The sequence below is a fragment of the Labrus mixtus genome, chromosome 9, assembly GCF_963584025.1.
Source record: "Labrus mixtus chromosome 9, fLabMix1.1, whole genome shotgun sequence".
In the NCBI taxonomy this organism is placed as follows: Eukaryota; Metazoa; Chordata; class Actinopteri; order Labriformes; family Labridae; genus Labrus; species Labrus mixtus.
This window is the reverse complement of record NC_083620.1, coordinates 13615771-13676718: the sequence shown is the minus strand read 5'-3', so window position 1 is coordinate 13676718 and position 60948 is coordinate 13615771. Positions and strand designations below refer to the sequence as shown.

At 40.5% G+C, this 60948-nt stretch overlaps 2 protein-coding genes across 2 annotated transcripts in view; one reads left to right on the top strand and one right to left on the bottom strand.

The window, feature by feature from the left end:
- The first annotated feature begins 22427 nt into the window (after positions 1–22427).
- On the top strand, positions 22428–31710 carry fzd4 (frizzled class receptor 4). Its single transcript, XM_061046379.1, has 6 exons — positions 22428–23063; positions 25981–26118; positions 26346–26732; positions 27357–27502; positions 28090–28337; positions 28487–31710. Exons 1-6 carry the CDS (start codon positions 22809–22811, stop codon positions 28903–28905), a joined length of 1593 nt encoding a protein of 530 aa, XP_060902362.1. The 5' UTR covers positions 22428–22808; the 3' UTR covers positions 28906–31710.
- Positions 31711–57527: 25817 nt separating this feature from the next.
- The window catches only part of rab38a (RAB38a, member RAS oncogene family), an 8536-nt gene continuing 5115 nt past the window's right edge, over positions 57528–60948 (bottom strand). The window contains exon 3 of the mRNA XM_061046381.1: positions 57528–58516. Within this exon, the coding sequence (XP_060902364.1) occupies positions 58361–58516 (156 nt within the window). The 3' untranslated portion in view covers positions 57528–58360. The remainder of the gene's footprint in view (positions 58517–60948) is intronic.

Genomic DNA, 60948 nt, shown 5'->3' with positions numbered 1-60948 from the left:
CTGCTTAAGAAAGCTATTTTCCAAAGCTCAGACAAACCACAGACTAATTTGGGAGTACAATTCTGTGGCTGTTGACACGTAAACACACACACACACGCACACACACGCGCACACACACACACACACGCACACACACACACACACAATTCCAGGGCAGAGTAAAACATGCACACACATCAGTCCTACAGCAGACACTAACAGGCTTAAGTGCACCCAGATAACATCTTAAAACAACTATTACTTGTGGTGTGCGGTGGGGGATAAGTGCTGAGAAGTGGTGACTTTTACCCAAAACAAACAGCAGTCAATGAAACAACATACAGGAAGCTGAACAGAAAGGACAATACGTTTAGTCTGGCTCATCAGAGGGATGACAGAGAAGAGGAAGAAGAAGCTGCATGGCCACATAGACGTTTGCTGTCAATCTTCCTTTTTCACTTTTACACTGAACCCTCCAAGAGTTTGTGATTATGCATGGCATTAAGGCGTTGCACAAGCATAAGAGGTGCAAATAACACCAACATTAAGTGGGTGCGCACACTTGCAGCGCATCTTTCAGTCTGTCTGGGGCTTTAACGGCTATGTGCGAGGAAGGCTTGACTCTGTGTCACTTGAGCCCAGCACAGCGTGGATTTGCATCGCCATTACAACGGGTCTACCTGCTAATCATGGGTTTCAATGAATGTCTTGCTTGTACTAAATTCTAAATGATTAAAAGATGCGGACTGTGACTGAGGGGCTGTGACTCTTGGTCAAAGGAGTGGCTGTAAATACTGTAACGCACTACAGTGTCTTTAAACATATCCACTAATTGTAGATTGGCTAAAGCTCAGCTATTCTGAGGATAAACACATTCTTTTTCCAATAAATTACTCGTAATAAAAGTTCCCCGTTATTAGGTTGTTGGAATGCCTTTATTATGAAAGAGCATCAGGAACCTCAGGAAATGTGGTGTTTCCAGTATACTTGACACAACTCTGCCGAAGAGAAACAAAACGTGTAAATTATTTTGACCAAGGGAACTGAAAAAGTCTTTTGATGCATTAATATGTCGAAGAAAGAACAGCAGAACCTACAAGAGGGTTCAAACACAGTCAGTAAGTTTACATGATCCTACATTTTCTGTGTAAGTCCAACTTAAACTGGTCTTTTCAAATTCTTCTTTGACTTTGAATTTCTCAAAGTCCGACTAGATACAGCATTGGAGGGTCGATCTACTCTTGCTTGTATACAACTTAATCCCCAAACTGGCCTAGGCATGCTGCCCATGCTCATATTAACCACAACGGGCTTTGAGCTGGAAGTCAAACTGCATAGATGAGTAGAAGAAAGTTGGTAAGAAAACAGGACGGATCTCAAAATGGCAAGTGCTGGAGTGAGAACAACAAATAGTTTGCCGCTTGCTAACTTGTTTGTCAATTGGTTGGCATGTGATGTATTCGTCGACCATGATAAGGTCCAGTCAGATGAAATTCCGTCTACAACTCGATTCTTCCCTGGTGCTTGTACTGGGAAAAGGACAGTTGTCCAATTAACTGTCCTGAATCGATCAAACATGACTTAAAGTGTCAGTGCTTGGCCACCAAGATTGATTATTTTGTTTTGGACTCAATCTTTTGTGCACAGACACAATTAAAAATGCAGGAACAGCGAGGGAAAAAAAAAAAAGATTCCCAACAACTTGGAAGCTCGTACATAAACAGAAACAATGGAGTAAAAGAGACTTTAATAAGTGAGAGTGAACAACGAGAGATGAGAAGAAGGAGGCACTTAGCCAACGGCCTGCGGGGTTAGAGTGGCCTTGTACTGTTCTCTTTGGCTCTTTAGGTGAGAACAAAAAACCCACATGAATGCCAGACAACTCAACACACACATCCAGACACTACAGTATGTTAGCAGATGGTTGGGTAGTGATGGGGCTAGCAGTCGTGTTCACTATCTATTCATTGTGATGTTTTAATCCCCCTGATAGTGGAGGTGTTGTGTGTCGGTGTGTTGTATGTCAGAGTTCACATGTTGCGTTTCTTATACTGAAAAGCTTCTCATGCTAAAGCCAAAAGAAATGATGAACAAGATGAGTGTAAAGACAAAGTAGATGACAAGCCTGGGTTGATGGAATAAGAGACAAAGATGAAAAGAGAAAGAAGAAAACGTCTCTGAGTCATTATGAAACAAATGACCTGTCTACAGGAGCAGTGGGAGCCAGCTGGACTGCTGCCCGGCCTGTAGATTTATGGCAGAGCACTGAAAAAGGAGAGTCAGAACAGCTCAGGGGGAGCTACAAATACATGCAACATCACTACTTTATTGTTAAAGTATGTTCCCATCCATCATGGGTGGAGAGAAAGTAGAGAAGGGAAAACAGGAGATCTTTAAGGGATTGTTTAAGAATCGAAGGAAGCAGAAGGGTGTGTCAGAAATCGTGCATTGAATATAAAGAGTGACTTCAGTGGAAGTATAATTTAATGCACACACAGAGAAGCAGAAATGTTTGCAGAGACAGCAAGGAAATGGCATAGTCACAGACCAAACCATGCAGAGAAAATTCACGGTATATGCCTCCAGGTGTTGCCTCTTGGGCGTCAAAAAAATCAAGCAGTTAAACTTATCTTCCCTTGCCCTTAAGCTGTCCTGGCTTTGATTGACACACAAGGTAACTTTTTATGATAGCGAATGATAAAAGTAGCCAAGGAGAAAGCGATCAGTTCCTTCACCTCTTTTTGGTGTCCCACTTAAGATCAAATGTCAAAGTTGACATCTTTATTATTTGAGTCCAAAAATACATTTTGATCTTGCCTATCTATCTATCCAGCCTTGAACTACGGTGTCTTTACGAGGACTCTTTACAGTGAGCTTATAATAATAAAGCCAGTCTATGTGTTTGTGTTGAAATTTGTTGAGCCATGGATGACTTGTGTTGAGACTATCAAAGGCTGCGTAACTAACCACCAACCATTGGCTAAAGAGTGTTTGTACAGTGAGACAGTAACCCCCTGTCTCTTATCAGTGCTTACTAGCATAGCATCTGAAGACCAGTGTCAGTGTTTAAAGTATCACGTAGATCACTCAGTTTTAACACATTTATTTGACGTTGACATGTAAATCAACCAGAAGTGATGCCAGAAGACAGTTGCTCAACCATTACAGCTATTAAGAGCGTTGGTCCTTATCGCTAACAGTAGATGTGTAATTGTAACAGAAAAAAAGGCCTCAGTTCTTTGCAACTTGTATTGAAGCTTTTGGGAAAACTCATTTAGGTCATAACTATTACAGAAAAAAGTCCTGGAGGGGGGGCTGTCTTTCTTTGACTAAGAATCTTTGGTGCCAAACCTGAAAATAAAAAAAGAGTCTCAAATCCCAGAGGAGTACTTTCCTTTTTTTTTGGCACAGCTGGTAGTAAAGTACGGTACATTTTCTCTCTGTCGGTAAAGAGAAGGTAGGAGGCCTCCTGCCCTCTTCGCTAATCACACTTAATGATTCAAATTGGCCTAAGACATACCTTTGAAATCAAATCCACTTACACCCACACAAAAGCCACACATATGCACATATAAGGTTGGACAGCACAGTTCTGCCCAAACATTCAAGAAATGATTGTGGACAGGAGAGCGGATAATAATAATAATAAAACATAATACATTTAATTTATAAAGCACATTTCTAGAAGTCAAAGACACTGTACATTAGTGAGAAAATAGAAAGATCAAAACAACATAGAAGGAACAAACTAACAAACATAGCAACATTACACACAGGTCAGATAAATAACAACATAACCACACATAAGAGAGAACACACGGCACCATTACACATTAAAAGTTTGCTCAGGAAAAGTTGAGTCTAGAGCAGTGATTTAAATATGGATGGGTCAGTGCAGATTTAAATATGTGTAGGGAGTGAGTTCTGGAGGGAGGGGACAGCTAGGGAGAAGGCGCCGCCGCCGCCGCCGCCGCCCCCCCCCCCCCCCAGCTTACTGTCCTGCTGCTGGGGATAGTGCAGACAGGTGAGCGTGAGTTCACTGACAACTAGCTAACATAACTAACCCCTATTACGCTAACCATGGCCAGGTCATTCTGCAAACACCAGCTGGCAACTTGTCAGCATCACACTAGACAACATAAAAGAGGGAGTGGCATAATACATGAGAAAACAGTAGAGAAGTTGGATATTAGATTAGGGTAGAAAGGGACAAGAGGAGCTATTGTGGTTCTTTAAATTGAGCCACCTCCTGTTAGTAGGAAACAGTCAAAATATATATCTATATATAGATATATATGTATATTTTATGTATTAACCAGTTTATGGACTGGTTCTTATAGACTATTTACTCACAAAATATTGTTTTGGCTTTCAGAAAATATTCAGCCTGTTAAATGACTAGTATGTTAAACTAAATGTATTCAGTTCAATTCAGATAGTGGTTCAACAACCTCTTCCAAAAGGGGAAGAGGTTAATTTCCAGTCGATAGCCAAGTATCCTAAGTAGCTTAAATGAGAAAGCAAAGTTTATCTATACAGCACCTTTGGAGAGCAGATGTCACAAAATGATTCAAAAACAAAAAGATAACCAAGCGATAACATCAAAAAATAGAAAAGACTATTATATAAAAGCAGACAGACAGGTTTAAAAACGTGAAGATAAAGCTCATCGTTTCAGTACAGTAGCGAAACTAAACCAAAAAGTGTTGTAACGAGTTAGCGGCAGCTGTAAGTGAAAAGTATACGTACAGTTTCATTATAAATGCTCCAAGACTCCTCAAGACTCATGCAGGACTCACCATATCAGCATACTACTTACTGCTAACGAGTTAAGGTGACAGGGATCGGCCCCAAAGTGAGCTCCAACTTCGACCCTGGAGCAGACCAATAAGTTTCCCCTGTGCACCCTGACCACCATCAGAACACTGAAGCAGAAAGGTCAACAATAGGATAGGACAGTAGAGGTAACTAAAGAAGTAGCTTATAAAGGAGTCTATAAGCCTGGATGTTTCCAATCCATCAACAGGCCCATAACTAGCTCCGCAAGGTCACAGCTAATTACTTGTAATGACCTCAGCACACAGACACCCAGAGACAGACAGACACACACACACACACACACACACACACACACACACACACACACACACACACACACACACACACACACACACACACACATCCATGTAAGTGGAAAAGTTGGATAATGCTACATGTACGCACACATTCACTAGTCACACATGAAGAAAAAAAGTAATACCAACTGGTGGCCATAAAACACTGTCAGAATGTGTGGGTGAGCATATGTCTGTGTATGTGTGTACTGTATGTGTGTATTTTTGTATTTGTGTGTGCTTTGACCAAAGTAAAATCCTGCAGTTACATCAGGCTCCTATGGCGCCATTTCCTGAGAAGTCTATGAAGCAAGAGATATCCTCTTTCACCCCCTAAAACATGTGCACGTACGCACGTACGCACGTACGCGCACACACACACACACACACACACACACACACTTCAAAGCAATTTGCAGTAGGATAATAAAACTTTGCTTTCCATATTTCAAATAATTACTGTAAGTACAGCAAGTGTGTTGTTGTGCTCTAAGAGGGTTTCTAATCACAGTCAAATGCAGTGTTGTTTTTTCAATTATTTTACATCAAAGGGTTATAGAACAAGAACAAAATGTAACCACTGGAAGATCTTTTTTGAGTTGAGTGAGTTGAATGGAAGGAGAAGACCTGAGAGTGAGGGTGGGTGTGTTGATGTGCAGGAGTTCAGAGAGGTACAGAGGAGCGAGTTTATGGAAGGCCTGAAAAGTGAGGAGCAGAATTTTGAAGTCGAAGCGATGTTTAACCGGGAGCCAATGAAGCTGCTGAAGGACAGGAGGAGTGATATGATTAATAGAGGGGGTTCTGGAGATGATGCGAGCAGCAGAGTTCTAGACAAGTTGAAGTTTGTGGATGGAAGAGAAGGGAGTTGAATTATAAATAATATGGACTATGTGTCAATAGACTACCAGCATTTCATGACCCCCCATGATCTAAATTATGTAAACATGGACGCGGCTAGAGCTAAACAACATGTACTTATACATTTAGAAAAACACAGGAACATAAATATAATAAAAAACTGAATAAATATCACAAACTAGCTCAAGCAACAGACGTATTCTCATAAATGACAGCATTGTTGAGTAACTAAGCTGTTAATTAATCAGTAAAACAGAGGAGAAAATATTCTCACACTACAGTGAGTCAGTGTGCTTGTTCGAATGCCTAGAAACAAAGAATGTATTTATCCTAAACAGCCCGCTGCCCACTTAAACACAAACTCATAAATGCCTGAACACTCTGGTTTGTATTGAGAACAGCACTTCTGCTTCTGGGTGGCTTTACAACTCGGTGGGCATGTGCAGGGAAAAAAACACCACACCTTTTGCATCTACCGCTTTCTCCTGTTCTCACACTAATCACTTCATGATGGGTTTTTATGGCAACCAATACTAGGCAGTACAGAGAGCTGGGTTTTTTCAAAACAGGCGTTAAGGTAAACATAAACATAATAACAAAGTTATAGAAGGAGTTCGATTTTATTATTTGTATTCCTTATGGAACATGCATGCTGGAATATTTTTTTCCGTTTGGATAAAGTGACTCTTTGGACAGCAAAACATTACAACACGAGAGCATTTGAATATTTTTTTAATCAACTTTAAAGATCGAGTTTTGCACGGCTTTAACTGGCTGAACTTAGGCAAATCAATTGAATCCTCTAGCGCCATATGATAAGTAGTAGTGATCAGGGCACTTATACAAAGCAAGTTTCAACTGTACTCTTCTGAATATTTTTCACAGCAAACCAACAATCCCTAAAATATGCAAAAAAGAAAAAGACACACAAGTTAGTGAGAAGAAAAAACATTTTCTATTGTCTTGAGATAGAGTGAGAGAGAGCGAGAGCGAGCAAGTGAGACAGAGCGAGAGAGAGAGAGAAGGGTATCATCTGCATAATGGTAAAGGTTTCTTGAGTGTTTTTTCATAATTTTTCCCTAAGGAAGAATACGTGCAGTGGTAAAAAAGTGGGAAAAAAGCACAGTTCTTAACTATGGTATGCATGTAAGACTGATTATTCTCAAACGTACAGGGATGTGGTGCATTATTGCTTTTACATGTTCCAGTCAAGGTTATTAAATGGGTTCAGATTTGTAGAGTGCTGCACTGAGATCTGACAAACAAAAATACAGAATAAAAGTCATTTCTATCAATCATTGTGCTTATCAGTGCGGCCTCTCTTGGTTTTTATTCACTCACAATACTGAATGAGACTCTGAAGGTTTGAGATCACATTTTTTGTTTAATTTGGCAAACTTGCCATACACAAGCCACAAGTTCCCTATAGCCACACATTTTAGGTTTTAGAAGAGACTTTTCAGTGATGATAGTCCCCATGTTGTTACACATCTTGTCAAGTTTCTTGGAGAACTTGTTTCCCCGGATGTTGCTTGGAATTTTCTTGAGGTAATGCTTCTTAATGGTTCAGTACCTTTGCTCTTGTTATCATTCTGTACCTCAGTTTCAGGAAGACATCACAAACAACATGTTACATATAAAATCAGAAACTAGATCTCTAAAAGATTTTGGAAAAAAAAAGTCTCATGTTATCGTCCTATAAACAACGTTAGTGCATTATGAACTGAAATATAAGTTTGATTTGCAGACGTGTTGGTCTGAAGCTTGCTGTGGAAAAGAGAAAGTCCAAAGAAACAGGAGTCTGGTTCAGTAGCAGTCCTAAAGGATGTAAAATAATGTGGCTCTGGTGTATAAATGATGACATGGCATTTGGGATACATTCTTACAATAAACAACATTGTGTAATTAAATGTTTTTCTTGGTATTTGGGTGTGAACTTCCTCTCCATACTGAGCCTTTGTCTGGGCTATGTTATGGGAACCAGGTTAATGGAACACGCAAATGCGGAAACACACACACGCACATGCATCTCCTTGAGATTTGAATCGTAGGCCGTCTGCCAAATTGCAGTCAGACAAAATGGCTTCATCCTTGCTAAATGCACTGCGGTCTGTGGTGGCAGTAGCACTCAGTAAAACAAACAAAGACACCAGCTCGTAACCACCACCAAACTCAAACAGTGTGTGCATATGTGTGTGAGTGCCAGTGTGTGTATATTAATGCATAACCAGGTCGGTGTATGTATTCACACACCTCAGTATTTGTACAGTATTAATGCATAAGCATGTGTTAATATTTCTCTGTGTGTGCAGCAGTGTGTGTGTGTGTGTGTGATCACTCAAGTATAGCCAAGACTACACTGCGCTGCCAGGATGGAAAGAAAGGAGAAAGAGGAGAGGGAAAATTATGGCCGTTCACAGTTTAAAAAAACAAACTATTCCAATAAATTTGCCCCCAATCCCCATCTGCCGCCCCTTTTGTCTTGTTCCGAGCTGCTTTTATGGGTCGAAATTAGTCGTCCCCAGCCCCCTGACAGTGCTATAAAACATTCTGCCAGGTACATACAGTTATACTAGGCCTTGGAGAGCGAAGACAAAGAAGGAAAAGAAAAAACAAGAGATGGAGGAAGAAGTTTAGGAAAAGGGAGAGAGGGACACGTATAGAAAGAATGAAGGGATGCAAGAGTAGGACAAGGAAAAGTAGGAGTAAATATACATAAGCTAATAGTTGGAGGGGTTTATGGAAATATGAAGAGTAAAAATTGTTAATGAAGTTTAAAAGGAATAAAGTTGGAGTTAGAGAGAAAAAAGAGAGACAATATAAAAACCAAAGAAAGAGACTATAAGCTATGAGAAGAGAAACAGCACAGAAATTACTTTTACATCTGTGACACAAAAATCCCTGTGGGCCTGTGCACGCGCGCACACACACACACACACACACACACACACACACACACACACACACACACACACACACACACACACACACACACACACACACACACACACACACACACACACACACACACACACACACACACACACACACACACACACACACACACACACACACACACACACACACACACACACACACACACACACACACACACACACACACACACACACACACACACACACACACACACACACACACACACACACACACACACACACACACACACACACACTCAACCCTGATTTCCTGAGGTTTTTTTTTTTTTAAAGAAGAACTGTACATCCCGAAATGCGCAGATGCTTTTCCCCTCAGAATAAAAAAACGTCATGTGCAAAAACATAAATTCATTGGGGTTGTTGACAGCAGCGGGGGACAAATAAATGACAACTTGCCACAAGTGGCCTCATCAGGGTCAAGGGTCACATACACCCTGAGAAAAATAGCAAGAAAAAAATTGTTGCAGGGTAAGGGTCAAAGGGAGAAGAGAAGGTAAATCACACAATTCCTGACTTATTCTTGTCCTTTGAAATGTAATTTATTTTTTTATTTTTTTTAGAGTTTTCATCTATCAGTGAGTTCTTCTTAAATGTTCATTTTAATCAAAAAAATTTATTGGCTTTAGTTTTCTTATTTCAATAAAAAGATGTGAGCTTGTGGGGAAAGTTACTATCAAGTGGGAGTATGGTTTGAAGTATTTATCGTAGAAATAAACTTGCAAATGCCTTGACATACTTGTCATAATCTCTTGTTCATGTGCTCCTTCTCCTCCTTTGGGACATCGTGCTCTCCATCATTTTGATGCAGCTACCCTAAATGGAGAAACTATGTTAAAGAGGACGGGTATAAGCACAAAAATATATTTTCCATGTTCACTGAATGAGCCAGCATCTTATAAATCTCACATGATTTATTGGACCCTATTTGCGCATGCACATACTCCTCTTCATTCCAGTTGGAACACTAGTTCTTGTAAATTAGTTTTAGTCAAATCGTCCGTCCAACCAGAAATTCCTTTCCATCTATCTACTGTTCCTGCAGAAAAGATAAGACGTTTGCAATCAGTTGAAGGAAACGCTGATGGGAGTCAGCAACACCGTAAACCATGTCTGTGAAGAAATGCCTCGCTCTGGACGCATTCCACAGAGCCTCCTGGCTGCATCATACAGGTCTAACATCATCACATATACATTGTATATTGTGTATGAACTTTATTATGGCGTATTTGTAGCATATCTGAGGACAAGAATACAGAGTAGTTGTACTTTTGTAATGTTACTTTTAATCTTTTCCTGTGTAATAATAATAAATGAAATGAAAATGAATAATTCCTTCGCTTAAAATACACATAATACGACAAAACAAACCTTCCTCATTTTATTTAACAGTTGTTAAACCTTGTAATCAGTTTGGAAGAATAGTGTGTAAATACAAACCCTACAGTGTCACACCCTACTGTCTCACATCATCATCATCCTCCTCCTCCTCCTCCTGCAGCTCGTAGCTCAGTGAATACACCACGCTCTATCTCTGCTGCAGTCAAACAGACAGGGACAAGTGTAATTGTGGCTTGCGGCTTGGCTGAGCATTCAAACGGAAAAGCAGCTTGTCCACATCTCTGTCTGTGTGTCAGCAAGGTCCATTTGTCTTCCAGCCTGTTTGTGTGTATGTGTGAGAGGGGAGGGCTCTGTGTGCGCGTAGATTATGTCTGTCAGCCGCTGTCTGTGGTAAGTGAAGTAGTCGCGGGACAGAGACGGGACACATGGACATAAACATGCAAACACACACACACACACACACACACACACACACACACACACACAAGTCCAACCACAATCGCAGAGCAGACCTGGTATGGTGAGAATGCTACGCCGGGCGCCCACTGCTGCAACACACTGAATAAGCCATTTGTGTAAAGCATTTTCCCAGCACACACTCATGCACACTCACGCCATGTGCTGCATGACGTACGACCATAAACCCACATCGGGTATCAAAACTAAAACACCCACATTAGATTGTACTGTACACACAGACACTGCACGCACAGACAGGAGCATTAACCAAAAACAAAAGACATGCATGCACTTTGAAAATCTATTTTTTGGTACAGGTGATCAAAATGATGTGTTTGTTCTGTTCTCTTCGCAGTCTTAGGTATGACTGTGTTTACATTAACCAATGACGTCGTCAGTTTTGGTATTATTTTAGGCGGCGACTAAAAAGGAGACTTCATGTGCATGTGCATTGTTTAGAGGCTATACTTGTCTGAACTCTGAATGGGCGGCAAGAAAACAGGAATCTGACTGATGAATGTGTGTGTGTGTGTGTGTGTTTGTGTGTGTGTTTGTGTGTGTAGAAAAAAAGAGAGAGAGAGAGAGAAAGAGAGAGAGATATAGTTAAACTCTAAAGCTGTGGTACACCAGACAGACCATTTTTCAAACAGTGTGATTGTCTGCGTTTGTTCGTCTGGTTTGATTTTTGTAATGACTCTTGCATGAGGCAAACTTACAGTCTGGACCCTCCTTGTGTAAACGATATTTTTACAGTTTCATGGACATAGCACACACTCTACATGCACACAGTCAGACACATACAGACAGGAGAAACAGATTACCCAAAGCCAAATCCAACCGGTTGAAAAATGATTTTAGAACTCAGGCCATCAAGCTCCTGAACTCCAATGATGACACTGATGACTGATGATGGGTTTTTATTCTGGTTTTGATGATGGACGTTTTTATACTTTCTCATTTTCCTGATGTTAACAGGAGTTAAAAACTCTTGTATTTATGTATTTAATGCTGTTCACGGTGTATGTTGTTTCTATTGTCTGAGTCTATGTGCCTGTGTTTCTATAGTTTTTTTATATTGTTTTCACCTGGCTGCTAACCAAGTTAAAAGTAGAAAAAGTTGAAGTTGGCATTCTGTTAAATTCATAGAATTTGAACTACGTTATGGTAAAGATTACCCAGTGAACATCAACAATCCCCCCTGACAGACAACTTTCTATTCGACAGTATTTGTGTTTGTGCACACATGCACATACTGTATGTGTACACACACACTCTGCCTCTTTCTGCATGTTTTTGGTTATTAAGTTACTGGACACCATGCAGGCTGCCAGCCCAGTTCTCAGTACAGACTGGGATCTGCAGACTGATCTTGACTGGCATGAACCTGCAGTGCTGCCAGTGTTAATATGTAAATACTTAACCCTGTGTGGTTTTTCCACATAATGTCATGTTATTCTTTATAATAAATAAAGGACAACACACATCATGTGTGGTTGCTTCATGAGTTTTGTTCTATATTGAAACAAAAAAAAAAACGATTGAAGTGTAATAGCCACTTATTCATTTTAGGGTTATTTATTGTTAAAAGTTTATGCACAAATTCTAAATCCACAGTCCTTGTGGTCAAAGGCTGGAGTACATCTTGGCAATGTGCCCAGCATGAGGGCGTCTCAGCACACTAACAAACAATTATTTAACCATCTGTTTTGGTCTGCACAGCGATGACTTTGTCCTCCTGAATGCTCAGAGAAGATGGATCTTCTGGGATGCACTGTGTGCTCTGGTTTGCCTGCTTAATGGTGTGATTTTTTGTTTTCTTGTTTAAAGGCTTTATATGCATTTTTTTCACACTTAAATATAATAGAAATGAAGTATATCCTCTGAAAATAACTCTGTGAGTAATGACTGTCTACAATGGGTGTAACACCCGAGTCCCACTGTCTGTGATGTTTTCCGAGTTTTCCGAGTCCTATCTTCAGTTCGTTGACATCGATGGGACGGCTGACTCCTCCCCTCGTGAATAAAAGTTGTTTAATTGAGGGACTAGAGAAAAGAAGAATAACATTCTGTACTCACTGCTTAACTGTGTTTCTAGATCACGCTCATTTCAGGTAAATTTACATGCAGTGTGAAGATACGAGCATAATAAAGATCCCTAGCATTAGCATGCTAACACAACAATGCACCGCGAGTTGTTTTGGTTTCATGCTGGTGCTCAAGGGGCGACATCTGCTGGATCAAAAAAATCGCATATAAAGCCTTTAAGGAATAACGCATTGGCTAAATAAAACTAGGCCTTGATAGGAGATCAACTATTTCTAAAATATGTGATTTTGTAATAGTGGCTGAAAATGAAAGTTTGAACTGAGCACTGAAAAAAAAGCTCTCAGGATTTGTCACATGGCTCATGAGCATATAGCCTACTTTGTGGTGATTTAATCAGTTTATCTCTACAGCAAGCAGAGGTCGGGCACTTTGGAAGAGTGCTTTTCTGCACATTTCTGAAATTTAACGATCATAAAAGTTAAACATAATAACATCAATCGAAGGCAGGCCACAGATTTGTCCTTATGGGGTCAGAAATGAACAGAGGATACACTGCTACAGAGATATGCTTGTGTGTGTTTGTTTGCGAGATGTGTGTGTGTTGGTTTATATTCCCATGGCAGGGCCAATGTTTACTCTTCCTCTGGAGACACAAGTTCTATTTCAGGGAGTGGAGCAACAAGACGGGGAAGAGACAGGTGCCAAGGAAGTCAGCAGCACAGAGTCTATGAATAACAAACTGAAGGAGAAACGGATGATAGCGTGTTAGCTTTAGAAAGCAGCTCACCTATAGTCAATACAACCAGGGGAAACAATCAGTTTTTGGATGTTTACTTTTACTACTTCAGTCAATTAACGTTAAAATGACTTTGCTTTCTCCTTTTGTGCTGCTCTGAGTGTGGAAGTCCCATCTCTTTCCAACTCTATTCCTCCAAGTAGTCGCTCCCTTTTTCCTCTCTGCATATCTCTCACCGAGTCGGAAAAACAGAGCCCCCTCCTCGATGCTCAGTAAATCATTCTCGACTTTGCTTTCTCTTTAAGCACAGCTGCATGTTGGATGTCAGCCGCTCCACTTTTCAACACAACGTTTGACAGAACGTTTTCACTTCATTGTCAGCGAACACATACACACACACACAGTCATGCTTTTTTCACACATGACTGAAACCCTGATCACTTTATCATCAATTATTCTGGACTCAAAAACTTAAACTTTACTATAAAAGATGCAATACCCACCAAAGCATATTGCCTTATGCGTGTGCATGGTGTACATTCTTATCTAATGGTGTCAAGTTGGTCTTGAAATCTAGATATATTACGTCCAAGGACACACACATGCTGAAGGCTTCCCAGAAGTTGTCTGTCAAGTGGTAATCTCACTTGTCAATTATACATGCTTTGATGCAAATGTTTGGTTTCTGGGCTCGCTGCAATGTAGTGCTTAATGGATCGTGGAAACATGCTAACCATAACAGCCTGTAAAAGTCATACTATGAAGACATTGTTTCCAGGCAATCATATCTTCATTTTCATGTTCAGGTTTCACATACTGACCTGATGAGAGGCAATGTGAATTAAATAAGTTATTTTCCAAACAAATAAATGTTTGTTGATGAATAAAATGCATAAAAAAAGTGTTCATGAAATATGGTTCAGGCTTACAGCAAATGCATGAACCTCCACCCTAATACAGATGCAGTAATCAGGGAGAAATAAATCAGTGTGTGAGCAGGCCTACAGAGGTCCATATGATGTGGTTACTTAGTTTCAGCACATTAATGAGACTCATCGCAGTCACCACCAGAGTGGAGAAACAGCTGTGACACGCTGAAGGTCAGGAGGAGGAGGAGGAGGACGTCTCCCAAATGCTCTGTGAGAATAAATGCAAGGATGAATGCATTCAGTTTTGTTGTAACTGAGCTTTTACATGATCATGCATTAAATCTGATTGATGGCAACAAAACATGCACTCATAGCACAAAGAAAGGCATTCAGCTGCCACAACAAGCTAACCAATTAGCCTGTCCAGACTTCTTAGTTGACCCCTGCAATAATATATTGTGTTCAATTTTCTTTCCCATCTGTTTGACCATCCTATGGAGACATTCCTGTCATCACAGGAAGCTTCTTTCAGCTGGCTGAGCAGATGTTCAATGGTTGGGAGATGGTTTTTATTTTTGATATTTTCCTTTTGGGATATACATTCTCACCAACGCAGTCATCTACAGCGATTGGGACCATTTAAAAAAAAAAAAAAAAAAAGGCAAGTATGTTCATCCGAATGCTTCCCGACTGTACCGCTACCACCTGCTCTTCAGAGTTCTTGGAAACGCACATCAGCTGCCCCGGGCTGTGAGAGGGGAGTGTGCTGTTACAGACGAGCCGGGTTAAAGGGGTTAACTCTCCAACAAGAGGCCGATTTACAGCCACGGACAGGAGCCATCTATCAGCACTCTGTTGCCTGTCAATGAATGAGCAAGACAGAGCTGCCTTCAGCCAAAGTCGCCTCTCAGAAAAAAAGTGTCTTGTAGTTTTAAGAAAATAATAGAAGGGACACTTCTAATGAATGGTAGAGGCTTAATCAATTGAAGATTTTTTCATGGGAGATATAATTATTATTATGAAATTAGATATTTTCCTTAAATGAGCCTCCAGCTGAGACAGAGTGTAAGTGGTCTCTAATTAGTAGTGGAGATGATTTTTATGACCATGTGTAACCAGTGTTTAGAGCACATGATGAACTACTATACTATGTTTGTGCTTTAAAGAGATAGAGAGTGAGAGATAAGTTCTTAGTTAACAGTTAAAAGTTAGCAGTTCTTAACTGTCATCAGACTGTTTAATGGAGAATAACGCACAATGAATACATACTTATCTTTACTCATTTATTTATATTTATTCATTTATGAATACTCTTATCCCATTTTGCACACTGGATACTTTTGCACACTAAAGGTTAATTACATTTGTAGTATATCTTTTATTTATAACCCCGAAGTTTTAGTTCTAGTCTAGTTTTTTTTTTAACTGATCTTAGTGTTTATGTGTCTAAATGGTATTTGTTAGTTTATTTTGTTTTTGTCTAATTTGTTGTTTTGTTATTTGTTAGTTTTTCTGTGTGGTGTCTTGCCGCTGTGACGATTTAATTTTCTGCAAAGGATTAATAAAGTACCTACCTATCTATCTACCTATCTACAAAAGAAAATGCATTTTTAAGTCTATTCTCAGTGGTATCCAAGGATACAGGATGTTTTCAAGAATTAAACTAAAGAATCCAAATATTGTAAGTAAAATGCAGAGAAGAGCCATACACTTGAGCCAGCTGAAAAAAAATGTCATCAAAATGAATATTGCATATGCTTTTCTTTCCGAAAGGCAAACATGAATGCATTTTTTATTGTCAGAGAAGAAGCTCTGTATCATTACATCAGTCCGAGATAGTTGTTTTTTAAACTGTTACATAAAAAGCGTACATGAAGTCCACTTGATGTGTTACTTGTAATCAAAAGACTTATCGGGGGTAAATTACAAAAGGGAATTGTAAAAATAAAAATAAAAACAATAATGTAGCGATGTAAGCCATTGTTTACATCACTTACAACAGGTTCTTCCGACCTAGCCGTTCACATATGCTCCTCACAGCGGGGGACTTTCCCTGTCAGAGGGGAGGGGGGCGGGGGATTTCCTGACGTGAGGTAAAAAAACAACGCAGAAGTAGCGGCCGAAGCAACAGAGTCCGCTACACAGCGTTATAATGACAATATTTGCCTTTATATCAATGCTATTTGTAGTACAGTGGAATGACAACATCCATAAAAGAGTGAAGAACAACATACTGACGAACAGAAAACATAATGCGGCCGTTTAATTACGTGCACGGAGATCTTTGAGTGCAGACACTTTAGGCAGTCACTGTATATAAACGTCCCATTGGCTCTAGTTGAAATCTCCGGTGTATATGCTGCTGCGTTCAGACATCAGCTCAATAGGACTTTCTGGGGAGAAACTCCAGCTAAAGTCTGCGTGAAAAATGCGGCTGTTTGCGTTCACACATAGCCTAAAGCACCTCCGTCTAGCCAAATCTCCGGAGTTTTTCAGGAGATTTCCGTACGTGTGAAAAGGGTTAGAGCCTACATTTTGTGGTCAAAAAGCAGATTTCCTTAAACGTCAGGGAGATGTAATGGAAAGAGGGACAGTTTAAAGATGGGGAATTGTATAAAACACCTACATATGTATGAGTAAAGTCGTTTCCACATATAAATTCAGGATGTTGATTCAGGTCGGGACATTGTATGGACTTGTCCTTTCAAACATGTAGCACACAGTTTAGGCAGTTGGGGCATCTGAGTAGAGCTACAGGAAGAGAGGGGGCCATACATAATGGAACATATTAACTTGTTGATTTATATAATAAACATAAATTAACATTAAAATGACCAAAATCGAATTTACTGCACAATATTGTTACCAGGTTTTCTGTAGCCACTGGTTGCAGACAGCTTTGTGATTCTAAAATACACGTAGAGCCATTTGGACAGGAGGAAAAATGACACACACAAAACTACCAAAAATGCCCCGAGATTTCCTGGGAAAGCTACACGTGTGAACCTAAATGGACAGATTTTCCTCAGACTATTTCCTGCCAGCCCCCTTGTAATATTTCCACATTAAGCTTAGGTGAGCCGATGTGTGAATGCAGTAAGACATATTCAGGAAAATCTACCTAGAGCGAGCGTGCAGGGGTGATGAGGTTTTCTACCACAGTATCAGTGCGAACATCACACTCGTAATGAATCTGCTTCATACTCTTTTCAGCTCGTCAGTACATTCCTTTCCAGAAGATGATACACACGCACTGAATTTTTCCGGAAATTGTCCGGGAGGGGAGCCTGTATGAATGCAAACAGCTAAACTGTTGACCAATTAGGACCTGAAACTATTCAGAAAATGTCAGGATGGCATGTGTAAAAAGGGCCATAGAAGGGATGTTAGAGGTGGAACTAGAACCTAGATTGTGGACATGCGTGCGAGAAAGTGATGGAGGAGAGTTAAAGAGTGTGTGCAGCTCTGTGTGCTTGTGTGTGTGTGTGTGTGTGTGTGGTACTCTACAGCCGTGTAATGTGACCCTGCAGTCCCAGAGGGGACAGATCACCTGTAGAAACCCCACGCTCTCATACCAAACCCACGATGGTTTAAGCCCTCACTCCCACAGATGCTGCCATCCACGCACAGTCACATGCACAGCAGCGTAAAAATACCAAATTGGTTAAATTAAAGCCACACACTCTAAGACATACATACTACTTCTCCAGCATGAAGTATATTTGCACTTAAAGGCACACTCACACCATTCCAAGGAGTTGGCGGGCCTATTAATACCACACTTCAAGGACTGAGGGATTGGGCAAGGAGCCACAAGATGCTATCTGGTGACTTCTACACACTTGTGTCTCCCTTTCTGTCCTCGGGGTGCTGCCTTTCACTGGGCCTGCCAAGCTGAAAGGTTGGAATGGTTACATTCTCACAGCAGGACCAATTGGCCTTTGGTGGTTAACCAATTATGTTTATATATTCATTTAAAATGACAAGGGGCAGTTCACTCATCATATATTTTGACAGTTGCACTTTGATTGGGACTCCTAAATATAAATTGAATCATGACAGTCTTCAGTTTGAGCCTTTCATGTTACAGAATGATAGAATTTAACATTAAAATTGTATGCTTCTTCTATAAAAAAAAAGCAACTCCCACTGTCATGTTTGAATTTTTTTAAATGTCCCTAAACCTCAGCGTAAACCTTAATGAAAGTCTGACCTTAAATAGTCCCAGCCTTGCCAAAAATAGAGGAAGTCGGTCACGAAATCTGAATTAATCTGAAACAGCTGCTATTAAATCATTATGGAGGGATGCTGTCCCTGCCCTTATCATCACTGTCGCCCATTTTAGCATCACTGAGTATTACAGCTGTCTGCTAAAGTGAGACTTCATAAATAATCATAAATCACAGCCTAAGGACCAATCCAGATTTGAAGCCAGCAAAGGCTGGATGTTTTTGAGCAAACATGACAGCAGATGGTATTATTCAGTAGAAATAGATATGCATTCCTAATGACATTTCAATCACCAACCTTAATGAAGACTTAAATAGTTCTTAATTAACCTCTCCTCCCTAAATCTTCCCTCTCTAACCAAAGCTGGATGAAACAGCAAAGGTGGTGTTCACTTATTGTATTTGTCCAGCCAGCCTACCTCATGTGGCACTTATAATTCTACAAATGTATGTTTTGTCATTGTGGCAGTAACAAAGGTGGCAGTGATGCAGGGTGAGGATTAGCAAAGCTAAAGACTGTGGGGAGGTTTGATCCCAGGCCAGCCGGGGCACATGTCCTTCCAAAGGCCTGCCTCGAAAGCATTAAACCATCAAAATGTTAGGACGGTTGGTAATTTGGGAAGGAAAACCGCACCACTGAGTCCTTTCTATTGGCATCAACATGCAGAAAGGATCACATGAATGTTGTGTTGGGGGAAACTGTGTGGCATAGATAATTAGAAAGCCCTGACTGTTTTTGCTTGGCCTACAGCGGTGGAAATCAGCCCTTACATTGGTCTGCAAAACAAACTCACAAAGACGTCACACCGCATGTCTTGTGTTAGGATTTAGAATATGGTTGGTGAAATCGTTGCCATCAGTGACAAGCACAGCTGAAATTCCTAAACCTTCCTCTACCTCCAACTTTCCACTATCCTCATCATGTTCTTAATACATTTTGATTGGATATTTAGTGTGTCCACAGCCCACCTCTGAAGCCTGTTTTCCATACAGTCACCATCAATTTGCTCGTCGGCATACATGTTTATGTTGAGCTTGCTCTAGCCTGAATATTGGCAGCCTGATTTCCTCCTGCAGCTGATTACCGGTTTTGGTATAAAACATGTTTCTTTTTTTGCGTATAATAAGAATAGTCAGAGAATAAATTCATGAGTGTTGCCACTGTATTATAAAACTTGTGTAGCAAATGTATTATGAACATCAAGATATGCATAGAAATGTGTTGTGCAAGCTAAAAAAAAACAGACTTGAAAACCAGCAGTCCTGTCCTTATCCTCTTCCAAACCAAATGTCTAATTTAATAGGAAAACCTGTTGGATAATCAACCAAGTGGTTTTATGGCTTAAAGAGTAACTGTTGTCATTATCCACTCAGTGTGATGGTCATTAGTCTGTCAATTCCAACACGTTGTCTGCAATTCACACTCTACTGTCAAAGTAAACAGAGAGGACGGATTGTGATGGTGGCTATGGGCTGATAATGTGCTGCTGCAGCAACTCCTCACCTCACACTCTCCTTTCTCTATGCTTTTCCCGGGGCTATTTCTTTGTATCTACGCATAACATTAATCTGCTTAATCAATTAATTTGACCTTCCCTAGGGTCCCAAAAAACACTGCAGGTCCTGATTCTGCTTTCCTTTTGGCTCAAGTGTACAAAAGTCCTTCAACTTTGGATAAAGTTTGGTTGAAGTCTTCTCCATTTCATGCTACTTTTCATTCAGTTATTTCTCACACACACACACACACACACACACACACACACACACACACACACACACACACACACACACACACACACACACACACACACACACACACACACACACACACACACACACACACACACACACACACACACACACACACACACACACCATGCCTCTGATAACAATCAGCTTCAGGGCACACTCTATTGTTTAAGCTCGGTGCTAATTACTTTGGGTCTTGACCCAAGGTTCAGCCACAGAGCAGCTGAGGGGGATGGTTTGTGTGTATGTGAGTGTGTGGAAGCAGAGAGAAGTGTGTGTGTTGGGGGTTGGGGGTGCATGGGGGTAGGGGCTGACTGGGAGGAGAGGTCATTGCTGCTGCCAATCAATTGTCACAGTGGATTGGGCTAAACATCACAGTATAATCCGGGGGGGGGGGGGGACACAGCAGCTTTGTGAGAACAGACTGCTGCAGAGATTTTTTTAATGTTTGAGGCATTTCTTTGAGTCTCTTCAAAACACAAACTCCCCAGAATACCTGACTAAAACATGCTGGCTAAAGCTATAGATCTAAGGATGATATAATACTAGAGGAGATGTATTTCCATTTTTAAAGATTTATTTTTTGGGGCTTTTGTGCCTTTAATAGAGAGACAGGACAGTGGATAGAGTCGGAAACCAGGGAGAGAGAGTGGGGAGCGACGTGCGGGAGGGAGGCCACAGGTGGGATGTGAGCCCGGGCCGCCCGCTTGAGACGACAGCCTCAGTACATGGGGCGCACGCCCTAACCATTGCGCCACCAGCGCGCCCCTGTATTTCCATTTTGATGTGATAACTTAAATGTATTAAATAGCTACACAGTTAGGAACATGTTTGTACTGTTTGTGTTCTTCACTCACGAGTTGTTGCTGTGTATCTTTCAGGTGAAGGATTTCAGATAGAAAGGCAATTATGGGTCCATCCATGGTACACATCCTCATTGCTCCTCTGTTTTTGGGTTATGTGAGTAATGTTGGTACCAAAAATCTCAGATGTTGATATGACTATATATATATATATTTTTTTTTTTAAATGACAAAACATCTCTCCATTACAAAACTCTCACACTCATCAGGGTGCAGTACGATTCATGTAAATAAGGTTTAAAAAAAATCAAGTATAACTCTTACTATACACTTCCCTATGAGTCTGAATCAAGTCTCACATCCCTCCTTTCTGTTGAACTCTGGGAAAAACTGCATCGCAGTACAGGATCAGGTATTTAATCGAAAAGGTCTTTGGAGCTCTTGAGTGTAATTTCAGCTGGCAGATGCACAAACAACCTTCAAATTGTGCAAATCACTTGTAAGAAAACACAAATGGAGCTTGCCTCATGCCAAACCATTTGCAAGAAATCCAGGCATTCTGTCACACGGGTCCACTTTTACACTACGGAAAAGCCAAAAGAACACTCTTCACTGCTAGTTTCATGCTGTAAAAGACAAGTCTTCTCCCGGGGTGCCACAAGCAAACAAAACCTGTCCAGAGTGTGCATCCATTGCAATGCAAAACAGATTTCCAATGCTTCAGCATTACTTAAGACCCTACTTTCAATTACAATGTCACCAGCACTTACAGCTGACGAGCCTGTAGAGGAGGAGAGTGGGACCTGTGGTGAAGGTCCAGATGGGTTGAAAAGACCATTAGGGACTTTAAATATAATATAAAAAAAACTCAAACTGAAAAAAATCCTCTCTTTCTAAAAATACAGCCAATAAAAACACATGTTAGCCACATCAGCCAGCATAAATACAGGTTCTGGATGTTGTCAGAATTAGAGGGGGAATGCTTGCTGATTTTCTTTGCAAAAGGAGAGGATGGATGAAGAAGGAAATGAAACAAGGGGGCAGGATAGGGGGAAAGTGATGAAGGAGAAGAAGAAGAAACAGGGAGAAAAGTAGAGAAGTTAGGGGGAAAGGGGTAGAGAAAGAGGGGAGGGGATGAAGCTGGCTCTTCTATTTTTCCCCTGGATCCCGCCCTCCTGGTCAGGGGTTGGTCAAGGAAACCCAACTCTCGCGCGTCGATTGGTCGGCACTCCTGTCGAAGGGGCAAAATAGTCTCTGCTCATAGACACAATAAAGTTTGGAGCTGGACGCATGCGGGCAGTCAGTAGGCGCAAAAGCAGATCGCTGTGTGTTGCTGCAGCGCTCCTCCACACGGACCTCCAAACGGGAACCAAAACAAGGACTGCGGGATATTTTTCTAAATGTTTTTAACTCTTTTTAAGTGAGAATGCTGGTTTAGCTGGAGTCACGCGCTTTTCATTACGCACTAAAACACTGCTTTTTCCAGGATTTTTTTGTTGTTGGATAATCTATCCTCCAAACGCACGCGCGCCACTCTTGGACTATAAACACGCGCCGCGGTTTCCAAGGTGACCAAGGCTAAACTTGTGTTTAAGGATTTGTTTCAAACTGTGTCAACATTTAAGCCTAACCAGAGGGACATCCGCGCCAAGTGCCGCGGTGATTCCCGGGATGATGGTGTCGCTCTTCGGGGCAGCCCTGGTCGTCCTGTCCGGGCTGTTGGCTCCACTCCTAGGGGTGCAAGCTTTCGGCGACGAGGTGGAGGAAATGACCTGCGACCCTATCCGCATCAGCATGTGCCAGGGTCTCGGATACAACGTCACCAAGATGCCCAACCTGGTCGGCAACGTGTTGCAATCGGACGCGGAGCTGCAGCTGACAACATTCACGCCGCTCATACAGTACGGCTGCTCCAGTCAACTCAAGGTAGCAGTCTGCACTGATATGACACACTTTCTGACTGCATACTGATGTTAATATAGAACAGGCAGCTAGAGATTAAAAGGCTGGTAGGCTACATGCATAAATTTAGGGACACTGACTCTGGACTCATAAGGCCTGAGCCCAGATAGCTTGCTATATTTACGTGTATGAGTGTATGAGTGTGTGTGTGTGTGTGTGTGTGTGTGTGTGTGTGTGTGTGTGTGTGTGTGTGCAGGGTCAGAAAGGAACAGTGTGGTCCCAGAGCACATGACAGAGCTACTGGCAATAGTTGAATTGTTCAGACTGATGGTGCCCTTGATAATGAGCAGCATAATATAGATTGACCTCCAGAGAGTTAAAATAAGTGCAGTTAAGTCTTCTTTCCTTCCTGTTGTGCCAGACTGTCATGCTAATTTATCTGAGAAAGCCTCCTCTTTGTGTTGACATTCTGAGTTCATGCCCCACACTGCAACAGCTGAGTCTTCACGATATTCTCCACTGTCTTATGGTTCACAATGGTGCCTTCAGTGTCCTAAGACAAATGCTGCTTGTTTGACTCATGTACCATGAAAGAAAAAGTAGATTGAATCCTTTTCGTCTGTAGTAATATTGTATTGATGATTATAAAAAGAGCAGCGGCACATTTAGTTAATATTTTTTTTAGAGGTTTGTAGAAGTTCATGGGATAAAAAAAAATGTTTCCTTGCATCTTCTTGTTTGACATACATGGTACACACACATTTGAACAATGACAACCTATACAGGCATCAAAAGAAGAGTTTTGTATGTTCTCTTTTAGTTCTGTCTGGAGATGTGGAGCTTTTTGTGTGGTAAGGTGTTTGGGAATTAGGGGGGGAAATATTCCTTCCCGCTTAATTAACACAGTGCCTAGAGTTATATGTGTGTCTGTGTATAATGAGTAGCAACTACAGGAAAAAAAAAAAAAACTAACTGTCCTCCTCCAGCTGAAAATGGTCCCGTAATATTAGCTGACACACCCGCCCCCCCTCTCTCTCACACACACACACGCACACACACACACACTCACTAAATAGGGAGGAGGAGGAGGGGGGGAAAGGGAAACCGTATCCCCTAACATTTGCTCTAATGGGAGGCTTCCTGACTGGTAACCGGAGCAACTTTTAGCAGTGGAGTGACAGGACTCAGGTTACCAACAGTTGGGGAAAACACCCAGAATGTGTCACGTTACTGACTCACCGTGAGAACTATCAGTAATGGCGTTTCATCAGACGTATAAAATCAACTTTTATAAACAAAACTTTCACTCACACACAGGGAGACTTTGATGGTTTCGTAACTTAAAAAAAAAAAATCCAGCTATTTAGGACAGCCTCGGTGTGTGTGTGTGTGTGGTTTAGTTTGAGAATAAAAGCTTTTCTATTTGTTGTGAGAAAATTTGGCTAAATTTGTTGAGATGAAGCTGCACTGCAACCCTGATACTGATCAGAGAACAGAGTAACACATTTAGTTTTAAACAAAGTTCCCATTCACTGACGTAAAAAAAAAAAATGGGCTAGCTAAATCTTTTTCTCAAGGGCTTTGCAATTTGTCACCAAGGCTGTAAAATTAGAACCCAACAATAAGGAGATGCATCATCTTTATATTGACTCTCTAATTCCCACAGTAGCTAAAAGTTGTGTGATCTGTCTGTGTGTATTTATTTCCCAACCTTGACACCCTTCTTGGATTCATGTTTCATTTGGGCTGCGATCAAGGCCTGATTTTAAGCTGAGTTATCTCTATCATTGGATCAAGGCTGCAGGCCCAAACCATTTTGTTCCTATCACAGCCCATTAAACATTTTGTCATTTCTCAAATAAAAAATGGCAGGGAAGCGCTCCGCTCAAACACATTTTGAGGATTTAACGATGCCATTTCCTTTCCAAGTTCCTGGAGGAGCGTGTTTGTTTCCTTTTTGCCTGAAGGTAGCCGAGTGAAATGCACCCTCTGCTTCTGTGTATTCCTTTATCATGAGCCTGGCACAGTTTTACACTCCAGCAGCTGCAAATTCATTTCAATGTGAAAGCATGAAATCACTTAAAATGCAACCTTTTGTAACCACTGAGAACTTCTTCACTTACATTACTACCACCTCCTAGAGTCAGATGTGACCTCACACTGCTCAGTATATCTTTATAACCCTGATTTAGATATCTATTTCAAAACCATTGCCATGTGACAGAGAAAACCCAGCCATGGATTAGGGGGGATTATGAAGCATTAGATGGCACATGCCCCATGTGTTGTTAAATTCACAGATTGTTTTTAAATGAGCAGAGTTGTATGTCTAACCTTGGGATCAGGTTAGTGTTTGCTGTGGTGTTTTGACTTTATAAGAGGTTAAAATAGAGTCCCATCACTGGGTGAGGTGATGCAATCACTTGAAAATAAGACAGAGAAAGCAGTAGGACAGTGGCTGGTACATGCAAATAGATGGAGGATGCACATGTGGGAGTACAGGGTGTGGCCGTCCACCAGCTGTAATCCTGTTGTAATATATACAGTGAGGAAGGTTGGCCTACAGGGTGTCACAGCACTGTTTCCACTGCTTTAACAAGCACTACACCACTCACATGAATAAATGACCGCTATACAGTTAGCTTGATCTTATCTGGAACAAAGCCCACCAAGCACTGCACTGATATATGACATACATCATTCCTTCAAGATTTGTCCCTGCAGTTTCCCACGTTTGAAAGCATAAGATATTATTTAAATACAACACATTAGTCAAAAAGTAATACAATGCAAAACCAGTATCATTTACTCCTAGCTGAGTCTTGTATTCTTCCCTTTAAGATATTTACTTTACACTTTGGCATTGCTTTTATAAAACATTCAAAGAGAAAAATGTTCCATCTTCAGTAATCTTTTTTTTCTCCATTTTTTTCCCCCCCAGTTCTTTCTGTGCTCCGTCTATGTACCGATGTGCACAGACAAAGTTAACATCCCCATCGGTCCATGTGGTAGCATGTGTCTGTCGGTCAAGAGAAAATGCCTCCCTGTTCTCCACGAGTTTGGCTTCATATGGCCTGAGGTGAGTTAAAAAAAAACACTAATAACAAAACTTTTTAATACAAGAATATAAGTTTAAAGACTAGGCTCAAGTCTTGGAAAATAGGACACAAATAACTACAGACAAAATGTTTTCTTTAGGGCAGTCATAAGTCATACAAAATATATTTTTTTAAAAGTTCAATTACTGTCATCAGTGTGTATTAAACTCATCATAAACAACTAAAATGGTCTTTCCCACCTCTCCAGGTGCTCAACTGCAGCCTCTTCCCACCTCAAAACGACCACAATCACATGTGTATGGAGGGCCCTGGGGACGAGGACCCGCCCTACCAGCCTGTCCGTCATCCTCCCCACCAGGAGGAGTGTCAGGCTCTGGGATCCGCACCTGACCAGTACACCTGGTTAAAACAAACCGAAACCTGCACCCTTCAATGTGGTTACGACAGCGGACTCTACCGACGGGGGGCCAAAGTCTTCACAGATGCTTGGATGGCGGTTTGGGCGGTGCTGTGCTTCCTGTCCACTACTCTGACTGTCCTGACCTTTCTGCTGGATTCACAGCGTTTCTCGTACCCTGAGAGGCCCATCATCTTCCTGTCCATGTGCTGCAATCTGTACAGTGTAGCCTACCTGGTAAGTGGGTGATAGTGTGTTATGTTCATTTGTTACATCTGACCTCTTTGGTGTTTTTGTCCTGTACATGCACAAGTAGTGTTATTTAACAAAAACTCTTGGGCTGACAGCATTAACTTTTGATGCACTATAAGCCTCCGCAGTGTCTCCCTGTAGTCACAGAGTCGGAAAAAAAACGACCCTGCTGCATCTTTGAGAGTTTTTCAAAGTAAATTGAGACATTCAGATAGCTCAGTTGATGTATGAAAAGTAATATCCAAATTATGACATCAAACATTTCACTTTTGATCGTTCCTTTTATCCGCAAATAATTACATTTTCCGTGCTTCATTTAATGCCTTAACCTTCAATCTACCAGAAGGTCCTTTCCTTATTTCAAAAATAAAAGCAGGGTTGAATTAAAACTGCAAGTAAAGTACTCTCAGCTTTAGGCAGTACAAAAATTCAAAATAAAAGCCTAACCATTTTTACATGTGAATTAGTAGAATTCAAAATATGCGATTAAAAATGCGTAATAGTTTGACAGCACTTAAAAATCTCATCCTGCTTAATTATATGTTTTTTATCTTGAATAATTCAAATGTTCAAATATTTTCCAACCATCACTTCTGTTATTCCTTACAGGTGCGGTTGACTCTGGGAAGGGAGCGTGTTTCCTGTGACCTAGATGCCACAGCAGTACCTATTCTAGTCCAAGAAGGGTTAAAGAGCACCGGCTGTGCCATAGTTTTCCTCCTCCTCTATTTCTTTGGCATGGCTTCCTCACTGTGGTTAGTACAAACACACACACACACACACCATACACACTTTCTCCCCTAACTCCTTTATCCCTTTGTCCTATTGTTATCCACTATTGTGAATGGGTTTTGGAGGGGAACAATTGGAACACAAGACTTGCATCCTGTTTTCTTTAAAGTCCAACTATCCTGTCTCATAACCTCTGTGCTACATGGATTCATTTCCACACACACAAAGGCAGCCTTTGAAAAAAAGATGGCACTTTTTGAATGCATGCTGACTACAGTTGCAGTGGAAACACACTGCTGCAGCAGCTCTTTTTCTTCCTTTTTGCTTTGCCCATGGGTTCCTGTTTGTCTTCATGCTTCCCTTTCGGAAGAGCAACAGAGCGAAAAGGCCAAGGACTTCACTCTCCCTTAAATATGATCACAAATGTCTGTTATGTAACTCAACAATCATGCCAAACCCATTACATTGGATGACAATAAATGCCTACATTTTTTTAAGGAAAAGTTTAACAGTTGCCTAAGCATCTGGTTTCCATGAAATATAAGACAGTCTGATATCAGTGCAGACTTCGACTTGTTTTCCTCAACTCTCACTCTTATTTTCCGCTCAGGTGGGTGATCCTGACCCTCACCTGGTTCTTGGCTGCCGGTCTGAAGTGGGGCCATGAGGCTATTGAAATGCACAGCTCATACTTCCACATAGCAGCCTGGGCCATCCCGGCTGTAAAAACCATCGTCATCCTCATAATGAGACTAGTGGATGCAGACGACCTGACGGGACTCTGTTATGTTGGCAACCAGCAGCAGGAGGCACTCACAGGCTTTGTAGTGGCTCCACTGGCCACTTACCTGCTAATAGGTAATTACTATGTGAAATAAAAAAAATATACATATTTGTATGGGATTTTACTTTCTTGTACTTGTAGTTCGTCTTACAGCTTCTATTGATTCATTTCTCCATCTAATCGTTATTATATTTATTTATTTTTTTTACTTTTTGCACCTCAGGGACTCTCTTCATCTGTGCCGGCCTTGTAGCTCTCTTCAAAATCCGCTCTAATCTGCAGAAAGACGGTGCCAAAACAGACAAGCTGGAGCGTTTAATGGTGAAGATCGGAGTGTTTTCGGTTCTCTACACCGTCCCAGCATCCACTGTGATTGGCTGTTACCTCTACCAGCTCTCTAACTGGGGGGAGTTCAGAGCTACCACCCGGGACCCTTACGTGGCGTCAGAGATGCTCCGAATCTTCATGTCACTGCTTGTAGGCATCACATCCGGCATGTGGATTTGGTCAGCAAAAACCCTGCACACCTGGCAGCGCTGCTCTGCCCGCCTGCTTCGGGACAGCAGGGCGAGCAGAGGGGGCAAGAGGGCGCCGGGAGAGGGATGGATCAAACCAGGGAAGGGCAACGAGACAGTGGTGTGAGGAGTGTGAGAGAGAGATCGGACAGGAAAATATTTCTACCTGTGTCTCTCGCCTACAGAAACTGAATGTGCCAAAGGAAGGATGGCAAGAGAAGAAAAAGAGTGACGAAGGAACACAGCAGTTTCTCTAAGAAGCTTCTGGATGAAAGGACATCATAAAAGCTGGCTGCCTACCTCTCTCCAAGTGACTCTGTGCCTGTAACGGAGGTTAAGTGGGAGCAAATGGGAGGTTGTGGTTGTACACAACAACAGTAGCCTCTCTACCTCTGGTAGACCTTCTCTGATCAGAGAAACAAAGAAAGCAAAAAAATGAAGGAGAAAGAGAGATGGGAAAGGCAGAAGAGAAGCATCAGTATGCAGTCCAGGCTTTCTGAATAAGCTGTGTAGCACCATGTCTACCTCTCTCTTATCCCCGCACGCCTCAGCAGAAGAGACTGAACCTGCTGGAGACAGTCAACTTTACACCATTGTGTCTTTATTGGGTCTTTTTTTGAAGTTTTGAGTTTTACACTGGAGGGTCGTTACGCATATGAAGGTTTCCCAAAAGCATCTGACAACTTCAGAACCTGTGGGGTACAGGACAGAAAGAAAAAAAACAGCTTAAAAGGCTACCAGACCAAAAAAAAAAAATCCAAATCTAAAGACAACATATCAAATACAGCCTTGAATCTGTGACAGTGTTTACTTTGAACAACATTTTATAGTTTTATAAATGATTACCTTTTGTACAATATAAATTAGCAGGTTATTTAGATGCTTAAAAGGTTTCGGGAAAGCAGCTCTAAGCTGTGATAATGCACTATAATCATACACGATATGTGAAGTGCTAGTGACAAGTGCATTAACAGGGACAGCAGTGTTGGGACTTATAACAATTCATAACACAGTAAATGAATGTTCGGAGAGCCTTAAATACAAAGACGATGATCATTTTTTAATCACACATGCCACAGAAAACAGTACGTTTAGTGTCTAATTGCTCAGTAAGTAAAAATCCATTCACAAGGACTTTTATTTTGAAGGAAAGGGCAGGCTGACAAACACAATGACAGATTTGTTTTATTAATATGTCTCAGAGTTAGGAAAAGTGTGTGATAGCTATAAAGTCATACCCCTATGAATCCTGGGAGCCCCCCTAGCTGTGCCTTTTAATGACCCTTAATGTTTAAGTGGTGAGGCATCTGGGAAATGTAGGCCTGTGTGTTTTACCTCAGCAGTCTATGAGAAGCTCAGCTAACTTCCAATGATGTGTGCAACCTTCTTGGAAACCCCGTACTGTATATGCTCTCCAGTTACCATGAAATCCAGGAAATTGAATTATTCCCTCTGCCCTCTTTTCCAAATATTGAACCCGAGGCGGGTTCAAAAATTAGAGGTTATTAGACAATCACTTGCCAAGAGACACATTATGCATTAACAAAAGAGCCGTCACAGAGACATGCACGTAAATGCAGGTATACGCTCATAGGAGGGAGCAGTTCCCACGCATCTCATGCACCAGAATCTAGACAGTATGTGTAAGTTATGATCACTGTCAGGAGTGGAAGCAACACAAAGTAAAGACTATGTTTTCCTTGTTTGTGTGAAGGGTCTGCATACCTTTCAAACAGGTGTAAGCTCTGTCCGTGAGTCCATCAGTGTGTCTGATGTTCTGATTGGCCCACTGCCTGCATCTTTCCCTTTTAAACTACTACATCATGGCTCCTTTCTCAGACAATCAAGTCGTCCTTTGAAAACATTTCTGAATTTCATGGGTCATAAAAAATAGATATCTATGCATTATGAACTTTGTTGATTTTTAAACTTCTCCCACCATTTCACTCTTGTAGAGCTTCTCTGCAATCCGATGTACAACACTTTTAACAACAATAATTCCTGGTTCTTTTTCATCGGGTCTTCTTGCCGCATTCACCAAATCCTACATCGTATATTTGCCTGACAATCTTTCTCGCAGAACTCAAGCCCTTTCTCAGTGAATGTTTTGATGTACAATACGTGGACCGTGTATCACGTTACAGAAATTTGTTTTTAGTGTGGTTAAATGTATGAGGTTCTTTTAGTTATTTGGAGTTTGGCTCCCATGTGAAACCAGATAGTGCCTCACACACAGCCTGTGCAAGATATTGTTTTTAAATAAATGTCTAGGACGGGAGAGGAAATAGTTTTTAAAATGTGGGTTGCCTTTCTCCCCAACATGTTTAATGTAACAGCAGCCTTATTGCATTTAAATCATGCTTTGGTGTTTGCTGGGAAACCTAGAACCCTGATACCCCAGTGTTTCTCAAACCAGCATACCATAGCCCACTTATTACATTTCTGCAGTCAAACAAACATTACATTGACTCAAAGTGAATTCAATTAACCTCTGACCACCTCCCCTCTGAGCTAATGCAGTTTCCTCTCCTAAATGTTCTAGTATGTTGGCCCCTCTTCTCTCGTATGACCACGCGGAGCTTCAGGTGACATTTCCAAACAATCACTGAACAGTTGAGGCTTGAAACATGGTGAGCATGTGCCACAGCCTAATGAAGATTGAGAACCACTGGTAATACAGACGTTATAAATGCTTTAGAGAAGCCCAGATATGAATCAATGCTGCATGTGCTGATTGTCTGTCGCATTTAAGGTTTAGACTGTTGCTCTGTGTTGAAGAAAAGACTCATTGTGTTGATGATGTCATCATTGTATTATAAAGAAATTGCTAATTTATCCTTGTAAAAAAAAGACAAAACATTTTAATACTTGTTTGTTATTTAAATACACTTTTGTATCAGAAGATGATGAATAAAAACTTTTTGGTTTCCATTACGTTGATGCCATTCTTCGTGTGTTTAAGCATGAACTTGGGTGTGTAGCAGTGTGTGTGTGTAGCAGTGTGTGTGTGTGTGTGTGTGTAGCAGTGTGTCTTTAATACTGAAATATGAAAATGAAAGCAATGATTACTTCCACACACAAAAAAACTGTTTTGTTATTTTGCATTTAAGAGTCATTTGTGCCCTTTACATATTCTGTAAACTCACATTAGGTTTCAAATATATAGAGAGCACAAGTGACAAAAGGAAATTTTAAAATTCTCACATTTGTTTTATTATTAAAACAGAATGAATGAAAAGATGCTGCTGAACTCTGACAATCGAAATAATCAATAAATTAAATACATACATAGAATTAAAACCTTAGAGCAAGCAATGTCACTTATTCTGAATTGGCTTCAGAGACGAGGTTACAGTTTTACAATAAGAAAAATACAAATGAGGGGCGTTATTTAAGAAGTCATGAATAAGTACCTAGCATCTAAACTGCTTTGCATGTCCTCTCATTTGGGTTCACTTTATAGGCTGAACAATGCTGCCACCTCTTGTCTGACGTGAAAAAGGACGTGTTGGTGCCTTTATGACAACATGAACAATTGCTTGCAGCCTTTTAATCAAGCTTACAGAATCCACACTTAAGTTTCTGATCCCCTATTATAGATTTCTTTCAACAGTTATTCTGCATCAGGGTAAGACATTCACCATAACCGCTGAAAAATTGTTTTGCATCCACAGAGGAAGAACGCTGATTATACTGTGTCAACATGACTGTAGCATCAATCCAATCTCATCGACTAGGAACTAACAATTTCCTACACACACACATTCAGACACACAAATACACAGCACTTTCCACACACCTCTTTGCACCTCAAAGTTGATTTCACAATTACACTTAATGCATGCTAGGCTATAAGTGGAATTGCATGTGTGTATGTGTGCATGTGAGCATGTGTGCAAGTGAGCATGTGCGTGCACTTTTGTGTGTGTGTGTGTGTCTGTCCACAAAAAAAGAGAAAAAGAAAGTCTAAATATCTTAGTCTGCAGCTCAGATAGCCTTCCTGTAATTTACTGTGAGTGAATTGAGTGTTTGTTTAAGAACTCGCTCAAAAGCCTGAGGTAAAGGGAAAGTGACAGCATCTACCGCTCTATTGTTTCCAGATGTGGCTCTGCTAACACACACACACACACACACACACACACACACACTTACACGAACATTACATTCACATGCAGCATGCTCACAGACAGACTTTCACACAAACACGGACAGAAAGGGAAGGAGTCCAAAACGTTCAATACATTCCCTTAATGGGTTTTTGTCTATGTATTAAAAAGTGTGAGCGTGTGTTTGTGTGAAGCTGTTTGTTTCATCTGTAACAAATTCCCAGTTTTTCACTGAATGTCTCCGGTCATCTTATCTCAGGCTTGTCCTTAAGGCAGCGGTTTCCATGAATCTGTGGTTATTTAGAGACTCATCAACTTGTCACATGCACAAATCTTCAACAGCTAACAGAGCAATCCTAAACGTTGTGTTTCCAACCATAAAAATAACACTAAACTGTTCAAACCCTCATTTTTACGAACAATTGATAGGTTTGCAAACATAACCTCTGGATATCCGCTCTTGTGGTGACATTTGGATACACATTCTATAAAAAACGCACACACACACAGTAACACACAAACACACACACAGTAGCACACACACACTTGGTTCTGCTCAGTTAGAAAACAGCATGTTATTTTTGGGTATAAAACTGAAATGTGAAAGGGCACTATTAAAATTCCTTGCACTAATATTCCGACTAATGTATTCCCAGATTTGGGTTCCCTGGCGTGTACACATCTGTGAGTGAAAGTGTGTGAGAGGGAGCGAGTGAAAAAGAACAAGAACTGGAGGCTAAAATAAGGACCATGAGAAAGAGACAACCATGATAAAGAAATGAAGAAATAAAGCAAGTGTTGTTTGAACACTGAGTTGTTTGGAAGAAGACAAAAGAGAGAAGAGAAAGTAAGGGGGAGGAAGAAGGAAAAGTAAATCTGTCATCCTGTGACAGCAGACCGCTGCAGCTGTTCCCCTTCAGCAATGTCGAAATTGTTTTCCCATTCTGCTTGGCGGAAATGCTGTATGAATAGTTTTGAGTAATGGCCACCACTGGGGAATCTGGGTGACGTAGCTGTCTTGGCTACTTGGCAATTTGGTTCAAGAAGGATTTGTAAATCCAGGTTCTTGGGCCAAACAAGCTAACAACCAGAGTCTGAAATTGGAAAGGCCGGCCAATAGAGAGCGGAGATTTATTCACCATCAAGCTGAAACAGAGAGCTCTTTATGGATGGCAGAGTGTGAGAGATCTTCACACAAAGATGCTCTGTATGTTTAAGGCAAGGTCATGTATTTAGAGAATTATTGGAATGGCAAAAAAACAAGTCAATTTTAATAACTTCAGTAATTTTTGTACTTTGATTTGAAAAGAGCATTGGAACGGTTTGAAAAATAGCAGGAAATTCCAAAACACAACAAAAATCTGATTTAGTCGAATCAGGTTGACCCTGAACCTCAATAAAATCTGCACTTTAGTCTATCAATGTGAACTGATGCTATCATTCCATAATGCAACAGTATTACCTGTATGTCCCCTTGTCACCACTAGATGTCACTCCAGTCTACCCCATCATATCAGTGCACCACGCTAGTCTGTGGCGTTTGCTTCAATGCAGCCATTTCTAATACTCTTTACTGTTACATGTAACAATGCTTAAATATATGTTCCCATTCCCTCATTCAGGAGAATGAGATACGATCATGGAAATATTAATAGATCATAGATATTGCTCACGTAAATTCAACAAATTACCAGGATAAGAAGAAGACAAATTTGACGATGATTAGCTCTGATTAGAAAGGTTTTGGTTGATGTGATGTGTAATACAGTGTAAACTGGGTTTTGTTAATACACATTTGTTTGTCTCCTCACAACCGTTTTTGAATAACAGGATGTTATAAGACATCATTTCTGAAATCTTACATAAACCTTTGAGTATATCTGAAAATAAACGTGTTCATCTATCCCATAAGGTGTGTATATACAGCTCAGAGGGTCTGTTTATTGGTATAGAGGCTGTACTGTAAGAGGTGAAGAAAATGAAAATGTGTTACATGAATAAATGTGGTACCATGTGGGAGGAAGGCTAAGTGATTCCATGTTATTTCAGCAGGACATTTGTCAACTTGAGAAATGTCAACCGGTCAATACAGAAGCTGCATCTCTTTTGGTCTCACTCTCTCCCAGATACAGAGAGAGAGAGAGAGGGAGAGAGAGAGAGAAAGAAGGTGAGCGAAAGAAGGGGTGACAACATGTTACAAAATAAAAGGTATAGACATTAAGTAGAAGGGAGGAGTTTGGGAGGAAAGCAGAGAGAGAGACTGAAAGAAATAAGGGGGGGGGGGGGGGCGGTGTTGTTTGGTTATGGAGAAAAATATTGAGAAAAGTGTCTATCAAGCAGAACGGAAATGATTCCATTGTTTCCTCAATCAGAAAGCCAGTTTTGCGAGCCAATACGATTGGAAATGACTCACTCTCTCACCAAGAGCCTGTCTGGGTTGGTTTCCTGTTAGTGTTTTCCTGTGTGTCTGTGCAGAAATACAGAAACTGAAGTCATAGAAAGACCTGTCTCTGGTAGGTCAGTTTGTTGCTGTCATGTTTGGGCTCTGGTACAATGCTTTTTGGTTTTAACAGAATTAAAAAAAGGTTAACTCTGTCAGTCACAGACACTGACATGTGACCTTATTAGCCCTCAGATAACATTAATATGAAAGGACCGAAAAGGGGACAAATGTCTGAAACCCAAGGGAAATATTACTTAGTTGATTGGCATGGAGATTCTGCATCCTTCAAGGGGCTTGTTTAGATTTTCCTGACTGGAGTGGCCCAACCCGGGCACTGACTTTTTCAGGGGTGGAGTGCTCAAACATATCTCTGGAGAGCATGTATTTAACATTTCTTTCCACACTCTCCACTTATTATAAACTTAATGGGATGGTTCTGTTTTTGTACACTAAGGACCCGAACAGCTGATCAGTGCTCAAAAAGAATACATATCTCTATAAGTCCCAGAAAAAAGTGCCAAAAACTACTACTGCTACATTGAAATGCAACAAAATATACGAGAGTGGGTATGAACTTAGGTCCCACCTCTTACCTGCAAATTGAGGCAAGGATAGTAATGGCACTAGGGATGGCTGATCAGATTCTAAGTGGAGGTAGGAGGAGGCTATGCCCCTCAGGACCACCCCTTGGAGTTGCCCCTTATGCTAGCTGAGAGACTTACCCTAGACACAGAATTGCTTGGAGATAGATCAGAGCATCATTATGCTCACAAACCCACCGTAACAAAGCTCTCTTGCTAATTAGAAGCAAGGAATAATGTGACATGTTCATCTAGGGTAAGGGTGCTAGCATGCTAGTTTGGAAGGTCATAAACCACAGAAGTGAGAAATATATATTTTGACATCGATAGTGCTTAATTAAAAGTTAACAAATTAAAGTCTTAACCAAAGCTGTTAAGACCTTTCATTAAAAAATAACATGTTAAACTGCTGCTGGTGCTAACAGACAAAAATCACAGGATGATCACAGCCATCAGCATGCAGCCTCTGGAGACATCTTAAGACTGCAAAGACTGTTATCCAAGCCTTGTTTTGGTATCCTACATAAGTAAGGTCTTTTACCTGCTTTTTGTAAAGTGTCTCGAGATAACACTTGTTATGAGTTGACGTTATACAAATAAAAATTGATTGATTGATTGATCGAGATATTTTAAAACTTGAAGGATTACACCTTAGAAACCTTAGAACCAAAATTTAGAGTCCAAATTTAAAATTTAGTATCTCCTCCATCCAACATTTGCAACAACCTAGGGCTGGGAAATATATTGAGTTTTTAAGATATATCGATATATTTTCAAACAAGATATAGAGTAAGACAACATTGTTAATATGGCTATAGTTTAAGTTGCATTAAAATAACGTTACAGAGGTGCCAGGTCACCTGTTTCTCATCTCACTGATGATGACTGATTGTCTGTCCCTCTTAACCCTGCTCCTCCTCTCTCTCTCTCATTGTATTTAAGGAACATTTTTATTTTAGAATATTACTTTTTAAACTCACAAACAGGTAGTTTATTTTTCCATGTGTTTTCACTGTTAATAAAATACATATCGATATATATCGAGTATCGCCATTCAGCTAATCAATATCAACATATGAGTTTTGGTCCATATCGCCCAGCCCTGCAACAACCTAACAGTTTGCAAAATGGATTTCTGTGTAATTGTTGGTTTTTAATGTTAGCTAGTAAGCCTTTATTTGCCCATCCCCTCCTGTTTGCATGTATCACCTGTGTGGTATTGGCATGCTATGTCTAGTAAGAACAGAAGACTAGGGAAGCTCTTCACAAGCTCAAGTCAATTTACCATTTACCGTCAACGCAATTAAAAGTGTTTGTGTTTTTTTTTGTTTCCTCATGGGTCATCGACTTTTCACCGCCATTTTCGAACCTTAATGGCAGCAAGAGACAATTAACTAAAGCCTATGATCCAGGACTCGGTGTGCCCTGCTTATTAAAGCTGGTCCAACACTCTGCTGCTGCATCCTTGTCACACTGATATGGAAATTTAACGACACACAAGCTGTGCACACACACAAAAACCCACACACAGTGACAAATCAAAAGTCATCAGATAAGAAAAGGAAATGCAGACAGAATATGAGGACAGCAAGGCAGGGCATGGGAGGACAAGAGGCCTGGAGGGTAAACGATAGAATCTGTCTTTAATGTTTTATCAGCCACATGACTAATATACATATGACCCGTTTCCAAGAGTTTGTGCTCTAAGAAAAAGAGGAACACAATTAATACTACACAAGTCATCACAGAATTTTGATATCCTACTTAAACATTACTTGGAACTAAGGCTACTGCTGCAGATGTTAAAATAATCACCAATCTTATAAATGACTGCACCCTAGGTCTAAATCTCTAGAATATAAGAAGCAGACAAATGCTGGATTCAACCCTTGGTTCAGAGTAATAAGAGTGTATCTGAAGTTGATATACAGATCACTGAGGACACTTGTTATCTGATCTAATTGTCTAAGTCCTTTGTGCGCTGTGGAACGAGGATCATTATTTGGGCAACAAGAATTAAAAACAGCCCTGGTCTTATTGGGTTCACCAAAGCATGTCTTGTGCCTTGTCTTGTTAAAATGATGAAATGTGATTTGGTAGGCTGGACTTAAATTACTTAATAAACAAGTTATGTACTTAAAAAAAAAAAAAAGTCTTAGAAACAGGGAGTTTGTAAAAGGGTCGATAAAATATGAAATCCTCTCAGTGCCTATCCTTAAATCCAACTTCATGTTCATACGTCACCCTCGACACATGAAGTGAAACATAGCTTTAGGATTGAGGACACTTGATAGACTTATTTTTAACCTGTGGCACATACCCAAGAGGCCATTTTTGATAAGTATGTCACAAGAAGTGCCTTGGGAAACGTATTAATGGCTAAAAAAAACTGGGTAAAAATGAAGAGAAAATACGTTTTACTTAACTGTTACAAGGGATGTTCAGTGTTCTTAACAGGAAAAAATACTTCAGGAATATATAATAGGGTGGCCAAATGGACTAGCGATTTTGTCGCGCCTCATGTAAAGAGACAGTAATCCTCCCAGTGAGCTACCCAGGTTCAACTCCGACCAGCGGCTTCTTTCCCACATGTAATTCCCCGCCCTCTAGTCCCCGTTTTTGACTCTACTCAAAGTCCTATTGATAAAAGCGTATATGCAGCTTAATAGTCACTTATTCTACTAAAGAGCAGGGAATTGTTGGGACTACTGAGGAAGTATGTAGTGGGAATGGGCCCCAACTTTAAAGGTCTGTGTTTGCTTGCCCAGAAAGAGAGAGCAAAAGAGAGTCAGGGAGAGATAGAGCATTACTTTTTATACATAATAAAAAAAATGGCAACAAGCTGTTGATGATGTAAGTGCTTTGCTTTAGTTCATTGCTTAAGGCTTTATATGACAGCTAGTTAACTGTGATGGATTTTGTGGAGCTTTTTTTCCTGAGTTCTTTAAAATACTGAGAGGGAACCAGGTCACAGCGATTCTCATTTTGCTAAAGTTTTATTGTTTGACATCAAATTAATTGATTGATTGATTGATTGATTGATTGATTGGTTGGTTGATTGATTGGTTGGTTGGTTTTTTGATTAGTTGATTGATTGATTGGTTGATTGATTGATTGGTTGGTTTTTTGATTAGTTGATTGGTTGGTTGATTGATTGATTGATTGATTGATTGATTGATTGATTAGTTGATGGGTTGATGTTGATTGTTTTTTTTTTTAATGGACTTTATTGTCAGAAAGTCTAAATTGGTCTTGCATTACAGCGGCTCCATTAACAACATCAAAATTAAAGACAGGATACAAAGATACAAACATTTGACATAACATTCAAACACCAAACAAATATTCAGAGGCCTTCAACATGCTTTTGATCAGCTCCATATTCAAACTAATCAGTTGTGTCTTTTGTCAGCATTTTGAGACCTACAGTAGGAAAAGTAAAGAAATTATAAATCATTAATTACTGATGGCTGGATTCCATTTAGCTGCTTTGGGGTCTGGTATTGGGCAACTCAGTACCAGACCTTTGACCCTTTGTAACACTGTAATGGTTAACTTGGAAACTTAAATCTAAAATTATTCTAACAAATCATTTTCTAAACATGAAAAGAGAAGATTTCTGATGATTCACTTTCAAGTATCTGAAGGCTTAATATTAAAACTGTGAGCCTTTTAAAAGACTTGGAGGCTCATTGAACATTTATGGCTGTAAAAAAGAGATACCAGCCTTAAATGAATGCCGGCTGAAGTGGAGGAATAATGTTTGCCCTCCCTGGCAAACAACTGGAAGTAAACGTAGATCAATAATGTGGGCTGTCTATGAACAGAAATAACTGTGGGTGTAGATTTGAGATTAAAATGACATCCCAGTCTGCAATCCACGATTGGAGTTAAAGATTCACATATGGTTAGAAAACACACAGAGCACAGGGGAAGAGGAAATTCCTGAGAGGGGGGGAGAGGGAATGATACAAGATTGATGAGGCCTATCATTTTCCATTAGTGGGGCCCCGATCATGTAGCTCTTCTCTAATGAGACCAATATTAGCTACAAGCTTTACGACACACACACACACACACACACACACACACACACACACACACGCACGCACGCACGCACACACACAACATCAGCTGTACACTGCAGTGCAACAATTTGTCTTAAGCATGTGCTACATTTTTTAGTCACGCTAAATATACTTGACATTATTTTTGGTGTAGCCACATCCTGTATAACCACATGAACAAACACACACTGCATTTTTTTTTTGCATGCATATGTCTCGAAACATGTGTGTATTCTCACAGAAAGCATTAAGCTTTGGCCTCAGGTAGGATTAAGTTGTTCCAGTATAATGTGTTTACAGTACATTAAGCTTAATGGGATAATAGTTTTCTCCCAGGTCATTTCTAATGGTGTTGATGAACACACACTGGAGTTTCAAAGCCTGAATAGAGAACAAAGGTTATTTTCTGCTACTGGTGGGTAACTTATTGAGATTTGAATGTAATGTTGTGTAAGAACAGGGACCACCATAACCAATCCTTTAAAAGTTAATTCATTTTAATATCATTTGTTGGCAGATTGGAATCATGTTTGCTTGTACTGAATTCTATTATTGCTTTGGTTTAATAGATGTATTCTTCCTAAGAATCATGACCTGCCCTCTATTATTCTTACTAGTCCTACCTGATGATGCCGTACATCACTAAATGCTTATCACTTCCTTTACAAGCCAAGAAAACTACTGGCTCTAACAACAAGCTCTGTCCTCTAGTGACAGCAGAGGAATAAAGCAGTACAGGCGAGAGCTTTATGTGCTGTCATCCTTCAACGATGCCACCATGGAGCCGTCGGGGGAGGAGAAAGATCCTGGCTCCAAGGCAATAACTACTATCCAAAATGATTGAAGACCCTGTACCAGAAAGATATCACTACTGTGACCGCTCATTACAGTCCACCAAGGAGAGTAGCTGATACTCAATAAAATCACTAAGTAGTACAACCTAAATGACCAGAGACAACCATGACATTTTTCAACTGACACAGTCCATAAGGCCAAGTTTAGTGTCTGATAATATATTATAATTCATCTTTAATATTGAAAAATCAACAATAGATCACATTGAAACATCACCATTATGGACAAAAACATGATTTCAGTCACACGCTCCAGACTCCTCAGGAGATCAGAGCTGACATATTATCTACAAACTCCACAGTGTTAACTTACAGTCTTACACTTCTTGAAACATATTACGTAATCTAGCTCAATACAAGGAGCAGCGCAGGAAGAGACAATGTGATAATGATGCAATAATCGTGTCCTCATCCACACAATTTAATAAGAATATGCACAATACCAATACATGACTTTGTAAGACAGACCACCCTTTATAGTATTCTTTCATACTCTTTTTTTTTTGGTGCCCCAGTTGTGGGCTCGTTTAATTCTTTAGTGAAACCTCAATATTTCTGAGGACACATAGGCACTTATGACTTACTTGTGTTAGCTGCTTATTAAGCCATCATTCTCTGCCTTTAAACTCCATTAACTATAATGCAGCAGCAAGCAGTTAAATGCATCTGGTTTCCTTATATTAGTGTTAAAGGTAAAATGCTGCATGATTTCCCCTCATAGACGGATAATTCCTCTTCATTTTCCTGTTTTTTTTTCATTGACGAGCAAGAGTGAGTGCTGTCAGATTGGACTCCCTTAGGGAGATTTGCTGCTGTTGATGAAAACATTTGCACATTGTTTTGGAGCCCTCAGGGCCCCCCCCCTACTGGTCTGGGGACCCAAGCAGTTGCCTGCCTTGCCTGCTGACAAGCAGCGCCTCTGCACATATCCCATTACATGACTGAGCAACAAACTGATGCCTTTAGTAAGACACTCACCTGGAGTGGTAAGCTTTGAGGGCAGACGAGTAATTTTCAGACAACATGTTTACATGAATCCAAACCTTGTAGAGTAACTGGAAAATTGCCTTTCTCTGTCACTCAGTTCTCTTCTCCATCAGCTGGTGTTGCAGGCCCAGTGAGGATAGATAATAGCTTAATTAAACGGCCCTGACGCTGACAACTTCAGGAAAGAAGAGACCATAAAATAAAATGAAATAAAAACGGACAGTGCTACAGCTGAAAGGATTTAAATATGCTTCAGCCATGTTTTGGTTCTGTTCTTTAGTTTGTCAGATCTGTCAGTTATGGAAAACACAAGTACGCACCTATCCGATGTTTTCCACCACCCTGTCTACTTTGGAAAATGCCCATAGATGAATATCTCTCAGAGGATCAGACATAACACATTACTGATGGGCAGCCTCACTGCTGTGTGTAAAAAATTAACCACCAGAGGGTGATTAGTTGGCCGCACTTCACATTTTCCAGGCCGACATCCGAAACATATGGCTTTAGGTCTCATTAAATAACCACAGAGCTTATCACCAGCCAGAGCAGCTCTGCCACTAATTGCTCATAAAGCACTGCATGTTGGAACAATGGATTACTCATGGACTGTCCAGGAGAAGCACAACGAGACCTGCTACTTTATCTGCACTTAATATCCCACTCTACTTCTGGCTGTCTTTTGCTGGAAGTTACAGGTCATGTTGTCATGTTATGCTTCATCTGAGCGAGGAGTTCTTCCCGTTCCCTCTAGATATCACCTTCATTCGTGAACCTGAAAATGTGGAGCAAATATTATCTTTTCTCCCTAAGCAATGATGGTCATGGATGAAAGTGGGGAAAATATGGAGTCTTTGTAAAACCAGCAGTTGGTATGAACTTCACTTCATCACAGGCATGCTCTTCACATATGGATTTATAATGACTGCATACACAAATAGGATATGGAAGAGATTATTTTAAGAGAAGAAGATGAAGTAAAAAGACACACACAAGCGGTACTGACGCAATGGGGAGGGGACATTAACACATTGGGAAGCCGTGCTCTATCGCAGTGGTTCCCCCCTTACTTGTATCTACAGCACTTTTCAGTTTCAGTGGCAGCTCCTATTGAGACACACACACACACACACACACACACACACACACAAGTGGAGCCCCCTTTTTGACCCACACAAAAAAAGTGATATTGCTCTCAAATTAATATAAATTGTATTTATTTTTTAATTACATGACTGATATATTGAGCGAGTGCAAACCTTGGAACACGTGTCCGATCATACTTGAAGTGTTTCTTGGCACTTTTTGACATTGTTTCCTTAAATGTCCTTGCTTGTATTCTACTTACTCTCAGATGTACATTGCTTTGGATAAAAGCACCTGCTGAATGAAATTGTAACATTGTAATTTACACAACCACAAGGGGGTCCCAGACCCCAGGTTGAGAACAAACACTCTAAATGAATAGACAAAGACTTGCATACATGCATGAGAAAAAAAGCCCACACAGCGGTGGGTGATCAGTTTCATTTTACAACATGTCCAAGGAGCAGCGAGCAAAAATCAATAGTAAATTTAAATGTCAGACAAAGCTTTAATGTCATCTAAAATGTCAGGAAAATCACTACAGTCACTCTCCACTTCAAGGGCCGATCCACAGAGATACACACTGACATACCTCTTTGTTTACACTTCTTCTCACTGCATGTCTACTCTTGTCTTGTCTCGTTCTTTAAAGTACGGACAAAGAAGATGATGAATCCCCAATTTCCCCCTGTAATACCTCAAGAATTGCCAAATACTCATTTGCCTTATCAGTCAACTGGGAAAAATGCCTGTCTTAATAATGGCCAAAGAGAACACTTCAAATGGAAATAATATAGGATTACAATGACTTAAAACAGATAATATCATCTTCAAACTTAAGATCTAATAATCCTATTTTGGCCAAATTTCCATAATATTGTGGTTGGAAGTCATAAAGGCCAGGGGGCGATTATTGTGTTTTTTTGGGATCTTCTGCCCTTTTGTGTTGCATCTAGGCCTACATCAGTACAAAATGTCTTCATATGGTATTTTATTTTTAGAATTCAATAAAGTAACACAGACGCAAATGTGCTCTGATGAATAAATTAAAAAAAAAACACACAAACAGGAATAAAAACAACAACATGAGAAAACATGCTGAGAATTGCAAAATATATAGCTCAAAGCTGGGGTAAAATTATTACATTAATGATGGAAGGTCAAAAATACACAAACCCAGCTAACCACCATGGGGTGCACTAATTTAACAAGAGCTACAAATATGCCTTATAGATACTGTAAGCGTACCATTTAAACCATGTCAAGATCTAACCAACACAGCAACTACAACCAACGCATCTGTAAGAAAAGACAAACAAACACACACTTTATGATTCATTTTTCTTACCGTCTGAAGATCTATTCCTACTCCTCCAGTCTGCGTGCGGTAAACGTCCCCACCATACAAATCCAGGTAAAGATTTAATCCAAACACATTACATCCATAAAGATCCAAGGATTGATTCAAACTTTCCCTCCGCTGTTCATCTGTTTACCTTTACGCTGCACTAGTTCGTGACCTTTCGAGTGACACCTCATTCGACCAATCAGGACATTCCATTCATTGTCCTAATAGGCCACTGTAGCCAATGAGGGCGTGAGTAAAGCCTACCTGAAAGTCCTCCTCTCCCCTCCGTGGCTGCATCACACATGATACAGGTGTGTCAGTTCTAAGAAGAGATAACAGGGAGAGTCAGGAAGAAATTAGATCAGCTGACTGCAGTTGGCAAAAGTGAATTCAAGTAACAAAAATAACGTTATCGGAAACAAAATTTAACAGAAGCTATTCTGTTTATCATTTCTCAAATTAACGTCCACCTTAAAAATATATAAAAGAAAATGATGTCAATAATTAACTGTTAATGGATTGACGGACATGCACCCATGTTCGGATAGCGTATAAAATACAAAAATCTGTATATAGGCTATATAGTCTTGTATATTTGACTATGGTGCAACATACTGTAGGCTATTCAACTATTTCAAATACTGCTCCCTGCTCAGTGTTTTTAGCCTCAAATTTAATATGTTACTTTTTCCATCTCTGTGCTCTCTTCTCTCCCATACCATCGCCATCACCTTACATTTCCCGCAACTTCTTGTTCCACATTTGCAATCCCCTGATGTGCTCATCCCTCGGCCTCACTCCCAGCATCCACTCTGCTCCATCCCTCTCCTCCTCTCCTCCTCTCCTCTTCCTATTGAACGCTTCTTAAGGCCATAATCACGCTTCCACTTCTCACTGCTGATTGGGTCCGCAGGGAGATGGTAGCAGGAGACAGGTGGAGCGACAGGGCAAAGGGGTAGCTGTGACTGAAAGATAGATTGTCTGTGTCTGTGTGTCTGTGTGTCTGTGTGTGTGTGTGTGTGTGTGTGTGTGTGTGTGTGTGTGTGTGTGTGTGTGTGGCATAAAGCCATGTGAAGTGAGCATCTAGACATTGGAAAGGGCTCTTTGGGCCTCATTTAAGTGGAATTTTTCTGTTAAAGAAAAACACCTACACACACACGAGGAGTGAACCGTATATGTGCCTGCCTGAACACACACACATCTCCCAATCTCTCAGGATCGATCTAAGCCATGTTCCTGTCTCAGAAGGGATTTAGACTACGAGTCTACAAGCAATCGGTCACACTGCACTGCCCAGCACACAGTGTCACACACAGACACACTTCACCTGTCTCTGCCTTCCCCTCTTTTACTTTCATACATAATGCATGTAACCCCTGCATGGTTATTGGGAGGTGGGGGGGGGGGGGGGGGGGGGGGGGGAGTGTGTGTGTGTGCTGCAATTTATTCAAACAACATTCGCAACAGGAGAGCTCATTTATGTCCAGCAAGGCTCTCTTATTTACCCTCAAACTCACTAAGAAAGTCAGTACAAAGCTATTCCCAGCATTATATAGAAACTTGCACATACCTAAAAAGTAACACAAACTCTTTTTTCAGCCTTTTTTATTTACAACATACTGAGTGTAGAACCATGTTTTTACAGCAGAGTTCTCTGAAACTTATCAGAAAACGTATGTGATGGAGTTGCACAAAAACAATAAATCAAAGGCACCATGAAAGGAAAACTGGGAGTTCAAAATGCAATTATCAATTTAAAAGAGCATCACAAGAGTGGACATAGTTTGTAGAAGATGTGTAAGCAAATTTAAATTTCAAAGTCATTTCTATTGAGCTTCTCAGTGTAATGTTTTGGCTAGTGGACAAACCAGTGAAGTTCTGTTTGCAAGACTCATATGCCATCATCATTAGAGAGTTTGTTGTTGTGCTCACCTCTTTCAACCTCTCTAGATTCCACGATCTGTCCTCGGCATTGTTCTCAAAGCAGGATTTATAACCAATCCACCCTCTTTGTCCAACAGAGAAACTTTTGTTTTAATATGGTAGGGTTTGTAGAAAAACGAGGCCGTGAAAACCATGCATGCACCTGTTGCCTTCGTAACACTGAAGGAGTGTTTGAAAAACACATAACACATAAATAATCTTTGTGGGACTTTGAAAATGGACTGATTAGAAGTCATTACTATTAGTTAACAACAGGAATGACAGCTAAAAACATCCTTTAAAGACAGCCCAGTAAATAAGGGAAATGACTGATAGCAGGTTTAAGAAGAGACTGTCATAACATTCATTTCCCCTTCAGATTGATGGTCTACATTAAAGCGGGAACACATATATTATGAATGTCTTCTCTGTGATGATAGACATTTTGAAAACTCTGATTATAACCTGACAGTTTGAAAGCCTGCATATCTAAAGGAATCAATAAAAACATTTTTTTCAACTTTGCTGCTATGACAGCAGATCTATTTCTTCTCAATGTGTGTATTTGAGTGTTTGTAAAAGTGAGAGTTTGTTTGTGGGGAGAGTAGCTAAAAGGAGATCCTGTTCCCATGAAGATGTGCAGCAGGAGTATGTGGCAGCCCCTGGCACTGCATCAAAGCCAACAAGACGGGGACAGAGAAAGAAAAAGACATGAAAGACAGGGTATGAGGCGAGAGATGGCTTGTGTTACAAGGCATATGGCCTGTGTGAAGAGGCAGATGTTTCTGTGTTGAAGGCAGAGGTGAGTGCACACACTTCCTGTTGCGTCTGCTATTGCAAACCTCTCAAGGGATGAACAGACAGATGTGGGGAGAGGCCACGTTGGCATGCTGGGACACTTAGAGCTCATCCAACCTTTCATTAATGATATTCTCTCTTCTCCTTTCTGCCAATAACCATCATCACCTCTCCTCGTCATACTTCACTTTCAAGGTTCTCAGGAGTTGCTCATAGTTTACGTATCAGTATGAACTTAAAAAGGTCACTGGGAGCTTCCTTGACTCAGCAGTATTTGTGGAAAAATGACATAATCTGGACAAATTTATTTTTGAGTTATGGAGCTGGAACCAGGACTTAGCCTAGCTTAGCATAAACCAAGGATGCAGGGTAAACAGTTAGCCTGACTCAGTCCAAAGTTTAAAAAGGGGTTCCAGCAACCGTTAAAAAAACAAAACAGGCTGTCTCATTTAATTTTAACACAAAAATGTACAAAAATAAATAAATTAAGAAGATAATTTGTGGCTCTTTGGAGGGTCTTAACACTTCCCCCCCTACCATTCTAAATTGTTACAAACATTAGTTTATTCATCTGTGAAGACGTTCGCATCGTCTCCAGTTCCAGCGTGGGCTGCTTTATGTTGTCTGTTTAGTTTTAGTAGGTCTCTGTGCAGGAATTACAGCACCCACACCCCGAAAACAATAAAGTGTTGTTTGTGTTTGCTGACTTTTCCTCTGTGTTTCATCTTTATGGCGTCTCCTGTGTACAAGGCACTGGTCATTATGGTGTCCCTGTAGCATAGAGCTTCAAGCCAAGCAGCTACAATGTTAGCAGTGTTTAACTACCCCTAACTGATGAGGAAAAATGCATAGTGTGAAGCATAAACGTCTGAGGTGCATCCTTGGACAGATATGTATCCACCAGTTACTCTAATGTTCCAAATAGCAGCACGGCAGAAATAAGGCCTCCGAGGAGTGATGTGATTTCATCTTTTTACAACAGTTTTATTGTGTGTTAAATATAAGCTTGTTTTTTCTTCTCATGTCTTTGTATTGTCTCCTCTCATTCTTTCCTTTCTGTGAATGTGGACAGATGAGCACAGTGTCAGGTCTCAGGTGTTTGTCCTGTTTTTCCCTCGTTTGCTCTCCCAGGGATAGAGGTCGTTGCTAACACAGCTATAAATCACATTGCATGTTGTTTGTCCAAGCGTGTGTATGTGTGCAAGAGACAGAGAGAGAGAGAGAGAGAGAGAGACACTTGATTAAGGAACAGGGAGATGGTGAAGGTGAGACAAAAAAGGATGACTAATTCAGGTTGTTGTATGCTACTGCATTATTACATGTATTGTAGTCTACCCATACACAGAATGAGTGACATGTTAAGAAAATGTAGGCCTACATCTTTGGCTGTTTTACAAGACTTAATTATTCAACGTATGCTTTTTTTAAAAGTTGGAAAAAATGAAATATATATATATATATATATATATATATATATGAATAGTTCAGTTTCCATTACATTGTACCAATCTTTAAATGTACCAAAAGTACGATGCATAAACATATCCAAGAAATACATTTAAAAAAGGTGTTTTGGGTTGTCTTATTTATATATATCGGTGCAAAATCAAGGCAAACTCAAAGTACCTCACAGGAACTTAAATAATAATTTATACACATTTTGATGAAATTGGTTGGACCCACCAAAAGCTTCTCCAAAATGTGTGTGCATAAAAAGTAAAGTCACTTAATTGAGAGGGTCTGGTTAATTCATTCAACGTACTTTAGATTAATTTAAGTAAATGATGAATAAACTCACCAACACAGCTGAATAATCACAATACAGCAGTGCTTTTAAGAGGCTTCTTTAAAAGATACCATCTTACAATCATTGATCAAGTGACTATTTTTCATCCAGCCTGTTTGAGACACCTTCATATGGCTTAAGGATTATGAACCTGACCAAAGTCAGTCGAGGTTAAGAGACACTCTATAGGCACACTTTCACTTTGCGATGATAAACAGGTATAATTAAAGAGAAACCCTCCTGAGTGTGATGAGCTGATGTATTAATCTATGAACCCTCATGTTTATCATCAGCACCCTAGAGGGAAAGAACTGCTGTGCACACTATATGTTTCACATAACATTATTAATCTAATAGAGTTGCAACATAATGAGAAGGTAAATAATACCTTGATCTGGGAAAGCGAGCAGCTGACTGCAAGCGAATGTAAACATGGCGCCAGCTTGTTGTTACAGACTGAAGCTTGGAGAGAGATTAGATGTTTTGGCTGGTTCAGGTCACATACCTTGACCCTGCATGTGATGTGAAGCATTGCGAAAAAAATAAAATAATGCTCTAATCTGCTCTCAGTGCCGCTGTTGTTACTATAACCAGGAGAAGTGGGTCAGGGTTACACGCAGGTTTAGGTTTGAGCGGAAAAAAAATCCTATCACATGCAACTACAATCACATAACTACTCATGTTAGCTACACGGTTGGTTTGCGAGCAGACATTTTGACTCTTATTGGTATTCAAACAGGATTTAAGTACTTGTATTCACCACTTGGGGGTGGCAACAATTGATGTCAAGAATGTTTTAACCAAGAATTGACGGTTATCTAGCAGATAAAACCTAACATTTAATTTATTTGGAGCAATATTTCTGTTGATTTACTAAATCCAACATTCTCTCATCTTTTAATTATGTTTTGTTCTCCACCAGCTTCACTTGAGGCACATGTGTAGCTATGCACCTCCTGTGCTAAAGGTGTTAGACTAAACCCCTGTTAACTGTAAAGAGCAGGAAAAATAGCCAAGTGGCACCTTAAAGCCCTGTACTTCCATTAGAACCATCTGATTTTGAAAACATGAGAGGTAGACATGTAAAGGTATAATATGCAACATTCTGAATATAAATACAGCAAAAATCAAATACCCCCTATGTTAATATATGGTGGAGTAATAACTTCCTAAAAAAAGTGTGACATCAAAGTCCGTCTGGATTTGTTGTTCTCAGCTCTGTGTACACATTGACCGGACAGTGCTTCGTTCAGCTGGTTTATGTTTTGCCAAAAGGCTCAAACGTATGTGATGTTTTTTTTATGTGGTGCAAGAGAGATGGCCCCACACCCACTCAGGGAGGCTGTTTCTGGGGGCATAATTGAGAGTGTCATTGTACAAGTACATCTGAAGGAGAACCAGCAGTCCTTCCAGGAAAGAAAATACTCTTAGAAAGATGATTCTTTCAAAGAAAGTATCTCTGGCCTAGAAAGACAAACATGTAAGAAGGAAATTAACTTTGAGGAGCATATCGTTACTTGAAATGAATCGCAAATCTAGTTTTCAGAGGTTCATTTGCCCTCGACTGTTGCTCTTGCTGCCTCACAAAACTTTCCAGTGAAGCAGGACAGGAGGAGATTGGGAAGTGTGGAGGCAGGAGGGGAGGGGATAACTGAGGGATGAAGGAGGTATGTAGAGAGCTTTTGTTTTGGTCTGAAAACCTGCTCTGAAAGTCCCATAGTAAGCCAAATACAAACCAAAACAACTGAGGATGTATAAATATATTATGATAATTTATTTCTTTACATAATGATATAAAAATAACTTTATATTTGATGATCATTATTTACCTTTGAATTGAACTAAACTAGAAGTGCCTGAGGGTTACAAGCCTGACAGAACAGCCTCTGTGTTTTGATATCAAAGCTGAGAATTAATGGGCTGCGTGTGTGCATGTGTGTGTTAATCCAGAGCGACAGGAAGGGAGGGGAGATTCTGCAAGTTTAATCCCCTATGCAGGGATATCCCACCAGTGAGTCTATACAGGTGATTACAACGAAAATCCAAACACACATACCCACACATAAATATAAACCTTGGCGTCTTCGGTGCAATTTATTACCTCTATTTATATCTGTTACAGCTGCTTGGGAGGCAAGGAAATGGGAGAATGCTGGAGAATGAGGCGAGAGGTAGAAAAAAAAGGAATACGTGGGCTGATATGAAAAGAGAATTTGACACAAGAAGACAAAGTACAAGAAAAACCAGGACGGACCAGAAGCGAGGTCTTTGGGATTCCCGGACAGCTGAGATCTTGCATGTACAAGATGACATCCTCAGTTGCCATGACAACTGCCTCCACGTGAGCAATCAGTGGGTCCCATACTCTCCTTCTCACCCACACAGATAGAAAGAGGAGTCACACACAAACACAGTCACAGACACAACTCTTGAACATGCCCTCAAAGTCCCATGCTGCCTGGCCACATAACCTTCATCCGCCTACCTGCCTCCCCTTTGTCCACCCACTTTCCATCCATCCGACTATCCGTCAATCCGTGAAGCCTGCCTCCCAACACATCAACATCTTCTCTCTTGTAGTCCTCCGCCTGCCATTCTTCTGTCCTGGGTCTTCTGCATTTTAAGGAATCTCTTTTGAGTTCTTGTTGAAGTTTAATTTGGCAAATGATGCTTCAAATTGCATGAAGAGTATTTTGATAAATAGTTACACAAAAGGTTTTACAGTCTCTGGTGATTGTAAAATTGTTCAATCCTTGCTTGCACTTGTTAATGTTGCACTGTAAGGCACAGGCATTAAGACTGAATCCAGACACTCACAGTCACACAGTGTAAGACAATCATGCACATTTGAATGTAAAAAACATGGACACAGAAAACACACACAGCACAAGGTCACATGAACATACATATTCTGTGCACACATGCTGCTCTGTACACATCCAGTAGAGGAGAGACAGTTGGCGCACAAGGGCATGCATTGCTTACCGCATATTCCCGCTGCCTTTTCCCTGCCAAGTCAAAGTGACAGTACAACACACACACACGAAAAAAGACTAATGCAGTGGCCTTGGCTGGAGGACTCATGTCAGGTACATACCATGCAGCAGCAATCGACTACCTGAGCAGAGAGACTGTTATCAAGAGGAAACCATTCGATGTATACTGACATAAATGATGCTGTCATTTCACACCTTCTTTCTCCACAATTAGAACGAGGGTTAACTGGACAGACTGAGTGCAATTGTATGATTATGTGGCACAATCACAAATATAACCCTATTGTTTCTGCAGAGGATACTATGGCATCATGCACAAAGAACCACAAATCAGGGCATGGAAAATAGCAATTTGCAACACAATAAACTCCATTATGTGATCTGCTGAAAACAAAACAGCCAGTTTATGAATGCTGCACCTACAACCGTGTCACAATCACTGTCCAAGGTGCTGATCCTAGGACAGGCCGGGTTGCAGAACTGCCAGGTTTATTACTGACACTCATACTAACTACAGCTCTGTCGTTGAGTTCTATTTAACCAATTTGATGCACACCATGTATAAAAGATGGAACATTTCTTAGGAAATAAGAAGAATTCACTTATTTAGCACATGAATTTTCCTAATTTGCAGGAGGTGCATTTAAGTAATTTTAGTACATGTTAAATGGATGTGAATTGAATGCGAAAGAAGGCAGGGTAAACACTCTAAAAAGGTCAATAGGTCTGCAGAAATAACACAGACTTACACCTTTAGACTCCCCAGTCTACCTTTCCTTTGATGACAGGCAGAATAGCACCAGGGGGAAACAACAAGACAAATGAAACCGTAAATACCGTGAGCTTTTCTTGCTGTGAGTTGACATGCTAATCACTAGCCCTATTCAGACTGCCTTTTAAAGAGGTGATAGTTACTTAACCAGCTGAGGAGTGTGTGTGTGTGCATGTCTCACTGTGTGTGTGTGTGTGTGTGTGTGTATGTGGAGCTCCTGCTGCGGCATGCTTCTGCAACTCCAAAACGCAATGTGAAATCACCGACTGAGACAAGAATAATTACACCATCGCTGAATCAATATGAATGTACAGAGACGTAATCACGGCTGAGTAGGGCTACAGAAAGGGACAAGAATATTACGCCATTGTTGAATGCATAGCACTTTTCAGTCTACTGTGGTTATTGTGTCAGCTTCAACACCATCAGTTCAAAGCGTATAGATGTCTATAAAGAGTCTGTAAGACTAGTATAATCTACCCTATATAAGATTGTATTTGTTTATTGCAATAACAGACTATTACATTCAGCCTTTTAGTTGGTGTATCAAAAAAGGAGGCAGTATTTGTTGCATTGAAATTGTATTAGGCTCTAAGAGTTGCTTTTTTTCTAGGTTGAAGTTCTAAATGTTGTTGTATTTTTACAAGGTTTATTTGTTTCTTTTACCTGACTCTAATAATATCAATTGTTGGAAACTAAGACTGCACTGTCTGTTGTTCTAGATCAGAAATAATAGCTATCTGAAGCTTACAAAGTTGCAAAGGAAATTATCATGCTGTGACTATAAAAACTTCAAACTTCAGCTCACATTAAGGAGGACTCTGCATCACTCCTCCAAGAAAAACAACCTGTTTTATTCTCCTCTACCTTTATGCAGTAGCATTACATAGTAAGGACTTGTTGTTTTGGTGCTCAGTACATTGACAGTACAGTGGGAGCACTGCAGTGCTGTCAGGCTCCAAACAGAGACAGTGCAGTCTCTCTGTGCTCTCTTTAGCTCTCGCAGCACACAATTTCTGTGATTTAGATAAAAAAGGCCCTGGTGGGCAGTTTTCTGCTGTCTGAACAACCTCATTGGTATACTGTTCAGGGAACATTGTGGTGCTTTGGCCAAGCTGGCTGTGTCTGTAACTGCCTTTGCTCCTAGATTTTATCCCCAGAGGGCAGATAAACTACAAAATAGAAAAGAGGGTTGACTAAAGTAACTTTAGCTGTGAATTGTGATTATGTGAATAGTCCAGCTGCTGGAGCCATTTTTGTTTTCGGTGGGTTCAAGGTATCTATTTTTGCAACTTGCTTCCACTTGGTTCGGAACTTAATGCAGCATTTTGTATCAGAATACAGTCAATTGATTGATAAACTTGTTACAGAGAACTGGAATTATTCTGTTAAACTGTCACAGTTCATAAAAAACAAAGAGGAGGACCCAAGTGCAGACCAAACTAAAGAATTTTGCAAAACAAGGAAAATACAAAACACAAGCTTACTTTTGTCAAGTCCAAAGCAAAATTCATCAAAAGTCCAAAATAAAATCCAAAAGAAGAAACACCTAGGGGCCACGAGGAAACAGCACAGAACACGGGTAGGTAGACGCATGAACAGACACAGAAGGGAACAAACACTAGGGGTAATAAGACACAGGTGAGACTAACCACACAGGTGAAGACAATCAGGGCAATCAACATGGAAGGAGGAAGTAAGAGAAGAAACACTACACATGATACACAGGGGGGAAAAACTTCAAAATAAAACAGGAAACACTGAAAACTAAAGTTAAGGAATGTAAACAGGTAAATACACAGGACACAGAAATACATGAGGATACAAAATAAAACAGGAAATCACAACAAAACTGCTGTTTCATCCTATTTGCTTCTGGAAAAACCCTGCTGTGATAATTAAAGACTCTGTTTCTTACTATTTACTCATGGAATATCTATTCATTACAATTTAACAATTGTGCAAGGGGTTGGCAAAAAACGGTTAATTTGTATGGGCCCAAAGCCAGACATTTATGGGGAATTAAATCAAACGTTTGCAAATAATATGAATGACCTTGTGAAAAACAAACAAAAACACTCATCTCGACAGAAAGCGTTTAATTGCAAGCCTATGTAAAAGTGCTTAGGCTGATGTTGGTCGGAAATGTGCAATGTATGATCCCCCACAAGTGAAAAATAATCAAAAGGATGTGCTGCTAGTGGAAACAATCCTCAAGTGTAGTCAATGTTGTATCCGTTTGCATTCGTGTGTGTGCGACTGTGTGCCTGTGTGTGTGCCTGTGTGTGTGCCTGTGTGTGCGTGTGTGTGTGTGCGTGTGTGTGTGGCTAAGAGCACCAGAAGTCTCAGTGAGTTTTAAATGGAGTGCTTTGTGGAATATCAAAGGCCTACACGGATGACTCACTGTTCACAACCAAGTCTGTTGGAGAGAGGAGCCAGACCTGGGTCACTCACACACACACGCACACACACACACACACAAACACACACACAAACACCCACCTACACAGAAAACTCGCACACACAGCCAAACACTCACATTTATCGATTAAGGTTGGCGGTACAGCCACAATTTTCATTCATCCCCTGGTCTCCCCTGGCTTCTGCTATCGATTCCATTTTAGCGGGTGTTTAATTCACAGCCGGAGCCAGCCTGCCACAGCCTCCACTTCCAACACCTCTCTCAGTGTTTATTGACCGTGTAGTAGCACCAAGACAGTGCTCAGCGTCTGTATTTGCACTGGGGCTGTTTTTATTGCATGACATTTACATTTTTACACTTCAAATGAACATCCTTTATCTTCAAAAGGATATATTTCCTTTAAGAATGTAAAAATTAGTTACTTAATTTGAGGTTGAGGAACTTTTCGGAGGCCCAAGGCAGTATACATTCCTGTTGCAAAGTTTTCATTTCAAACAATTCAATGGCAGCAACGGCACTGAAAGGTAAAGTTGTTATCAATGGCGTCAGTGTGAGTGTGTGTATGTGTGCGGGGAAAAACAGAAAGCCTTTAAGTCATCCTGAAATCACGTGCAGATTTAGCTCCTTATCCTGTATGACTGAGAAGTCTTGTGATTACAGTCCCTTTTTGTGCCCCCCACCCCACCCCACCCCACCCCACTCTCTCTCTCTCTCTCCCTCTCACACGCTCTCCTTTTTTCCTTTTCCCCCTGTTATATCAAAAAGGAATCAAGGAGAACTACAAGGACAGGCCTGTACTTAGGGAGAAACTATCCCTCGCATGGCAGTGTGTTGCTGTAGAGACCAGCAGAGAGTGAGAGATAAATCTATTAACTTTGATCATATGCATACATCTGTGTGGGTGTTTTAGTGTGTGTGGGTGTGCAGAGAAAACGGGGTTGCCTTTATTCCATAATCGCAACCTCTCTCGGTGCTTCCTGCTGTTCTATGTGTTTTCCATCATAAATAGTAACATAAGTGATAAGAGTGACACTGTCTTTAAACCTGTTAATATCAATATCTGAGAGAGACACTGTTACACAAAAGATAGATCCTTTGTGTATCTGGGAAGAAAAGAAAGCACAGTGTTAAAAATGTCGTAAATCGTCATCTTGAGAGGTTGAGAATAATAAAGGTTTGGCAACAACACCAAAGTATAATGTTTTGATACAACATGCAGGTCTACATAATTCCTTCCCTTGTAACATTTGAATCTAAGGTTAATATAAATGGTACTAACCTTGTGTTTTTGTGTGATTGCTCTAATTTTGTAAGATTGAGATAGTCACTAAAATGAGCTAGCTATGTGTCGCTTATGTAGCGTTCAATCTATATTTTATCATGAATCATTTTAAGGTACTGTACAATGGATGTCTATGTCCTGCAGTGGTATCTAGTGTGAATTAAAGGAGGTGTTTAGTCGGCTGTAGCTGGTCAGACGAAGCTCACTGAGAACAAATTAAGTAACAGACATGAACAATAACGGCAGAAGTGAAACATTTTCTCTGTGATGTTCCAGAATATTCTATCCATCCATCCATCCATTATCTATACCGTCTGGGTCGCGGGGAGCTGTAGCTGATCCCTGCTGTCAATTGGCGAGAGATGAGGTTCACCCTGGACTGTTCGGCAGTCAATCACAGGGCTGAAATAAAGAGACAGCCCACCAGCCACACTCACATTCACAGCTACTGGCAATGTAGAGTCACCAATTAACCTAAGCATGTCTTTGGACTGTGGGAGGAAGCCGGAGTACCCACAGAGAACCCATGCATGCACGGGTAGAACATGCAACGACAAGAATACAGCAGTGAAGTTGTAGTCTATGTGCAGGAAGGAAAACGTCTCTCACAAGAAAGAAGCACTGAGCTAAACAGCACGCTTTTACTAAACTAGCTTTCAGAGAGCCCGATGCCGCAGACGCCGGAGACCCAGGTGCAGCTCACATTAGCTCGGCAGACTAAGGAGGAGACACTCTATACAAACAGGTATGTTGATGGCGACGTGCTGCATATCAACTGTTGAGTCTGTTGCCTTCAGAGATCTAATTCGTAAAATCCCTACATATTGAAAATGACTACAGTGGTATTTGAAATGTGCGAGTTGTTACAGCAACACTAAATACTTTCCACTAGTAACTAGTTACTTTTATAAAGCAGCAGTTAGTAACGCAGTGACTTTTACATAGTAGTAACTAGTAACTGGGAACTAGTTTTTAATTTTCAGTAACATGCCTAACCAACACTGTTTACTCACTAACATGAGTTTGGAGTTTTTTCCAACCTGAAGATATTTGCCCTTAACAGTGAAAGCCCGCCTAAATTGCAGCGCAAAGTTTGCTAACTTTTCTTTAGCTAAAGGCTGCTACATGGTCATTTAAAGTTCACCTGTTGGTCTGAGGCGTTACATAACATTAGAGTAAGAAACGTGAGGTTATGTGAAGTAGTTCTCAGTCATGCACTCTGCTCCAACATGAACAGAGGTCTGAAACGTTCAAGTGTGCAGAGCATTTTCAGAAGCATAAAATCAAACCCAGGCATGTGTCAGTAAAGCTATGGTTTATTCATATGAACACGTTGAAAATTGGATACATCTTTGGTTCTATAATCTGTCACAATATACTGAAAATAATATGTACATGTTTGTATACATATACTGCATATATATATGTATATATATATATATGCATTTATTCCATAATTACAAATATTACAAATATTGAACAATGGAGTATAAATTTAATATAAAACCATTGAATTAAGAGCTATAAATGTGCTTTTTGCCCAAGTATAAGCCCAGGATGACATGTGAAGAACTAAACTAGTGCTGTACGGGAGGGATGAGGACAAACAAACAGGAAGATACCGACTCAGAAAGAGAAAAACTGAGAAAAGGAAGAAAAGAACGAGACAACAAAGAGAGAAAGGAGGAGCGAGACTGACAGACAGCTAACATGGTGTGTAAACAGAGAAACCTTCATGGACCTGAAGAGCAGATATAGTGTGATTTGCTGCAATCTCTTTGAGCATGTGTTCATTAACTGTGTCTCCATGGTAACTGAAGTGGCAGTGTCAAGGCTCGATGTCACCCAGTGAGTGACCTTGCCTTTGACAAGCGCACAAAGCTGCATCCATCTCTCTTTCTGTCTCGGTTTATTTCCATCCATTTCTTCAGCGAGATGTCATCCGCTTCCCCTAACCAAACCCAACACCAACCCCCCCCCCACCCACCTGAGCAACCAGGCAAGAAAACAATTGGCACCCATGCATGCTTGGATAAAAAAACAGCAGACGTAGTTCCACCAAGGTCTCCTGCTCACAGACAAACTGAACTTTGTGTTGTAATGGGACAAAAAAAAAAAAAAAGAGGAGGTGTTACTGGGCTCTGAAGCAGGAGGAGCATGTCCCGCCTTTGTCCTTCTCTAACTGAGGGGTAATGGTGTCAGGCACTTCTGACTGGAGCATGTCGTTCTCGCTGGCAATGATGTGTTTCACCAAGCAGTTTGCTGCTTCATCAATGTTGATGTTCTCCTGGAAAGGCAAAGAAACAGAGATAGATAGAGACAGGTGTGTGAGAGGGAGGAAAAGAGAGGAGCGGGAGAAAAATATCGATTAATACAGATGTTTTCATAAAAGGAAAAACACGTGCAGAAATAAAAACCTGTCGGAGCAGATAAGTGAAACAAATGGAACAAAATCAAGGAGATGAGAGAGGCACACTCCAGAAGCAAAATCTATAATACAACCTTCTCCATTCTTTACAGACAATACGATTAAAAAATAACCAATGTGATTACTGCTCCAGCTAAAATAAAGTGTAATCCTACAATTTACTGAAAGTAGGCAATAATAAGAAAGAGAGATTTTCTGTGACAGCTGAGTAGTTTTTTTTATGTTCACAGGATAGAATGAAATCTGTGACAATAAAATCAACTTTTTTCTTTGCAATTCATAAAGAAATGACACTTCAGCGCAGATTTTTTTAGCGTTTCTTAACTTTGAGCAGCCTGCCTGAAACGGATACAAACAGGAAGCAGGGTGCAGAGAGGAGGAGGACACTCAACAGAAGATCTGAAACCAGGTGCGCTTATACGATGTTGCCTCTTGCATCACAATTTATGAAATTGGAAGTAAAAAAAAACACATCCAACATAATAAAGCTGAGAGATAAGCCTGACAAACCTGTCTCGCCTGAGTCACAGACCTATTGTACCCTTCAAAATAAAACACAAAAGCAAAATGTCTATTCTGGACAGCACCCATACAAAGGATTTAGAGCCACTTGGAGCAGAGCTGAAAGCTGAATAAACTTGATGAATGGCCCCCGGGTGTTAAAGTCAGGTTCACATGAGGAGAGGACCTGCAGAGAGTACTGATGAGACGGATACACATGCACACACTTTCCTAATATGTGAGGTGTGATGCAGGAGCAGCAGAGACACTGAATATTCATTCGATCTAACAGCGTGCTCAGTAGGATGCTGCACAGCGCAGTCATCTCTGCACATGAACCCCTCTGTGTGCCATGATTTATCAGTATCTCTCTGTTGCTATAGATGTTCGATCTCAAACAAAAGACTCTTCTAAAATAAAAACAAGAACAAAATAACACCATCTCCGCTATCTGCCGACTTCACTTCTTCCTCTGTGTGTTCTCGTGCATGCAGAGCGCGCCCAGAGTTGCTTTCAGATAAAGGTTTGAAGTATTTCTTCTGGCATGTTATTTAGCAGCGGGCTAACAGTATGACAAACGCTCTTTCAGCTCGGGCTCTTGCTACACAACAGCTGAAAAACAAAAACAACACAGAGGCCTTTTGGGACTTCACTTCGGACTCTGCATATAAACCAGGCTGCTTTTCATGTTTTCAAAATACTAGATCAAGTAGAGCCTGATTTTTCTTTTCCTGGTTAACTGCCTTTATTTGAAAAGCCTAAAGCCTGAAAAATGCCCTTGCCCCTTGTTCTTTCACTGCAGCAATTGCAAGAGTTTAAACTGGTTGCCATTATTTCAAAATCTCTGTATAACATGTTTGTTGGTCAAGTTTGATGCAAAATTAGGAGTCCGCTGTTCTATGATTGTTTTTAAGGAGCTTTTATTTATTTGAATAAATAGACCATGGGCATGTGACAACACAAATGTCAAAACCTTCTGGAGGTCTCAAGTCAGATCAAAAGAGGACTTTGCTGCTCTGGTGATGAGTGTGTCTGTGTCTATTTCCTCCTCTTATCATGCAGATGTGAGATTCCTGCTCCTCATTAGCTGCTATAAACAGGCTACTGGTGTCTCTGTGTGTTAGTGTGGTAAGTCTGTACAGTCTGAATTCACTCACAACTTTCTTACACTCCTGTCTGACAGCAGTGACTGTGGAATTACATTGTACATAGTGTGTTAAAGTTTTTTTTTTAAATGTTTCATAAAGTTTTATATATGTGTTTGATATGCTCCCAGTTTATGTTTGTGCCTGTAATGAGTCCAGTTCAGAATGTAAAGGTTACATTGAGGTTGTAAGACAAACTAAAACGCAGTTAAACTGTCAACCTTAATGCATAAATACGCTGTAACATTGAGGAAAATGAGAGTGAGTCTTCAGATCGAGCTGTCACAATCACATGACACATAATTTGCATCTGTTTATAGCTGATCACCAAAAAACTGCTTTCCTGACCGTTTAGTCAATGTATTGATCCTCTTGTTATGTGTGTTTCTGCATCAGGTACCAACTGAAGGTACATCAATGTTATAATGAAACTGCTGATATTCTTTGGATCTTTTGCTGACACCGGGATAGCAGTTTCCCTGTGATTCTATTCTATATGCCAAGCTAAGCTAACCGTTTACTGGCTTAGGCTTCATATTTAAAACAAGGACATGAGGGTGGTATCAATATGCTCATTTAACTCGAAGCCAAGAAGAGAATAATCACATTTCCCCTCCAAAAATAGAAATAACACTATATAGAATA

What these genes read in the sequence shown, in the direction of transcription:
- fzd4 (XM_061046379.1), top strand. Translation starts at nt 22,809, where the DNA reads ATGATGGTGTCGCTCTTCGGGGCAGCCCTGGTCGTCCTGTCCGGGCTG. An exon ending in GGCATGGCTTCCTCACTGTG is followed by an intron (nt 27,503 to 28,089) that starts GTTAGTACAAAC and finishes TTTTCCGCTCAG; the next exon opens with GTGGGTGATCCTGACCCTCA. An exon ending in GGCCACTTACCTGCTAATAG is followed by an intron (nt 28,338 to 28,486) that starts GTAATTACTATG and finishes TTTGCACCTCAG; the next exon opens with GGACTCTCTTCATCTGTGCC.